This window comes from Mandrillus leucophaeus, unplaced genomic scaffold (genome assembly GCF_000951045.1).
Source record: "Mandrillus leucophaeus isolate KB7577 unplaced genomic scaffold, Mleu.le_1.0 Scaffold179, whole genome shotgun sequence".
NCBI classification, from domain to species: Eukaryota; Metazoa; Chordata; class Mammalia; order Primates; family Cercopithecidae; genus Mandrillus; species Mandrillus leucophaeus.
Window position 1 is genome coordinate 630,876 of NW_012101798.1, and position 72,089 is coordinate 702,964.

Here is a 72,089-nt window from a genome sequence, read left to right on the forward strand (position 1 = left end):
CTTCTTGACATTAGCATCGCTCTTCACCATGCAGTGCCTAACAGGTGAATGCGGCAACATTATTTTATTTCCTTTATCAGTTAATTTTGCTTTCTCATAAGCTAAATTTTGTAGAACTCAAAACTTTCCATGGCCTTACTGTTTTCCAAAGATTCAACTTATTAAAGCAGATGCCAAAATAAACATTAGAATAAACAGATATTTATACCAGACTTCATTTGTTTTCATCACTAGTGACCGTTTCCTTAGAAATACATCTCAATTAAAACACTTTTACAATGGTCCTAGTGCAAATCATGTTTTTAACAATTTTTTTTGGAAGCAAGTTAATATTAGAGGACTAGCACATATTCCAACTTTCAATAAAAGAGTAAGCTACGGATGACTGTGGTTCATATACTTATAAGACAAATGATCATTCTCAGATATTATTATACTACATAAGCCAGCAATACTTGATGCACGCAGTTATTCCTCACTGGAAACACTTTTCTCACTGGGATGCTAAAACATGTGATCTTTGTTTTCCTTCTTTATCACTGGACTCCTCTCATTCTCTTTTCAAATATATCCTTTTCAGCTTTTAAATCTTCTCTGTCTATATAAATTACCTAGGTGTCCTCATCCACACTTACGGTTTCAAGCATTTAAATATTCCTAAGTTCCAAAGTTATATTTAAAATCTAGTACCTTTCCCCTATCCTTTATCATTGATGAATTTACTTAGATATGTAATAGATATATGAAACTTAACTCTGAAATGAACCATTTTTTATGCTTTCACTATCTGGGTTTAAACTCTCAAAATGTTTCACCTGCATTTTTGCACCTTCCTCCTAACTGGCTTCTTTATTTCACTATGTCTGACTTCATCTTTTACTACTCTTGTTCACTCTACCCAAGCCATACTTTTCCCCTTATTTTTCTTTAAAAACATCTAAATCATGTTTCTGGCAAATTTTGTACTAGTTATTCTACCCGGAACACACTTCTATAACTATCTTCATGGAACTCTCCCTGTGCTCTTGCAAGCCTTTTCTAAAATGTCAAATTTTTCATTAAACTTATCCTGACTACTGTATTTAAATTGCAAACCTCCCAAACCCAGCCTGACACCCCCAATTTCCATTTTATGCTCTAATTTTTTTTTTCCAGAGCTTTGTCACTTACTATGTATTATACTATTTATCCACTGTGCTTATTCTTTCCATCTACTAGCATGTAAGCCCAATATAGATTTGCATCTGTTTTGTTACCAGAATCTATCCCAATGCTAGACACATGTTAGTAGTTCAAAAAATAATTGCTGAATTAATGAACAACAACAAAAAAGATTTTCTGCTGAACTGGAAGCCTATGTTAGCCACAAAATGTTGACATGAAGTTACTCATTTATAAAGACCCCAATTTTCTTTTTAGCTACCATTGTTAGGGTAGGGATACTACTCAGTGGTGGTGTTCATAAGCATGATGATATACATATAAATAAATAATTAAATAAATAAGACATCTTCTCGTCTTAATTCTAAACAGAATGTGGTCCTCTTTGTCAGAATGAGTTTAAATTATATTTTATTTAAAATGTGAACTTGAGCATATATTTCACATTACTCTTTCACAAAAATACTATTTTAAAATCACTGTGTGAGCATGTGTATACATGTATATACATATATTTTCATTTTAACAACAACTTCAGAACATCATAGTATTTTGGATGCAACAAGTTATGTCTTTCCCACACGCAATCCAAAATACATTAATTTAGTAAGAACATCATGTTTCTCGTTGCTCTGAGATATACCAAAGTTATAGTCTTTTTTTTTCTTTTGAGATGGTGTCTTGCTCTGTCACCCAGGCTGGAGTGCAGTGGAGTGATCTTGACTCACTGCAAACTCTGCCTCCTGGGTTCAAGCAATTCTCCTATCTTAGCCTCCCAATAATTTTTTAAGTGGCATTCATACAGTAAATAAAAAGTAAAACTATTCTAGCTACACATTATATAATCTTGTATGTAGAAAAAGTCAAGGATTCCATGCAAAATATATTAGAGCTATTAAACAAATTCAACAGGTTTAAGAATACAAAATCAATATATAAAACATATAATTTTATACACCAGCAATAAACAAAACAAAAATGAATTTAAGAAAACAATTAAATGTACAATAGCATCAAAAATAATAAAGTTTAGGAATAAATACAACAAAATGAGTATAAGAGCTGTATGCTGATGTCTACAAAATACCATTGACAAAAAACTTTAAAAAGTTTTTCCCCTTCAGTATGATACTAGCTGTGGTAGAACATACAGCTTTTATTATATTGAGGTATGTTCCATCTCTACTCAGTTTTTAAGAGTTTTTATTATGAAAAGATGTTGAATTTTATCAAATGTTTTTCAGCATCAATTGAAATAATCATATTGCTTTTGTCCTTCACTCTGTTGATATTATATATCACACTGACTGATTTGAAAATGTGGAACCATCTTTTCATCCTGGGGATAAATCCTACTTGGTCATGATGAATGACCTTTTTAATGTGTTGCTAAATTTGACTTGCTAGTATTTTGTTGAGGATTTTTAATCAATATTCAGATATATTGACCTGTATTTTTCTTTCTTTGATGTGTCTTTGGTTTTGCTATAAAGGTCATACCGACTTCATAGAAAGAGTTTAAGAATATTTCCCCTGCCTCTGTTTTTGGAATAGTTTGAGTAAGATTTGTATTAATTTTAAAAATATTGAAATAATATTAAGCATCTTTTATGATCACAATGGAAGAAACCTAGAAATCAATAACAAGAGGAATTTTGGAAACTATACAAACACATAGAAATTAAACAATTTGCTACTGAACAAACAGTGGTCAATGAAGAAATTAAGAAGAAATTGAAAAATTGCTTGAAATAAATGGTAATAGAAACACAACATGTAAAAATGTATGGGATACAAATAAGACAGAACTAAGAAGAAATTTATAGTTATAAGCACTTACATCAAAAAAGAAGAAAAACTTCAAATAAATACCATAATGATACATCTCGAAGAACTAGAAGAGCAAAAGTAAACCAAATCCTGAATCAAGCTATAATAAACTAAGAGCAGAAATAAATGAAATTGAAATGATAAAAACAATAAAAAAATTAACAAAACAAAAAGTTGGGTTTTTAAAAAGATAAAGAAAATGGGTAAAATTTTATCCAGACTAAGAAAAAAAGAGAAGTTACAAATAAATAAAATTAGAGTTAAAAAGGAGACAGTACAACTGATATGTAGAAATTCAAACAATCATTAGTGACTACTGTGAGCAACTATACACCAATAAATTTGAAAATCTAGAAGAAATGAGTAAATTCGTAGACATACACAATCTATCAAAATTAAACCATGGTTTGTCTAAAGAATGTCATCCAGGAGCTCGTGTCTATTTTTATAGCAACACCATGTTGTTTTGGTTACTACAGCTTTGTAGTATCATTTGAAGTCAGGTAATGTTTGTTCTTTTTGCTTAGGATTGCCTTGGATATTCAAGGTATTTTTTGTTGCATATGAAGTTTAGAATTATTTTCTCTAATATTGTAAAAAATAATGTTGGGTCTAGCCTGGCCAACATGGTGAAACCCCATCTCTACTAAAAATACAGAAATTAGCCGACGTGCTGGCAGATGCCTGTAATCCCAGCTACTTGTGGGGCTAAGGCAGGAGAATCACTTGAACCTGGGATGTGGAGGTTGCAGTGAGCTGACATCACGCCATCGCACTCCAGCCTGGGGGACAAGAGCAAGACTTCGTGTAAAAATAATAATAATAGTAATAATAATAATGATAATAATAATGTTGGTATTTTGATAGAGATTGCATTGAATCTGTAGATTGCTTTGAGTAGTATAGTTATTCCAATAATATAAATTATTCCAAACAGTGAGCATGGAAATATTTATGTGCCATACGATTTGCTATTTCAAAGTGTACAACTCATACATGCCTTAATTTAAAACACTTCATTGCTAAACAGCGCTAACAGTCATCTGAGCCTACAATGAGTCCAAATATTTTTGTTAGTGGAGAGTCTGGTCTCCGTGTTGATGACTGCTCAGTGCAGTGGTTGACAAAGATTTGGCTGGCTACGGCAATTTCTTAAAATAAGAAAACAATAAAGTTTGCCCCATCCATTAATCCTTCCTTTCACAAAATATTTCTATGTAGCATGCTGTAAAGTTTGATGGCTTCTTGCCCAAAATAGAACTACTTTCAGAACTGAAGTCAACACTCTCAAATCCTGCTGTTGCTTTATCAGCTAAGTATATGTGATATGTAATCCTTTCTTGTCATTTCAACAATATTCACAGAACTTTCACCTGGAGTAAATTCCATATCAAGAAAACACTGTATTTGCTCATTCTTAAGAAGCAACTCCTCATCTGTTCAAGGTTTATCATGAGATTCCTGCAATTCAGTCACATCTTCAGGCTCTGCTTCTAATTCTAGTTCACTTGCAATTTTCAACACGTGTTCAGTAACTTCTTCCACTAAAGTTTTGAACACCTTTAGGTTATACGTGAGAGTTTATTAAGCAGAATTCTTAAGGACTCTGGGATTTTTGGATTAATAAATGAACACTGGCTTCAACTTAAAGTTACCAACTGTATTAACCCCTAACAAGAGAGACAGCCTGTCTTTTGAAGACATGAAGCCAGACATTAACATCTCCTTTCTAGCTATGGAAGCTCTAGGTAACATCTTCTTCCAACAGACGAATGTTTTGTCTACTTTGAAAAATCTATTGTTTACTATAACCACTTTTATCTATCATCTTAGCTAAATCTTCTGGATAACTTGCTGCAGCTTTTAAGTAGAACTTGCTTCTTCATCTTGCACATTTATGTTAAATGGCTGTTTTCCTTAGACCTCATGAAAAACCTACACTAGCTTCAATCTTTTCTTTGCAGCTTCCTCGCCTCTCTCAGCCTTCATGGAATTAAGGAGAACATTCAAAATTTCCCCCCAGAATATAAATATCTGAGGTGGTGAATATTCCGCTTACTCAGATTTGACCATTAGATGTTGTATGCTTGTATCAAAATATCACATGTAACTCATAAGTATGTGCATCAATTACCAAAATGTGACACAGAAATACAAAGTGAGCATATGCTGTTGGAAAAATGAAACATAAAGACTTTTTGGACTCAAGGTTGCCACAATAATTTTATATATATATATGATACACAGTATCAACAAAATACAATAAAGTGAAGTGCAGTATAAGGAGTTATGACTACATTTTATCTATATTAGAACATTATGTGTTGCCAATGTTATATAGTAAATATGGAGTAAGAATTAACTTTCCATAGATATAGAGAGTAAGCTCACATTCTAGTTCGAGTTAGGTTTTGTGTCAGTGCATAAAAATCAAGAGAGTATTTTAAATAAGAGTATTATTCCTGCCTATTTATATACTGATTTATTAGTATTAAGATTGAGAATGTTTAGTTGTTTCTCTTCTTGTCTTAAGCAGCAAGTATGTAATTAACACAATTGCCATGATTCTGTGTATAATATTTCTCTCTATATATATACTATTTAAAAATATATATTATATATTTTTTTATTTAAAAAAACATATATATTTTATATATATATATTTTTTTTTTTTTTTGAGACAGAGTCTCACTCTGTTGCCCAGACTGGAGTGCACTGGCATGATCTAGGCTCACTGCAACCTCTGTTTCCCAGGTTTAAGTGATTCTCCTGCCACAGTCTCCCACGTAGCTTGGGATTACAGGCACCCACTATAACACTGGGTAATTTTTAATAGAGATGGGGCTTCTATATATTTTTTTTTACTTTTTCTCAACCCTTGCTCTTGGCAAACTCTAAAAAAGATATGAGTCCTTGATGAACTTAATTCAATCTATAATTATATGATTTCTCAACAGGAATGTCAGTGCATAATAAAGTCCTCAGCAATGAAAGATACACATCTCCATACTTTCAAATTTTGTGACAACATGAAAAGTTTCACAGTTTCATCTTTTTTTTTTTTTAATTCAGTGAAGTGTGTTCACAGAATCTCAATGTGTCTTTTTTTCTGTGAACAATTTGGTTTGGTTCATTTCCTTTGGCAATTACATTAACATTTAATAAAACACAGATTATGAATAGGCACTCAAATGATAATTTTCAAAAAGATTGTGTCTATGAGGTGGAACAAACACTAAAGGTAAGAAAATTGACTCTAATGAGTACTTCAAGATATGTGGTAATGTGTAAGTTATTTAACGGGTATCTTTCCATGTAAATTAAATTCTATTCTTAATGAATATCTTCTTTGGAATATTTTGCTAACATTTACTGATTATTTTGAGAGGCCTGTCAATGTGTCGTAAAATGGAATAAAAGATTTTATTGGGAAATATGATATCAAATAACGCTTCAAGGATTATATTTGCAGAACATCCATTCATGGAAAAATTCAGATCCATCAATTTCCTGTAAGAAGTAAATGATTCATTTGAATTGTAAGTAAATAAAGCTTTTTTTTTTTTTTTTTTGCAAAGTAAAACTCATTCATGGCATGTTATTTTAACTCTATTATTTTGCTTCCTAAATTCAAATAAAATTGTACAAAACTTACTTAGCTTTATTATCTCCTTTATTGTCTGAAATAATATTACAGTCTATGAACCTTCCTCTGGGAGTCTGTGAGCCCTTGATGAATGAGTACTGAATAATTCTGAATTATTGTATATCTTGTATATCTTATTTAATAATTAAAAACTACTAGAAAGTAAAAAATGATAATGCTTTCACCATTTGAGCAGTCTATTTCTGTCCTCTCATATTCTGTAAATTAAGCAGGATTCACAAAATTTCCCATAAATGTTATTTTATACTTTCATATACTTATGCTACTCTAAAAACACCTTAAAAATTAAGTGAGTTAAAGTAATCTGATAGTCACATTTTAACCTCTATATAGCAAACTGAACAAACTTCACATATTTCAGATATACATGATTCGTACTTTCCATAACAAGTTTCTGAACTCAACTAAATATTGTGATCTGTGTCACACCAATTTAAAGAGATTAGATATCATTTTCAAAAAGTGCAGAAATGGACCAAATTTACCCACGTCTCAGACTGTCCTAGTTATTTTCTTGGCCACAATTGTCAGTATTCATTTGACCAGGAAGAATATGAGAAGCAGAGATGGCTATGAAGCTAGAAATCTCTACTCCCAGAATATACAAGCAGTCCAATGAGAATAGAGTTAAAGTATTTTGGGTCTTTTCATTTACCATGTGTACTTCTCTTGTCTGTGTCATATTTGTTTCTGTCTGTAAAATGTATTTTCCTTTTCCAGACCATATGACTGTAACATGATCTCAATTTTACATGTATCGACGTGTTATTCCTAATTCAAATTTCTGGATATGGGATAGAGTACTTAATTAGCATGAGTGTTTTTAAGTCTTACATAAGATAGTATTCTGTGCTTACCTCAAGAAGATATGGAAGTCTGGTACTGATTCTTGATCAAGGTAAGAATGGATTAAGCTAGCTATTGATTTATAAAATGTTGTTTAAAGTTCAAAACTCTCCTTGTGTCACTCAGAGCGAGCTTGTTTGTATTCATTAGAGATGAGTAGATTAAAGATTTACACTTTAATCTACGCATCCAAGTATTGGTTTAACTAGTTACACAGGATTTCTTGACGAGGTGGCCAGTAGGGCATAAAATACCTTTCCGAAAACATTTTTTAAAAAATTTCTTCTGAAATAAGGATTTCCTGTATGTATGTCAGTGGTTCAAAATCCAGAGATAAAGACCATCTTATGAAAGTAAGAAAGGGACCTGGTGAACTGCATTTAGAAGTTGCTTTGGTCTCCACAGCTTTCTTGTTCTTTTTTCCTCTGTTGTTATACCATACAATTTATTAGAGACTTGTATGACTTCTTTCTATTATCTGACCTATGTAATCATAAGGTCCAAATATTAGTCATGATAGTAAGTTTATAAAATTATGTAAAGATAAAGGACATTATTAGAGTCACATAATAGAGTCTAACATAATTAGCTTTAACATAATACTGCCACAGCAGAAAACAAGTACTTTTTCCCAAAAAGAAAAAAAAATTGTATATGTAACATATATATGTGTGTGTGTATATATATATAAAAAACATAAATATATGTGCACACACATAAATGATAGGAATCGGCACACATGGTGTGATTATGGAGGCTGACAATTTCCAAATCTATAGTCATCAAGCCTGAGACCTAGGAGATCTAATAGTGTACTTCTAGTATGAAGGCTGGCTGACCCAAAACCTAGGAAGAGTCAATGTTTCAATTTCAGTCTGAAGGCACCACGAAAATAGTACCAGGTCAAAGGCAGTCAGGCAAGAGGAATTCTCTTTTCTTTGGCAGATGATCAGCTTCCTGTGGTATTCAGTTCTTCAAATGATTGGGTGAGGCTCACCCATATTTGGGAGAGCAACCTTCTTCACTCCATTGATGGATTCCCATATTAATCTCATCCAAAAACACCCTCACACACACTAATCATAATATCTAGCCAAATATATGTTTAACCAAATGATGTTTAACCTAATATCTGAGCTTTAGTGGCTAGACAACCTGACATATAATATTAACAATAGCATAATCACAAAGTAAACATCTATAGCATACACACAAAAGAAAATTAGAAGGGAATCAAAGTGTCACTGTAAAAAATCAACTACAAACCAAAAAAAAAAAAAAAAGGTGGTAATGAAAGAAATGAGGGAAAAAGAATTTATTAGACATAACAAAACAAATAAAATGTTTATAGCATGTTACTCACAAAAGTAAGTGTTTTTCTAACAGTAATTAATTTAAATTTAAATGAATTAAACTCCCCAATTGAAAGACATAGATTGGCAATCTGCAAGAGATGCATTTTAGATCTAAAGCCATGGATAGGTTGAAAGTGAGAGAATGGAAAGAGGTTTTCTGTGAAAATGGTAACCCAAGAAAGCAGTCATGGCTATGCTAATAACAGACAAATAAATATACATTAAGTTAAAACTGTTAGAAGACACAGAGAATGACATTATATACATGCTGTGAATAGACCTTTATCCATTGAAGATGAGAAGTATATTAAATATAGGTGCACAGACCATTTGAGACTTCTGATTGAGAGTACACACTTGTTGTATGCCACTAAGATAATGTGATAATGATATCAACAAGTATAAGTAATATACCTACCTAGATACATTAGATTAGAATGGTAAAATGCCCAAGACAAAGATAAAATATATAAACGAGTCAACCTAATGAAAAGAGAAGACTGCCTTCACAAAACAGCAGTTAGACCAATAGCTTCATAATGTTAAATGTGAAAACTGCCAATCTGAAACTTTATATCCAATTAAAATGTTCTTTAAAGACAAAGACAAAATATACATATTTAAGACAAAAAAAATGGGAAAACTTGTTACTGAAAATCCACATTAAAAAAATGCAGAGGATATTTTTCAGAAAGGAAAAATAGTGATACCATTCAGCAGCTTCAAGATGCAGAAAGTACTGTAAAGTAATTAAGTAATAAACATTATTAAGTATAAATACATATTGACTATTTGAATAATAATAAGGCAATGAGGATTTTATGTCTATAAAAATTAATAAACTTGACTATAATGTGAGGCCAGGAAGGAGAAGATATATTTAACTAAATTTTAAAATGCATTTATATTATTCAATAATAATAGTGTCATAAAAGGTTGACATTTTAAGTTCAGCCTCCATGTTACAATCACTAGGATAGCATCTAAAAAAGTAGTGAAAGAATGTATAACTCTCATATTAATCATGGATAAAAACTGCAATAATAAAAAATAATTTTAAAAAATGCAGAAGGAGGGTAAAAAAGTAACCCATGTAGGAAAAGAAGAAAGTAGCTAGTAATCTTGTAGATTTGATACTCAAAATAGTAGTAATTAAAAATAAATGCAATAAGGTCTTCAAATGAATGACATAAATATTCAAATGGGAAAGAAAACAAAACCCAGCTGTGTGCTCTTCAGCAGATACAAGTAAAAGGATAGGTGAAATATATGCCATACAAAAGTTAACCAAAGAAAGTTGTAGAGATAGTGAGATCAAAAACATTTTTAAGGCAAAAATTATTACTACAAATACAAATAAATAAAAAATGTTTAATGTATTAATGGAGTAAAACAAAACTAAATTTTGTGTAACTAGTAATATAATCTGAGTGTACATAAATCAAAAATTGATGATACGTTAAAAAGAAAAACCTATAAATTTGCTATCAGAGTTGAATATTTTAGCATAGATTATGCAGTAAGGTGTAAGAAGCATATAAAAATCAAAAATTAAGATAGAGCAGCACTAAATGACTTGAATATCAAACTTGACCTCATTTGCATATTTATGATTATATGCAATAGTTGGAGAATACTCTTTTCAGTCATACATTATACTTTCAAATAAAATGACTGATATTTTACTTCATATTTAATAGAAAAATCAGCTGAAAAGTTGTTTCTAAGCTGGTCATGGTGGCTCACCTGTAGTCTCAACTATTCGGGAGGCTGAGGTGGAAGGATCCCTTGTGCCTGGGAGTTCAAGCAGAGACTAGGCAACAAAGTGAGACCCTGCCTGTAAAAAAGAAAATATAAATTGTTTCTTCAAAAATATGTAAGATTGTCTGAGCAAGGAAAATTGATAAAAGATAAAGGAGAGAAAACACATAATGAAACAAAAGAGTAATTCTTAGAAATTGAATTGATTATAAATGGGTATTATGAAAAAATATATATCAGTAAATTTGAACATTGAAATGAAAGGGACATATTTCTATATAAACCCTGTTATTTAATAAACAATAGAAACACTAAATGGCCCAAAGAAAATAGGAAAATTACATAAAATGAATGAATTATTAAAAACTTTCCCACAAGTGATAGATGGAGAAGGCTGATAAGGGAACCTACACAGTGTCTTGGCTGGTCATGCCTGCAATGGACTGGGAGCTTGCATGTGCCCTGGGAGAATGGGGTGGAGCCACCAGGAATTACTGCTATGCGCAAGTGTAGGAGCCGGGCATCTTCAGTTCTTGTGTGGTGGCCTGGTATTCAATCTGTAAGATGGGAGCTTATAGGCAGGACCCCCTCTTTCTTTGCTGAGAGCTTTCCTTTTGCCTAATGAATCTGCTCTCCTCATCCTTCAGTGTACCCATGTGCCTAATTTTTCTTGGTAATAAGACAAGAACCCAGATTGTAGCTGAACTAAAGAACAAAAATTCTGCATCTTTTTGGTGGCTCATATGGGGCCAAGAAGAGGAGTGAGTAAAATGTGGAACAAAAAATTTCTTTCCCTTTTGTTTCTGAGCCTTCTTGTCTTCAGACTTCTGAGGGTAGAGAAAACAGTGGCCCACCTCCCCATTTGCTATTCGGAGTCGGGAGTATTGGCCTCAGTCCACTCCAGCCTTTTCTATGGCATTGTCCTTCTTTTTTCAGGACTGTAATGGCACCTATCTTTTGTTTTACCGTATTAGAGGTGTTCTATCCCTCAGTGTTCTGGCCCTCAGTGGCCACTCCAATGGCCGCAGGCATGTGCATGGGATGGATGGGTGAACAGCAGCTTTCTGCCCGCTTCCCTCTGGGTTGGGGAGCAGGACTCTGTTCACTGCATGTGCTACTGGTGTCCAGTGGCCATGCAGGGTGGGACTGAGCCACAGCCACTGTGCAGGCCCAAAGCAGCCTCAAGTGCCCAGGCCCCACACTGCCAGCTGGCCAGCTAATATGATTTGGCTCTATGTACTCATGCAAAACTCACCTTGGATTGTAATAATCACCACAAGGTATGGGAGAGACCCACTTGGAGGTAATTGAATCATGGGAGAAGGTTTTGACTGTGATAGTGCATAAATTTCACAAGATCTGATGGTTTTATAAAGGGGAGTTTCCCTGCACATGTCTTCTTGCGTGCTGCCATGTAAGACATGCCTTTACTCTTCCTTCACCTTCAGCCTCCCCAGCCATGTGGAACTCTGGGTTCATTAAACCTCTTTCCTTTATAAATTACCCCGTCTCAGGTAGGTCTTTATTAGCAGCACGAGAACAGACTAATACACCAATGTTTCCCACTGTGTACCCACAGAGTCTTCCCTTCCTCCATCTGAGGGGTCCAGCTTGGTCTCGGTCTGAGCCTAGGGAAGAAACAGCAATTTAAAGTTTCTCTCCTTGTTGGAGAAATGCATTTGCATAAGAATAAGAAGTTTCTTCCCCAGGCATATTTTTCTTTTCTCCACTCTGTCAGCAGTTAACACAGCTCTGTATTTAAGCTGTTTCTTTTTTTTTAATTCCTTTTCTCCACCCTGTCAGCAGTTAACATAACCCCGAATGTAAGTTGTTTTTTGTTTTGTTTTTTTTCTTTTCACCAGGTCAGGAGTTAACTCTTATGTGAGAGGCCTCTTTTCCCCCCTCTTTTAAGACTTTTTACTAGGCTAGGACCCCAATTCATAAGACACACTTTTCCCTCCTTTGTTGGAGGACTCAATTCCACAACTTTACTTTAACATTCATCTTATGGTAAGGAGTCCATAAGACTCCAAATTAGACACCTTTTTAATCCCAAACTAAGTTCCAAGTCTCAGAATTCAAAGGTTACTGATAGCAGAGGAGATAGGGAATCTGTGGGTAAGAATGGAAAATCCCACCTCCTAGACTCCCTGTAAACATGGTTGAAAACCACTTTGACAGAGTGGTGGCACTCTGTCATGGTCACCAGGACTCAAGGATATAAGGACAGGAGAAAGAAAGAGGGATGTCTCACTTTCTATCCTTCATATACCCCAGATATTTGCTAGGAAGAGAAGGAAACCAGGGACACTTTGCTTCCCTCTTTCTAGATGAGTAGCCATTCGTCTTCCACCTGCATGTCTTTCCAATGTATCCTGAGTCCTTTGAATAAATGTCTTCTTTTTCTATTTTCCTCCTCTGTCCTCTCTTCACAGATGCATGGCTATGTCCCCATGCTGCAGGACACTTCCCTCAGATGTATCCTCCAAACTGGGAAAAGTTAATTTCCAAGCCTTAAACTGGTTGGCTTGGGATTGAGCACAGGGGGAGGGAATGAAGTCTGACACTCTGTCAAAAAGGTAAGAGTTTTTTCTTACCAGGCAGGCTTTTGGCCTCCCTTTCCCTGTTCACACCAGTCTAGGGAATGATAAGGATCACCATTTATGTTCTCTGTAAACTTATATTAATGAAAAAGAATTTGTGAGGTTAGTCTTCAGCTGTAGCCCATCTGGTGTGCTTTGTATGTCTCTCTGTATGGTCTGGTCAAAAGTGGGGTACCTTAGGATGGGATGGGGGCTTGGAATGCATAGGCCTGCTGCCCAAGCCAGCTTGGCAAACTGCTCAGTGGTAAACTTTGCTGCAGGTCTCCATCTTGTTTTATGTCCTTGGAAGTCTAACCTGCAACTACATGGCAGTGCTTTATTCTAGCCTTCACCATTTTACAATGGCACCCCAGGTTCATTCCTTGCTTAGAGAATGAGTCCTTTCTGGTCTGAGATCTGTATGACCTTTACCATTTGTTGATTATCTTCCCCTTCACTAACCACCTTGAATTTTCCTTTCTCTGAGCACCTGGGTGATTACCTTTGGTAAAGTTCAAAAGTCAGGCCATATTGGCCACTTAACATGGCTAAAGTAAGGTAATAAGGGATTTAAAAAGATTTTCTTAAAGAGCACTCAGCTTAATTAAAATGGATATTCAAGTTATAAATCTATTTAAAACACCTGTATGTTTTTCTCTCCTTGGATCTTGTTTTGCTGGAAAAAGTTTTATTTACTTATTTTTTCTCAGTAGTCTAAATAATTTTTCTCCATTTGGCCTTGCCACTCTTAATGCATGCATGAGAGGTCCTAAGATAATTTCTGATGGCCTAGGACTCCTTTGGAAGAAAGAACAGGAACCATGAATTCCATTTTGGGAGAAACTTCTGTTTTCCTCACAGAACCCCAGGAATTAAGAGCAGATAGTTACCTCTCAAAATCTGTTTTTGTCTTTCAGCTATACCTGTTTATTAGGCCCTAGAAACTGCATGCTTTGCTTCTGTTTGTCTGTGTGGTTATATATGTGCTGTGTGTGGTGTCTATAATAAAAGAGAGCTCTAATAATTGACCTGAAGGAAAATAAGCACATAGATCAAATATTTTTTGAAGGAAAAATAAAAGCTGTAATCCCTCTTGGCCTGTGTGACTCTAATCTTTGAGAAATAAAAACAGTTTTAAAGATTACTGGTAAAATGCAAATGTCAATGAAATGTAAATAGGAGGTCTAAATTATGCAGGTCAGATACTAGGTTTGCTCAATGTCTTAAGGTTGTGGACTGTTTGTTTTTTTTTTTTGTCTTTGAGAACTGTTCAACTTGCCTACTTTACAACTTGTTCAGGCCTGGGAACGTAGGCCTTAATCTTAGTAAATAATTATTAATTATATAATCTTAGTAGAAGATTATAAGAAGGCACAGAAATGTAAATTTTTGCCTAGGGTTAGAGGATTGTTCTAAATAGACAAAATAAAGCTAAAGGTCCAAGCAAATTGTGGAAGAATTGCAAAAATTAATCTTACAAAAGAAATTCCAAAGGAAAATATATGCTGTTTCTATAAATTGAGCATTGAAATAAAAGCATGACAAGTTTCCCTTGAGGCAGTAATCTTCTCTTTAGCAAAATTTGTAAAGGGTTATAAAAGGTTATAAGAATCTTACTTCATAGTCAAACTAGATAAGATTAGATAGGATTGCCTATAAGTTTTCATTAGAAAATTAGGGTTGACATTAATAGTAAACTAATGTGAGGGTGAAATTTGGCTTTCTCTCCCTTGTACAAGATTTTCATCTAATAGTGAAGAATAATGAAAGATTTTAATTTGTGTCACAGATAGGCTGCCAAGGGAAAAAAAAAAAAGAGAGAAGGCAGTAGATAAATTGCTTGGAAAGCTAAGTCTTCCCTCTAATGAGTAAGGTTTTTCTCTTGTTTTAAAATTTCTGAGTCATCATTTTGGCAAAATAAATAATTTATGGTAACCTGGAATTCTATTTCATAACATCAAGTGTTTTAAACCTCTAACATTTTACAAGCTTCCCCAAATCGAATTTCAGCCTCAAGATTGTCTTCCCTAACCCCTAGCTTTTGGACTCTATGGAGGGCCCCTAGAACATCCAGAAGAGAGCTAAACAGGATTATTTGACATGTTTAGGTACATAGGATTGCCAAAATCATATATAATCCTCTTTGGGTTGTATTTTAGGGAATAATATTAATATATGTTCTAAAACTGTATGGGATTTCTAAAATTGTAATGTCTGAGTGTATGCTATCAATCACAGTTAAGGTTTTTATGTTAAGTATTGTAAACCACAGAGATAACCAAATTTCTTTGTCAATTATGTTTTCGACAGTAACTACACTGAACATTTTGTTATTCACAGACAATTGTCATCTTGTTTTGATTCTCTTCAAAGGGTGGTTTTTAATAAGCTATAGAACTTTGACAGGTGCTCTTAAAAGCAGGTTTCTGATAACTTTGGAGATTGCGATGTTGGAATAAAGGAAAAATGTATAGGACTCATGAAGAGCTGAAATGTTCACAAATATTGAGCAAAGCAAGAGTTAACTGAATGGATGGAACTAATAGAAAATGTAGGTTATCTTGTTTGACTTATGTTGATTCTTGTTTTGCTTTTCAGAGTCAAGGAGACTTATTTTGATCTATTTAGAGTCTTTAATAATTGAGTAAGTTATATTCCTGTGAACAAAATTTGAAGCATATTTATTTCTCCTTCGGCCTGGCTTCTCCATAATTTGGAAACTATTTGTGAGTATTCTTGACTTGTGGCAATATAGTTGTTTGCATCACTGCAAAAAAAAAAAAAAAAATCATTTTCTTTCAACAGGCCACAGTAGGAGAAACTGGTCATTTTGCCAAGATTTGATTGGAGGGGTATGTTTTCCTTTAAGGAATCAAGCTCAACTTGCAGAGCCACTAAAAGCCCCTTGGGAAAACTGACTTCATACCTTGTCCACACAGTCCCCCTACAGGGCTCCCAACTTTCTACCAGGCCCAGGAACCCAATATTCTTAGGACCTCATGAAAAGAGGGGTTTACCCAACTCTCAGGTACAAAACCTGAGGATGCAAAACCCTGGCTAGCCTCAGCTTTAGAAAGTCCTATCTGAGATTCATTGTGGAAAAGAAATCCATTAAAGCCAATAAAATAAGCCTATGTAAGAATAATTATTTTGTCTGTACTTTATGCAAATAATTAGGCCAAGTATAAGACTAAAATCTATGTTGTAAACAACTCAGTCTTATCATGATTGGTTTTTAACAAAAATGAGGGCTGGAGAGAGACAAATTATGTTTCAAAAATTATACATTTGTCACTAAATTTTAGACTCATGAGTTGCTTTTAAGTTTCTTCCCTGTACCTTAAACTAACCCTGCTTATTCCTATGAACCAACCAGCAATCTTTAGTTGCAGCTCAAAAGGAAAAAAAAGGGATGGATAATGAAAAATCTGGATTAATATTTTAGTTCTGAGTAATTATTACATAAATCCTGCCAGGTGATGGGAGTGAATAGGGTCCCCATAACCCAGAAGTTTTGTTTTTAGGAAAATAAGACCGAGGGAGGTAACCAAACAAAGCTCCATGTGCTGAAATCTTAGCAAGCTCAACTGTAGCCACTGATTATCTGGGCATGTTGTGAGCCTCAGGATTTTAAAGCTGTCATTACCCACCCCTTTTCCTTTCATTTTGATGCGTACTTTCTAATAACCCACTTTATCTCTTCTTCTCTTCAGGCCATCAGACTCAAAATGGTCATGCAACCAGAGCCTTGAACAATGGGCCTCCTTTTCCCAGGGGTACTTAGCTAGGCCTCTGAGGGAGATCTGACTGCTGCCTTCTAAAAACAGTGCATCCTGTCAGCAGAAAGCAGTTAAGATAGGTCTTCTTCCCTATTCTAATGGCAGTTAGACATACCCTTTTAGTGAAGGGAATGATAGATGTAGGAGGCAGATGAGGGAACCTGCACAGAGTCTTGCTTTGGCATGCCTGCAGTGGACTATGGGATCACATGCATACTGGGAGAATGAGGTGAAGCCATCAGGAATTTTTGTCCTTTTCAGGGGCAAGAACCAGGCCTCTTCAACTTTTGTGTGGTGGCCTGCTATTCAATCTGTGAGGTGGGAGCCTGATGGCAGGCCCCCTCTTTCTCTACTGAGAGATTTCTTTTCACTAAATAAATCCATCCTCCTCACCCTTCAATGTGTTCACATGCCTAATTTTTCCTGGTTATGAGACAAGAACCTGGATATTAGCTGAATTAAGGAGCAAAAACCCTGCATCACAAGAAAACTATGGGGCCAGTTAATGTCAGTCATGACCCATTTCAAATACTTAAGGAATAAATAAGGCCAAAGACAGAAACTCTTCCAGAGAATATAAGATAAGAAGTAACTGCCCAATTTGGTTCTGTTTTGTCAATAACCCTGGCAAAAATACCAGAAAGGGACATGATATAAGGGATAAAGATCCAATATTAAAGGTCAAGCTCAGTAAAAATTCTAAACAAAATATTGTCAAACCAAACCTGGCAATGTAAAAAAGGAATAACAACACACACACATACATACATACATGAATAAACACATCATAAAAAAATTAGATTTTTGCATTAAAATTTGCTTCAAATTTAGAAAAATAAAAGCAAAGTAACAAAAATAAGATGAAGATTAAATATTCCAAATAACTGTGTTAACAGATGCAGGAAAAACATCTCATTTCACATATAACTCTGATTAAAACCATTAAGATCACAAGAATCAGAAAGAAAGTCATTCCTCTGATTAAGTATGTCTGTAAAATGTCAGTAGCAAATTTTTATTTAAGGTGAAATATTCAAAGCCTATTATCCTCATTATTAACACTACTGCTCATCACACTGCAGATTTAAATTAGTATAATGAGGAAAGAAAAACAAATTAAGGAAATTAAAGTTTGAAAAAAAGTCACAATTAACCAGTGACATACATGACTTTTACCTTAAAAAAGTTAAAAAAATACCGAAGACATAATATGTAATTTTTAACATGTTTTCTGAATTCATGTTAAATAATAAAATTTATTTGTGTGTGCAGATAATTTTAATAGATAAAAATAAGGTAGCATTTGCAATATTATCAAAAACACAGAATTTCCACTAGCAAATCATACAAAATTTAAAATACTTCTACACAGAAAGTAGTTTTACAAAACTAGGAGATAACATCAAAAAACCTCTTCTGGACATAGGTTTAGGCAAAGAATTTATTACTAAGACCCCCCCCCCAAAAATGCAACAAAAAATAAATAAATGCAACTTAATTAAACTAAAACACCTCTGCACAACAAAAGAAATAATCAGCAGAGTAAACAGATAACCCACAGAATGGGATAAAATATTTGCCAACTATGCATGTGACAATGAACTAGTACTCAGAATCTACATGGTTTCCACAAACAGTTTATGACATGCTTAAAATTTCTGACTTTTCAAGGACATTCTTATTTTCAAACAACCAACTATTCTTTTTAGAACAATATTTGCCATCCTTGAAATCTTTTTACAACTTCCACGAACCATCTACGACATGCTTAAACCTTCTGACTTGTTCTAAACATCTCTTTTAAATAACCAACTATTTTCTACAGTAAAGTATTTACCACACGAGATCCTTTCTTATATAAAATGTCTTTCCTTTACAACCTTCTTTGCATTGCCAGGGTGTGACATATTACTAAACACAATAAAAAGCCCTAGTTGGCTCCGTGATAGTAAAATTTTCATGCTTCCTTTTTGTTGGTAACTATTATCCCTGCTAAAAGGATAATAACTAAGCAAAATAATAGAGCAATGGAAACTCTCTGTCAGATATTCAAGTTAGAAGGTGCTACTGTATATATTCTCACTGCAAAAAGCGTGAGGATAGCAATTCCCACATTGTGGTGTAGCAGATAATTTCACCTAAAATTTTACTCACCAAGACATAGCACTTCCCTTTTGGGGGTCTATGAAGTTACAAATGCAATCCCATGAATAATTAAAATCTCCCTGCAAGTATATGTCAAGAAGTTCCAATATTTGGCAGTGCATCTTGAGATAAAAAGTGGAAGTAACTGAAGTTAAAGGTAGGACTGAGTAGAATGACTAGCCCTTGCTCATTTATTTATCCTTTATGATTTCCAGCTTAAGATACCCTATTTCTTCACATTGCTATCCAGGACGTCTCTCTGGGTTGTCAGGGGTTGCTATCTCCACTTTCTGGGCTTTGACTCAAGTATGATGTATTCAGAAGTTGATATCTATAATTTTATCACTGAGGGAGTTGGAAGAAGAGCAGCATAGGGCCCTTCCTAGCTTGGGCTGAGGGGAGCAGAGAGAGAAGGGAGAGCTTTTACCAATACCAAGTCTCATGGGTTAAATAAATGTGGTCCTAGTTCTTGGCATTCTTCTGCTAGTTGAGTTAATTCCTGTTGAAAGTAAGCCAGAGAGGTTACATGCTTTTTTTTGTTTGTTTGTTTCCTCAGAGGCCTTTGTGTGTGGCATAAAAAATGCTTCTATCCAGTTGGTGAAAGTATCTACCCCATATCTGGAGTTATTGGATGTCTGTTATCTTGGCATGTGGGTGAAGTCTATCTGCCAGTCCTCCCCTGGATAGTTTCCCATCCTTGGTTTGAGGAGGAAGAAGCCACCTGTTCAGGTCGTTATTTTTAAGACCAACCTCACAAGCATTAGCAACCTGTTTTACTGTTCTTAGTAACTCCTCTCCTGAAAAGTTTTCCCAAGTGAAAAGCTTAGTGAAGAAATTAAAGGAATTTCCACAGGCTATAGACTCACAAGTGGAGCTTGCCATCCTCTCACTGCAGCCATCATGAGGCCTGGAAAGTATACCCTCAAGAAATGGCCCATTCTATTTACACAGGGGAAATACTGAGGATCGATTTCTCTTGTGGGGACTTCCCAGATTGCAGGGACTTCAAGTGTGTTGATGTTGTAAGGCTTCCTTGCTGCTGACTTGGCTGCCTGATCAGCTAACTTGTTTCCTTTGGCTATTTCATCTATTTCCTTTTGATGTCCATTACAACTTATCATTGCTACCTCTTGTGGAAGGAAAACTGAGGATAATAACTTGTTGATTTTCTGATGGTATTTTATAGGAGATCCATTGGCAGTAAGAAAGTGCCTTTCCTTCCAAATGGTAGCATGAGCATGGAGAATTAGGAAAGCATATGTGGAATCAGTGTAAATGTTAGCTACCTTTACTTTGCTTAACTCAAGTGTTCTTGTAAGGGCTATCAGTTTGGCTAGTTGAGCACTTGTGCCTGGAGAGAAAGATGCTCTTTCAATAACATTTTTCAGAGTGACCATTGCATATCCTGTCTTACGAACTCCTTGCTCTACAAAGGAGCCTCCATCTGTGAAGAGGGTGCAATCTAGATTTTCTAGGGGAGTTTCCCTGAGATCCTTCCTGGCTGCATAGGTCTGTACCACAACGTTTTCACAATTATGTTCAAGTTCCTCAGTTTCCTTGGGGAGGAAAGTGACTGGATTTAAGTGGGAGCAAGTTTTCAACTGGATGATGGGAACCCTCTCACAGTAGAGCTTGATATTTAAGGAGGCTGCTGTCTGTTAACCATAGGCTTTCCTTAGAGGACAGTAATCCTGCCACATTATGTGGGGTATAAATAGTTAAGTCATTTCCCAGGGTTAATTTGGAGGCTTCTGGGACCAGTAGGGCCAACATGGCAATTGCTCAGAGGCATGCTGGCCAATCTTTAGTCACCAAATTAAGTTCCTTATTCAGGTAACCTATTGGCTGTTAAGCTGGTCCTTGGGCCTGAATTAAGACTCTAGAGCCATTCCCATTCTTTCTGATACATACAGATTGAAGGACCTTCCTACACGGAGGCTAAGAGCCAGTGCCTTAAGTAGGGTCTGCTTTAGCTAGTTAAAGGCCCTTTGAGCTTCAAGTTCTGAGGTTAGAAGATGAGTTTTAGCGACTTGAGTTTCTCTTATGAGGTTACATGAAGGACAAGCTATCTCACCATGCCCAGGTATCCATAGCCTGAAAAATCCTGTAATGCCCTGAAATCCTCTTTGTTGCTTGACACTTTTGGGGAGGCAAAAGGAGAAAATAGGCTTATTCCTTTTTTGTTATTCCATTTTCACACTGTTAATAAAGGCATACCCAAGACTGGAAAGAAAAAGAAGTTTAATTGGACTTTCAGTTCCATATGGCTGGAGAGGTCACAGAATCATGGCAAGAGGTGAAAGGCCATGGTGGTGACAAGAGAAAATGAGGAAGAAGCAAAAGCAGGAACCCATGATAAACCCAACAGATCTCATCAAACTAATTAACTATCATGAAAATATCATCGGAAAGACCAACTTCCATTATTCAGTTACCACCCCCGAGTCTCTCCCATAACATGAGATAACATTCAAATTGAGTATTCTGGGAGATAATATTCAAATTGAGATTTTGAGGGGAACACAGTCAAACCATATCATTTCACCCCTGGCCCCTCCAAATATCATGTCCTCAGATTTAAAAACCAATCATGCCTTCCCAAAAATCCCCCGAAATCTTAACTCATTTCAGCATTACCCCAAAAGTTAACAGTCTAAAGTCTTATCTGAGACAAGGCAAGTTTCTTCCACCTATGAGCCTGTAAAGTCAAAATCAAGCTAGTTACATCCTAGATACAATAGAGCTACCAGTCTTGGGTAAATACAGCCATTCTAAATGGGAGATACTGGCCAAAACAAAGGGATTACAGGGCCCATGCAAGTCTGAAATCTAGCGAGGCAGTCAAATTTTAAAGCTAAAAAATGATCTCCTTTGACTTCATGTCTCATATCCAGGTCACGCTGATGCAAGAGGTGGGTTCCTATGATCTTGGGGAGCTCTGCTGCCCTGTGGCTTTGCAGGGTACAGCCTCCCTTCCAGTGGCTTTAAAGGGCTGGCATTGAGTGTCTGTGGTTTTTCCAGTTGCAAAGTGCAAACTGTTGCTAAGTTTACTTTTCTGGGGTCTATAGGATGGTGGCCCTCTTCTCACAGCTCCACTAGGCAGTGTCTCAAAAGGGACTCTGTGTAAGGGCTCTGACTCCACATTTCCCTTCTGCACTGCCCTAGTAGAGGTTCTCCCTGAGGGCCCTACTCCTGTAGCAAACTTTTTCCGGAGCATCCAGGCATTTCCATACATCTTCTGAAATCTAGATGAAGGTTCCCAAACTTCAATTCTTGACTTCTGTGCACCTGCAGGCTCAACATCATGTTGAAGCTCCCAAGGTTTGGCATTTCCACCCCTTGAAGACACAGCCCAAGCTGTACATTGTCCCCTTTTATCCAAGGCTGGAGCAGCTTATACAAAGGCCATCAAGTCCATAGGCTGCACACAGCACAGAGACCCTGGGCCCGGCCCATGAAACCACTTTTTCCTCTGGGCCTCTGGGCTTCTGACAGGAGGGGCTGCCGTGAAAGTCTATGAGACAGCCTGGAGACATTGTCCCCATGATTTTAGAGATTAAATTGGCCGCTTATGCAAATTTCTATAGCTGGCTTTAATTTCTCCCCAGAAAATGGGTTTTTTCTTTTCTATCACATAGTCAGGCTGCAAATTTTCTATACTTTTATGCTCTGCTTCCCTTATAATACTGAATGCCTTTAGCAGCAGTCAAGTCACATCTTGAATTCTTTGGTGCTTAGGGATTTCTTCCACCAGATACCCTGAATTATCTCTCTGAAGGTCAAAGTTCCACAAATCTCTAGGGCAGAGGCAAAATGCTGCCGGTCTCTTTCCTAAAACATGAGCAGAGTCATCTTTGCTCTAGTTCCCAACAAGTTCTTAATCTCCATCTCAGATCACCTCAGTCTGGATTTTATTGTCCATATCACTATCAGCATTTTGGGCAAAGCAATTCAACAAGTCTCTAGGAAGTTCTAAACTTACCCACATTTTCCTATCTTCTTCTGAGTCCTCTAAACTGTTCCAACCTCTGCCTGTTATGTAGTTCCAAAGTCACTTCCATATTTTCACATATATCTCAGCAACACCCCACTCCTGGTACCAATTTACTGTAGTTTGTTTTCACACTGTTGATGAAGACATACTCAAGTCTGGGAAGAAAAAGAGGTTTAATTGGACTTATAGTTCCACATGGTTGGGGTCACCTCAGAATCATGGCAGAAGGTGAAAAGCACTTCTTACATGTTGGGGGCAAGAGAAAATGAGGAAAAAGCAAAAGTGGAAACCCCTGGTAAACCTGTCAGTCCTCGTGAGACTTATTTACGATCATGAGAATATCATGGGAAAGACTGGCCCCAATGACTCAATTACCTCCTCCTGGGTCCCTCTCACAACATGGAGGAATTCTGAGAGATACAATTCAAGTTGAGATTTTGGTGGGGACACAGCAAAACCATATCACCTTTCTTCCCCTAATGCTCTGGTTCATTCAGACAGCAGCAAATTGAGGTATTTCCCTGAGGTTTTGCAAAGCTGGGCTTTAGATTTTGGAAACCTTATGTCCTCTGTCAGCTAAGAAATTAAGAAGAACTTCAGTGCCTTCATAAAAAGCCTCCTCAGTTGGAGCACAGGGCAGTATATCATCCATATATTGCAAAATCTTGACCTGAAGATGGGAAAGTTCAGCTAGGTCTTTAAACAATGCCTGTCCAAACAAATGAGGGCTATTTGGAAATCCCCGAGGCAGCATCATCCATGTTAACTGGGTGGTTTGACCAAAGACTCTTTGAAGGCAAACAGGTATTGAGAGTCAGGATGTAACAGTATACAGAAGTCATCCTTTAAATCTAAGACTGTTCCTTAGGTATTTGGGTCAGCAAGATAAAGGGATTAGGTACTACTGTATGAATTGAGACTGTGGTCTCATTAATGATGTGGAGGTCCTGAACTAGTCTCCCTTCCCCATTGTGTTTTTGCACTCTTAATAGTGGGGTGTTGCAGGGGCTGTTACAGGGCTTGAGGAAGCCCTGCATCTTCAGGTTACTAATTAAAGCGTCTAACACTTTCCCAGGTTCTGTCTTTAGGGGATATTGTTTCTTACTAGAAAAAGAAGTGGGGTTCTTAAGTTGGATCTGGACTGGCTTAGTGATTACAGCTTGACCTATTTTTTTCCTTGCCTTGTCCACACTTCTGGATTGATATTAACTTCCACCAGGAGGAGACAATGCATTTGTCCTGGGGCTATAAAGATGCTGGCCTGCATGCGAGCTAAAATATCTTTACCTAATAAAGGAGTGGGACTTTCTGGCATGATGAAAAAGGCATTTGTAAATAATAGGTATACCAATCTGCAGCTAAGGGGTTGAGAAAAATATTGGATTAGAGTTTTTCCTGAGATGACCCACATGGTCATGCTATGGGAAGAGGGAAGCCCTGGATTAGAGAGAAGAAGAGAGAAAGAATGACTCTAATGGCTCTAAGGAGGTTGAACCTCCTTCCTTCCTTCAATTTCCAGAATCATCCAGGACTCCTTTGCTATAATGGCAACTTCAGCCTCTGGAGCCAGGGGTTTGGGCATCATTCCTGTCAGACCATCTGTAGGACCAGTTCTGAACCTGGTGACCTTTGTCTCCAGGGGCAATATGATTTCCAGTGGTTCCCACCACAGGCTGGACAGGGTTGAGGTGGTTTATTCTTGCTGCTTGGGCACTTCTTATTAAAATTCTCTGACTCACTACACTGACAGCATCTCCTGGACTTTGTAAGTCTGAAAAGCAGCTATTAGAGCCACTGTACTTCTTTTTTGCTTCCTTTCTTTCTCCTGGTTCTCCTTCTGGTTCCCATTATAAAAGACCACGGTGGCCACCCTCAGGAGGTTCTCCAAAATACTATCTGTTCCTATAGCCTGTTTCTGTAGTTTCCTTCTAATATAGGGAGCTGCCTGTGTAATCAACTTGTCCTTTAGGGTGAGTTGTCCCTTAACTGATTCAGGGGATAAGGAGATGTGTTTTAGTATTACCTTTCTCAATATTTCCATAAAGACTTCGGGATTCTCATCTGGCTTTTGATCTATCATGGACAGTTTAGAGTAATTAATATATTTTTCCCTAGTTCTTCATAGGCCCTCCAATATGTACATTAAAAAGTATTTCCTTTTCCATTCATCTATCACATCGTTAGGATTCCAATTAGCATTGTTAAGAGGAACTGCTCCCCTTCTTATCAGGAATGGTGTTTCCATTATTTCTTCACCTTCCCTATCTCTTTTCTTCCTTTTTGGTCTACCACAGGAGACATGTTGTTCATCTCCAAAATTTTCTGTTGCCTGCAGAGCTGCCTGCTTTTAAGCTGCTATTGGAGTTTGGCTTAGGAGAGGCATGACATCCCTCCATGTGTGGTGAAACACCTGAATTAACTTTTGTAAAACTTCTATATACCTATCATGGTGGTCAGAAAATAAGCCCAAGTCTCCCTTTATTTGCCTCAAGTCCTGCCATGAAAAGGGAACTTCAGGTGATCCCAAATAAAAGGAATTCTCAGATGGTTCCTCTAGAAGTTTCTTTTCTAGTCTTGAGGAATCATTCCCCTTCGGCCTGCTTGACATGAATGATAAAAGGACTGGGTTGATTTTGTAATGCCTGCTAAGGTATAGTAAGAAGACCATGCCCTTGTGCAGAAGAAACTGAGCTGCTTTTTCTTCAAAGTCTCAGAGTCAAAAGAGACCCTCCAATTCAGGATGCACTCCAGAGGAGAACAGGCCAAAGATGATAAAGAGAGGTGAGAAAAAGGCATCCCTTTAGTCTCCTTCATTTTGATGTGTCCCAGAGTGGAGAGGAAGAGAGTGGGGGTGTCCCCCTGACTGTTGTTTTCCCTCCATGGTTCCTGGGGTCCCAGCACCTTGTTAAATGTGCCTCTCATGGTTGTGAGTGTGACTTCCCCAGCCATGGAACCAGATGAACTAAGTGATGGGTTTTAGTCACCCTCACCTATGTGACTCTAGTTTTCTGCCTGTGATTTCCTTTTGACTTCCTAGACTTATGTGGCCTGTGTGGCTCCCCGAAAAACGGATCTCGGGAGAGACTTTGTAACAATTGCATTTGGGCAACTGTTGTGCTTCCCTCCTTAATGGAGAAAGTGCTGGTTTGAGCTCTATACCCTTATATTATGGCCCATGCTAAAGGGTTTACCATTAGTGGATGATTCCAGTTAACTTCTGTACTTAAAATTCCTTTACTAATTAAGTACCATTCTAATTGCAGTTAGAGTAGGTGCCTTAAAAGAATGTAGGGACCAAATGGTTGTTTTCCTGCTGATAGGACAGTATTGAGACTAAAATTTGGTTCCAGAGAATATTTTACTCCGAATTGTTGAAGGTAGAGTTTTCCAATTCATAGAAACAGCATAAAGTCTGGTATCTGGTAGACAGGCACAATAAGGGGAGGAATTGGGAAGCTAGGGTGTTTTGTTAAAGAACCGACAGTGGAGAGGATCCCTATTCCACTAGGTTATGCTCTTGACCTTGAGATGCCATGTGCTTTCCAGACCAAGGACAGAATAACCTTGACATGCTATGAGCTCTGCAGACCAAGGGCAGACTAACCTTGACATGCTATGAGCTCTGCAGACCAAAGGCAGAGAGTGACCTGGAAGGTCATGTGCTCTCCAGACCAAGGGCAGAGAGAGACCTGGAAATGTTATGTGCTTTCCAGACGAAGGGCAGAGTGACACCTAAAAGTGCCAGTTCTCTCTGGACCAAGGGCAGAGAGAGAGACTTTCACTTGAGGGGGGAACCCTCTGTTCCTAGAAAATCACAAAGATGGCTTCCCTTGAGCTATATCCCTGGTTACTACGGTATTCCCTGATCTTTGCCAAACAAGATTACTTCCCTGAACTGTAAAACTTCCCATACATTGCATACACAGAGTGGATAAGAGACATGATGGTCACAGACAGCAAAAGAGGAAATTATGATAGAAAAGTTGGAGATCCTGTTGCCGACACCCAATTGGGGTAGTCAGAGACTGGGATCAATCCAGAAGCCTTTGGATAACACTGAGGGATAGCTCTGGCCAGAAATCCTCGGTTGTCCCAGGACTTCTTCCAGTCCCACATGACAGCTAAGTCCACCATGAGGGGAAGCTGGTTCAAACATGGCCAAAATGCCCAGCAACCCATGGTTACTGGGGCATTCTCCATGTTCTCCCCAGCAAGCCCGTCTACCAACTCTTGTAAGGCTGGCAACCATGTGAAAAGTTTTTAAATGTCCGAAGGGGGCCTAGTATTTGGTTTGATTTGGTTCTAAAATGGAGGCCAAGAGCCTTAGAATGAAGGGACAGAGTTGAAGTCTACTCTTCTACTCATCGTTTTGATAAACGTCGTACCTCGGTGTGCTGGATGATATCCCTAATATGAAGCAACCATATTGTCTGGGGTATATACCCTGGGGTTTGTTGTCACATGCCAGGAAAATTTAGGACATGGACAGGCACAAGGAGTCTGGGAGCAGAGGTTTAATAGGCAGAAGAGAAGAGAGAGACAAACAGCTTTCTCTATAGAGAAAGGGGCCTATAAGCAGAAAGGACTGGCTGATGGCAATTGTGCTGGATTTTATAGTCCAGTTTGAGGAGGTGATGTCTGATTTACATAGGGCTCACAGATTGGTTCAATCAGGTATGATGTTTACATAGTGTGTGGGGAAGGCTGGTTGCCCCACCCTAATCTTGTTACACAAATGGGCTTTCTAGGCAATCAGTGCCATCTTGTCTGCTCCTTACAGTACACATGGCTGACAAAGAGAAGGGAAGATGGAACTGCCATCTTGAACATGTCTAGTCCCTAGTTTCTACCAACATTCACCCCTGCAAGCTTCCAGTTTGCTCGTCTATGTCTGCAGCTCAACTTTACAGGCTACTTATTGTTAGAAAATGATTTGGGGCTGCTTTTCATTAAAAAGAAAAGCCCTACTGAAGACTCCCATACCCTTACTATCTGCCTAAGTGATTTCTTCTTAACTCTTATATCATTATAGAAAGCAAAAATAATAGTCTTGGAAATCAGCATAGTGATGAATTAGAACGTGGCTAGACATGGTGATTGATTAGGGCAGGAGGCAGCTTCTGGGGCAATCAGTGTTCTGTTTTTTTGTCCTTTTATTCGTGCAAATTTATGGGAAAATGTGTTACATGTATATAATGCACAGTTATAAAATCAGTGTACTTAGGGGGTCTACCACCCAAGTACAATATATTTATATGAAGCATAGTCATCCTACTCTGCCATGAAGCACTGCATTTATTCCTTTCTTCTTACTGTATGTTTGAACACTTTATTTTTTCTCTTTATAAAAAATTTTGAACAAATGGAGGGAGAGAGTGTTCTATTTCTTGATTAGGTAATGGTATATGGGTATTCGCTTATCATGATTCATGAGTTGTAAATTTTTGTTTACCCCTTTCTGTATCTGTATTTTCATCATACATTAAATAAGAACTCCTTAGACAATATATTTCTCTCTATATATTTTATGAGTATAGGTATGGATATATGCACATGAAACTGATATTCATTACTTTAATAAAGCAGACTTAGAGAAGTGTGGTAAAGTTAATTTTTTTCTTCTTTTATTCCTCTCTGCCATTTAACTTCCTATAGAAAATATAATTACTATTAAGCATAAAAAAGGAAAATGTTATAAAGTAAAAGTAATATGATAATTAGTTCATTAAGACTAAACTGAAAGAGGCAAATTGCTTTTAAAGGTCACACTTAGAAGACAGGAAATCTTTGCACATCTACTTCCATTCAGTCAGCCATTTGTTCCATAGGTGTGGAACTCACCAATATTATATTAAAGATGCATGCATTCTGTTGCTAAAAGAAAACTGTAATGAGACAATATGAAATAGATGAAGAACTCCTTAAATATTGGGCTTGCATTAACAGAAATTTGAAATTCAAATATTTTTCAAAATTTTATACTTAAAGGTTAATACAAAATAATTTAAAATGCATACCACAGTATAAGAAAAAGTAAAGAGCTTGAACATTTTCAGTAATTATAACTTAAAGTTCACATTTTCAGATAATTATTAACTTAGTAAAAATGCACTGTTCTTTTGAAATCTCTCCTGTAAATTTAAAGTATTTAATAAAAATCTAAACTTAAGTTTTGTAATGACAGGGCTGCTTCAAGGCTGTTGCATTTTTCAGTTATAATGGAATACATTCAAATGCTACTTAGTATATTAAATGCCAGATCGCTTTGCTGTATATTTAGTATTATCCAAGCTTGAGAAGACATATTGTAAATATTTAAAAATTAGAAACAAGGGACTGTTGTGCTACTTCCTTTTCTTCTCTACTTCATGCCTTAATAATTCATGTTCTTGATTCTTTAAATTGGTTTGTGGGCCGGGCACGGTGGCTCAAGCCTGTAATCCCAGCACTTTGGGAGGCCGAGACAGGCAGAGCACGAGGTCAAGAGATCGAGACTACCCTGGCTAAAACGGTGAAACCCCATCTCTACTAAAAAATACAAAAAAAAACTAGCCGGGCGAGGTGGCAGGCACCTGTAGTCCCAGCTACTCGGGAGGCTGAGGCAGGAGAATGGCATAAACCTGGGAGGCAGTGGTTGCAGTGAGCCAAGATTGAACCACTGCACTCCAGCCTGGGCAACAGAGCAAGACTCCGTCTCAAACAAACAAACAAACAAAAAAATTGGTTTGTCCTCCTAAGTTTATTATGAGGAGGAAAGAAGGAGATAGTTTTGCTGATAAAAATGATAGCACTCCCTTTCAAATTAGTTAAGCTGCATTAGCCAGAGAGGTTAAGGCCAGAAGTCCTAAACTGAATGAAGAACAAGTGACCTCAGAGGAAAGGCAGCCCACTAAGATATTCCCTGTGTGTAGAATTCTAACCAGAGGCATGTTCAGCCTAAATCTATCATTTTTGTCTGAGATTCTTGCCTACCTTCTCTTATTCTTTGGCAATTTTTTCCCACTCAACAATGACGTTGTTAGCATAGAGAAAAATCCTATAATGCTTAATAAATCACTTAGCAAATACTTTTTCAAACATACTTATACATTTTTGGGGGGTGGAGTAAATAATTCAGATAGTAGCTATAATTTTATTAGCTAAATGTACAATAAATGTCTTTAATAAAAACAACATTTGCCTCTTTTGTAATGCAGAATGCATTTAAGTGATAATATAAACGATAACTATACTTAGATGTCAAAATACCCCTCATGAGCTTTAAAAAATATTTAAACATTTTAATTTAATAAATGTGTATTTTTGGTAAGCATTATGCTGGGTGATGAACCATGAATATGAATAACACATAAATGCTGGTACCACAAATAAAAAACATAATTGACTCACTATATAATGTAATGAGTACTTTAGCTGGGATATGTACAAAATGCTGTGCAAGTACAGTGAAGGTAATTAATTCCATGTATGAAAAAAAAGGACGGCTTTGCAAAGATAATATATGACCTGAGAAGTGTGGAGTTATATTTTTAGAGATAAATATATTTTGAGATAAAATATTCATTGAATAGAAGTAAAATATAATCAACTATAAGGAGATGTAAGAGCAAGACATATAAAGTATTCTGAACTTTCTGAAGGTTAAACTGAAAAGGGCTGATGGAGCAATATCAGTTGGAGAGTTAGCTTTGGGCATGAATATGAAAGACAATTTATGCTATACTAAAGACTTGAAATATGTGTTCTGAATATTAGAGACCCATTAACCTTTGGTTTTATTTTTTATTATTATGAGAAAAATATAACCAGATATATAATTTTAAAATAGAATATTAGGAGTCTTTAATAGATTAATTGTAGAGTGGAAGGAACTGAAAGTAGAGTGAATTATTTGGTGGCTTTTAAACACTTAAAGCAAGCATAAGGAAGGCCTGCTGTGCATTCCAGAAGTGTGCACAAAAAAGATGGCATAAAATGGAGAAGCTCACAGAATGACAAACAATAAGACATAAACTGTAACGTTTGAGTGATTAAGAAATGATAATTCCTTATAACAATTCTCAGATTTCTAGCATTATGTTACTCTTAAATGAATCATTAAACATGGCATATCTGAGGTGTAATTGTTGAATTTTGAAGTCAGTAAGAGGCACAGTGGAGGAAAAGATAGAAATATATTTGTTACATTGATGTACGCATGAGGATTTATACTATAAGACATGATTAGATTGCCCTGAATTACAACATATATGCATAATAGGAAAAGGAGGAAGTCAAAATGAAGTGATTTAAACAATAGCAGAAGGCCAATGATGGGATCTTAGGGATAGAAATAGTATCCCTAGGAAACAAGCTGTTTTTCAATGGCTTCTCAGTGTTGATTCTCTCAGAAATAGCCGAGAGCTTTTATAACAATGTAGATGGGTTTCACACAAAACATAATTCTTATTTCTTTGTACAATAAAAATTGTACAAAAATGTTTTTGCAGAACTTTATTTGAAGCCGTTTATTAATAGGCTTGTACCTTAAAAATATTATGTCCAAAATATTTCTTATAATTTATCAAAAATATACTATTGTAAAATATTACACATCTATTTCAGTCATTTTTCATTCTGAATTTAAGAATAGCCAAAGGTTAGTTTAAAATAGTACAGTGCAATATAATTTTTGCATACACTTTTATTTAGAGAAAAATAATAACAACATATGAGAAGGGTGATGTGAGAACAATTTAAAATTTGTTGAAGAACAGTCATTCAAATCATAGCTATATATTACAGTCATAAAGATTGAAATAAAAAAGTTGTCTCTGTGCAGAGGAGAACATAAAGAGTAGGCTTAGTGGTGTTTTAATATAATCTTATTCAATGATTATTTTTAATATAACAAAATGTACTTACTTTGATGCTTTTGGGGTAATTAACCTTAGTGATAGAGAAATTGTACTTACAGTAATGGCCTTTACCATCCCCAAAATGTATAAAATCTTTTTCCTGGAAGGTAAGTGAAATCTGGTTTCAAGTGCTATCGACAATCATATAGTCTGAAGTATCAAGTCCTAGCTCTTAGGTGAATATATGCTCCATAAAGCCTTTTTGCAAAGATAAATTTAAGTAAATCATCTATTTCCCCATTGAAGTTTTGAAAGTGAATGAGAAACACTTGGCATTTATTTCTTTAGATCTGTTCTAATGTGAAGCATTTTTTCTAAGAATATAAAGAGAAAGATTGCTTTTCTAATAGAGATAAATTTTCAGGCAAAATATCTTATAGGGATGATGTTTTAAAATATTGACTTCTTAATTGTATTGCTCTTAGTAAAAGTTAAGTGTGGTAGAATATAATTCAAAAATATATAATCATTTGGTTTCAGTGACTTAACTATACAAGAGAAGGAAAAAAACCCTCCAAAGACAAATTCCTTATTTAATTTTCAAATTAATACTTGACAAGGTCATTTTCTTGCATTGCTCTTACATACCAAAATGGTATAATTTATTAGCAAATCAAGAAAAGCTAAAATTATCAGAAAATTTATATTTTTTCTGAAATAATTTCAAATATTTTAAAAGCATAGAATTTAATAGTTAAAACTTTGAAATTCATGTTGATTTGGTCACACCTGTTTAGCATTTCTCAAAGAGAAGACAAAAAAGAAAGTGTTTTAATAATAAATAATAAGTGATGGGGAATTGAGTAACCAAGCTTGCCACACATAATTTTTAAAATATTAATTGCAAGAAAATAAGAAAAGCACCAACTCTCATGGTTCAATGGTTCTCTATACCTTCAAATACTAGAGAAGGACAATTATAACATACATTGATGTATTTTATTCATTTTACAGAAACACATGGTCATAGAATGTTACTGACTCAGATAAACACGTAGTATGGATAATAGTCTCTGCAGTGGGTCTGTCATAAGCATTAAACTTTGTATGAACTTGACTTTGTACACTTTCTATAGAACTCTCACTCTGATAATACCTTTTCAGGATGAGTACTGTTGCAAATAACATCTGTTCCCAAGATTTCAATGGCCTCCATTCAGATGACACAGTTTCCCACATATTGTCTTCAATAAAATCCCAACTCATAAACACGTACAAAAAATCCAAAGAAAGATAAAAATTCTTAGTGTTTTTTTATTTGAAAATTCATCAAATATCAAACATAAATAACTTTAAACCTAGAGAGGCAAAAGAATAATCCAGTATTTAATAACCAAATCTGATTTTTAAAAAATATTGAATTAGCTAAATAAATTGTGGAAACGTAAAGCTTCTGTAATTCAAATGTTACAGAAATAAAATAAAGAGTTTCCTAACTATTTTTACTATAATGAACTCCTTTTCCCATTAGCTGATGGCTCTAGGGCATTGAACAATAACCTTTGAAAATGTTGATTTAGATAATCATTCATTATTTTGAGGATCATATATAAATATAAAATAGGTTGCTTATTTTTTGATGTCTTTATGTTCTGTAATCATTTGCAAACTGTAGTGTGGATTCTGATGATGGTTTTACTGATGGAGGAAATCAGGAGCATATGTGGTTATCATAGTCTCTATGGCTCTCACTGAGCTTGCCCTTTCCTCTCTCTCATCACGTTTTCTGCCACCACTGTCATTTCTCATTGCACTAAAGGATTTTTCATCTCTTTGTAGATTCACACTGAATAAACAAAAGGATTTTTCTCAAAACGGGTTTTTTTCCTCTTCTTTTATTCTCTGCTTCAAATTATCTTCTCACATATCTATACCTAAGGAGATCTCATTTGGTATTCAGGGATTTTTTCCATCCATTGATAATAATAAAAATTGCTTTACAAAATAAAATTTAAAATATATTCTCCATATTATTAAAGACCTGACCATGAGATAAAACACCATGAGAAATTCAAAGGCCCATTTTTGCATGAAGTCTGTGATCAGAAGCATTAAATTCATTTATTGTATCACATAGACATTTACCTATGCAGCAAAGATTGTGACCAGAGCCACTAAGGGTGGGAAGTCTTGTTACGGATCTCATTTCAAATGAAGTGAGTCAGAGGAGACAAAGTCTCTCAGACGGAGACCATTATATTTGGTGCTGACATCTGCTTGTTTTCTGGGGAGAACTCAGGGAACTTTTACTCATGGTGGAAGGCAAAGCAGGAGCCGGCACTTCACGTGGCAAGAGAGCAAGCAGCCGGGGAAGGAGTCACAGCCTTTTAAACAACTAGATCTCACCAGAACTTACTACTACAAGGATAGCACCAAGACATGAGGGATCTGCACCGATTTCCCAAACACCTCCTACCAGGCCCCATCTCCAACACTGAGGATTACATTTGATCATGAGATTTGGTGGGAACACAGATCCAAACCTTATTACCAATCTATTTGTTTTTATGTAAATATTATTTTTTAAGTATTGTTAACAAATCCTGCTGTCATATACAATGAAGGGTGATGTAACATGCCAATTTTAAAAATGTGTAAAATAATTATGTGGAAAGATAGAATATTGTGAAACATTGTACATTTTGAATCATATTTTGAACTTTAAAATTTTTTCTAATTAGGTTCATTGAAATAAAACTGATTTGTGAAAATATTTTCCCTGTCAAGACTTCTGCAAATTTTGCTTATGTAATTGAGAATATATAAATCATATTTTACCATCTAATTGAGTAAATAATACTGTGCAGTAGCAACAGATTTCCTATATCTATTTTAACTTTAAATGGGTGCTTACTTCAAATAATGCTACACTAAAATTAATTTAAATATTGTATCATTTTTGTATGCTATGAAAGCTTTAAACCTTTCAAAATAATGAAAAGCGAGGCTTAGGAGAATGAGATTTTCTGTCCTGAAAGGCAGAAAAAAATCCTATATATGCTATTCAGTTATTACCATGTGTTGATTTCAGATCTAACTCTGACCTTAATTTCATGCTGCCTGCTTCAGTTCTGCTTTGTACACAAAAGTGATAAAATATCTTCAGTATGTGAGTATACCTTGTTTACACAACAGTTAAGTTATTTGAAAGAATTTCATTTTTTTTTTAAAGCAACAATATAAAACTGTCATTCATTCTGAAGTTCTCTTGGAAACTTATCTTCTATTGTGATAAATTGTGTCTCTGATACAAATCAGAAGTTTTATCCCATCTAGGATTCCCACTCTTTAGTTTACTAATGAGGATTTGTATCCAGAGCCATTCAGATAGTGAAAAACTATTTTCTTTATCACTTGAATTTTATTTTGTTAATGTTTTTCTGAAAAGTCAGTTTACTGAACATTGAAAGGATTCATATTGTTTATCAACGTTAAGGTCACTAGCTTTGGAGATGAAATCATAGCAAGTTTGAAGTTTATCTGAGCTACTTCTAAATTATTGAAACATACTTTATTAGGATTCTATTGTTGCAAAAGTTGAGTTTTTAGTAAATTAAATTTCACCAATACTCTATTAAAAATAACTCAAAATATAACCCCAACAATATCCTATCATGTACTTTTTGAAGGAAGAATATATAAGTATTTGAAAAGGAAAGCTCAAATTAAAAGTTGTTTAGTTAAACTATATTTCTACCCTGGTGTGGCAAAAGGTTTAGAAATAAAATGGCATATCAGGAATAAAATCAGCTATTTTGATGCTATTACCTAGTAAAATTTTATGGGGTTGCTGTTTTTAACAGCTGGGGATATTTAAATATTCTATGAATTTTACAGATGGTTGGAAACAAATACTGTTATGGGATTCTTACAACTATTAACGACATGACGGTACAAATTCTGGTTAGACTTTGGAGAAGAAATTAATATGATACGTAGTGATATAAATGAAAATTAGTAGGTGTGACAAAATAAATGAAATTTTAAAATTCTGTAATGGAGGCAATGACAGTATAAGTTTTGTCAGGACAGAAAGAAATTATTAGGACAATGCATCCACTGTGTCATACAGGCCATTTAACAAGGAAACAGGCAAGTATGTCTCAGTAATTTAGAAATGGTTCCACCTTTGTTATAGAAAAGATTTCTCACATCCCCCTCCATAATTTAGATTCTTTTTTTAAAAAAAAGTTACTAAAAAAGAATAAAAGTATCACATTAAAATATCTATATTTATATTCAACAATGGAAGTAATCATTAATACATTAATGTGTAAACTTCTGGCTCCTTTCAGCGTGCACAGTACTGTTTGAAACCTGTTTTAACACTTAAAAAATTGCATGCCAAATTATATAAAATTTTCTGATTTGGGGATTTTCTTAGACTAAACTTGAATAACACTTGAAGCATTATACTTGTGAACAGTAAAATTTTGTTTGCTCTATGAAGTAAAACTATTCATTAAATTGATGTCTATTTATTTTATTATAAAAATAATTTTTAGATCATTTCTTATAGATGTATTTTAGAATTTAACCTATCACTAGAAGAAAGGTAAGATTAAGATACAATCTTTTATTTTAAGACTCTTTAGAAAACCTATTTCTATAGTCATTGCTGATATATACGACTTTAACTGGGTATCTAAATTGCACTTGATTGACTACAAATTCTTTTGAATTCTTTTATATTTATTTCAAGCATATAATTTTGCAATGTTAACAAATTATGTTAAAAAAATAGCATAACATTAGCAAAAAAGGAAAAAGAAATAAAAGGGCAAATGCTCAGATTGGACCAGGGTGATATTTCAATAAATGCATATTTCTTGTACTTCCCTCAGTTCTTAGGTGACACTGGGGCACCACCTCGGAATCCATTAGATCCTTTTCATTTATTAGACAGAATTCCTTATAAACCTGCGTATTTCATGTGCTTTCCAGTGCTTTCTCTTACTGGCCAGCAGCCCAAATGATTTTGCAGAGGATAGGCTATAAAAGACATCCACACTCTTTAGAGTTTTCCAGGTCAGACACTGAAGCCTGTGCCATGTATCTCCCCTGTGTTTACCTGCAGGCCAGACCTGCTCCCATAAACTTGCTTGATTCTTCCTTGGTTTTCATGTTGAATCCAGTTTCATCTAGTTCAGAGACTCTGGAGTTCTGTTGTGGGAAGTCAGGGACCCTGAATGGAGGGACCAACTGGAGCCATGGCAGAGGATCATAAATTGTGAAGATTTCATGGACATTTATCTGTTCCCAAATGATACATTTATAATTTCTTATGCCTGTTTTTACTTTAATCTCTTAATCCTGTTATCTTCGTAAGCTGAGGATATACATCACCTCAAGACCACTGTGATAAGTGTGTTAACTGTACAAATTGATTGTAAAACATGTGTGTTTGAACAATATGAAATCAGTGCACCTTGAAAAATAACAGAATAACAGTGATTTGTAGAGAACAAGGGAAGACAACCATAAGGTCTGATTGCCTGCGGAGTCGAGCAAAAAGAGCCATATTTTTCTTCTTGCAGAGAGCCTATAAACAGATGTGCAAGTAGGGAAGATAGTGCTAAATTATTTTCCTAGCAAGGAATATTAATATTAATACCCTGGGAAAGGAATGCATTCCTGTGGGAAGGTCTATAAATGGCCACTCTGGGAATGTCTGTCTTGTCTGTCTTGTGCGGTTGAAATAAGGACTGATATATGCCCTGGTCTCCTGCAGTACCCTCAGGCTTACCAGGGTGGGGAAAAACTCCACCCTGGTAAATTTGTGTTCAGACCGGTTCTCTGCTCTCAGACCCTGTCTTCTGTTATTTAAGATGTTTATCAAGACAATAGGTGCACAGCTGAACGTAGACCCTTATTAGTAGTTCTGCTTTGGCCTTTGCCTTGTGATCTTTATTGGAAACTTATTAGTAGTTCTGCTTTTGCCCTTTGCCCTGTGATCTTTGTTGGACCCTTATCAGTGGTTCTGCTTTTGCTCTTTGTCCTGTTCCCACAGAAGCATGTGATCTTTGTTAGACCCTTACTAGTAATTCTGCTTTCTGCCTTTTGAAACATATGATCTTTGTACCTACTCCCTGTTCTTACATCCCTTCCCCTTTTGAGACTCTTAATAAAAACTTGCTGGTCTGAGACTCAGGTGGGCATCACAATCCTACCGATATGCGATGTCACCCCCAGTGGCCCAGCTGTAAAATTCCTCTCTTTATACTGTCTGTCTTTATTTCTCAGCTGGCCGACACTTATGAATAATAGAAAGAACCTATGTTGAAATACTGGGGGTGGGTTCCCCCAATAGAGTTCATTTTATCATTATCTAAATTAATTAGCTACCAGTCAGACTCATGTATTCCTTCTCCTAACTCTGCCTCCCAAATTTCCAAAGTGCTTAGAGGCAAATTCTGCCCTCACTCTTCCTATCTGTACTTTGATCTTCTGTTAAAGCAAGATATTTTAAACATTTTCCCCTAGAAACAAAAGAGCAATATTTTTGAAATATTTGTGCTGAGTAAGGTATGGAAGAATTACATTTCTAAGTAAGTATAAATATAAACATAGAGCAACAAAAGTAATTAGAGACATTGTTCTTTTTTCAAAATTCGAACACCTTTTCTATAGGTGTTTGACTATGGTGCTTGACTCTCAAATAAAATGACTTTTTAAATGAAGTTTGGAATTGAGAGATAAAAATGTGAGTTATTCTTTTCTTTTTTAACCTGCTTTATCTATTTTGTTTTGTTTTGATGCACAAGCCAATTTTGAGGACATAAGTTATATATGACGTAACTGGACTGGCTAAGACTCCACTAAATAAAACAAACTTACCCACCCAGTCTCAGTCAGCACTGAGCAACTTCAGGCTTCTGTAGTGCTCAGCATGCAAGGAGAGAATAGCAGAGAAGGCACTTTCTCTGAGATGGAGATTGGAGAGAAGAGACAGTAGGCTCAGTACCTCCTCCTAAACCTATCAGAGATAATTTTTTATCCCTAACCTTGAGTTCACAGTTCATTGAGTGAGTGGTAAAGGCAGAGGTAGAGAGTTGTCTAAAGTCCCTTTCCATTGATATGTCAAGGGTGAATACAAAGGTTTCAATGAGACAGAGTTCTCCTGCCCTATTATTTTATATATATATATATATAGAGAGAGAGAGAGAGAGAGAGAGAGATGAAGTCTCTCTCTGTCACCCAGGCTGGAGTGCAGTGGAGTGATCTGGGCTCACTGCAACCTCCGCCTCCCAAGTTCCAGCGATTCTCCTGCTTCAGCCTCCTGAGTAGCTGGGATTACAGGCACGCATCATCATGCCTGGCTAATTTTTGTATTTTTAGTAGAGATGGTGTTTAGCCATTTTGGACAGGCTGGTGTCTGGCTTCTGACCTCAGGTAATCCACCCACCTTGGTCTCCCAAAGTGCTGGGATTACAGGCATGAGCCACCATGTCCGGTCTATTATTTTAGACTTTTTAAAATAACATTTACTTTTCCCTTTATCTCATCTTTTTACGGAGGAGGCACTAAAGATTAATGTGAACTCTAATGACTTAACATATTACAAAATGCACTTCGCAGAATTCCCTCAAAATTCGTTTCGGTAAGGATTCATTTAAATCAAAACTAAAACAAAAATTAAATATCCCCTCAACACAAAATATTCTATCACTGTGACTTTCTGTTTTATACCTTAAATGAAGCATTTTAATGTTATAAAAAATATAAAAATTAAACTATAATTTATTCAAGTTCTTCAACATAAAATCCTTATTCAGCTAGATCTGTCTTGCATGGTGTGTTCTTTTCAGCCTATAACTATATAATAGGAGAAAGTGATTTGGATTCCTTGAGGCTCTTTTCATGAACTAAAATATATATTTCTGCATTTGGAGTTTCTTTCTAGCAGTTATTCTACAACCCTAATATATGCTTCACACAGCAGCCACATCTGTTCCACCACAGGTGATACAGGAAAAGCTTCCACGGAATTGCTCAAGCACTCAATAAAGCAGTTAGGCAGATGTCTTTGACTTTCTTTGGTGTACAATTTTGTTAGGTTTCATGCTGATTATGCAACAAACTGCTAAAAGAACTCAATTGTGAAATATTATTGACTATATTTTGAAAAGCTGGATTTAAATTTCAAATCCTAATTGTACAGCTGCTTATACAATGTGTCTAGAAGAGAAGAACAGTTAAAAGATTGACTCTTTTTTGGGTGAACTGCCTGAAAGAAAAGCTGGTAACCACATAAGGCTGTTATATAGCACCTACATATTATTAGGTGTGTCAGCCCTTTTAAAATGTGGCTTCATACTCAACCAATGTTATCATTAAAGAACAGTGGGACTCGATAGCTAATGCTTATCTTTTTTTACCTGCTAAGATAAAAGTAAGATAAAGGAGCTCATTAAAGTACCTGTCTCTACTTCCTGAGCTATCCTGATAATGGTTAATGGGACCCGTGGTTCCCCTTAAAAGTCTGCAAAGGAGTGCATAATAGCTTGGCTTAGAGTTAGATGAGGAAGGTTACATGCTCTTAGCCTGAGTTATTTCATATATAGCTGAATAGATGGATGACTTGGCATTGATGCCAATATAGTCTTAATAATATTAGATATATTAATATGTCCTTACTTTTAGGGGTTTAAAATAGTCTGCATAGTATATTTAAGGGTAAGGGAAAATGGCCTTAAGGCCATTCTTAAGAATTTAGGTTTTAAACATGATTGATAATTATACCTGCCCTCTGAGAAGTGTTCTGCTCTAAATTTAGAGAAGTGATAACAGTTTTTCTATTCTATTTTTCGTATTGTAGGCAGATCTTGTGGATTGAGAACATATGAAATATGTATTAAGTGTCCCATTTTCCTAGTTACTACTCTAGAACTTAAAACACAATAGAAAAATAAAGGATCTCCTTTACTATGGAACTTATTATGGAGGATGACAGACAATATGTATATCTGTATATGTATACATGGATAAACAAATTATACATATATTTTGTATTTATATGTTATATTTAACTGTGTATATGTTATATTTGTATATTATCAGTATACAAATAGCATGGTAGATATCAGTGAGTGCAATGTAGAAAAATACTGGGTGCAGTTTTCAACAGTGAGGTTTGGTAAAGCCTCGATGAGCGGATTTCCAACAGCCATGCACATATCTAGGTGTGTGTTCTTGACAGAGAAGAGTTGCATTTATTAAATTCACTTCCTGTGTTGCTGAAGTTGACTTAAAATAAGAGCAAAGCTTATGAATTTTTAATTTTCTTGACTGGATGCCATGATGTGATAAATAATGGGAGGAAAATGCCAGTGACAACTTCAGTGGGAAAATGACTTGTTGGAAAGTTATTTGGGTTGAATACTAGAGCCACTGAACCTGATTTGTGACCAAGAGCTCACTTAAATTACAACTGAGATTCAAAGAAGATTAGGCAGAAAATTCGACTGAAGATTCTTACTCTCATTAATTAAAATGAATGCTCATGATGTTAACTACCTCAGCAAAAACAGAGGCTTAACTTCAGATGTTTAAGAAGTAAAGGGGAAGTGCTCTTAAATAAACCTTTGCTATAGTCTAAGAAAATAAAAAGCAACTGCTGTTTAATATTTTGGCTGCCAGATGATTATTAACAAATATAATATTGAATGAATATATTGACTGGTTTATTGGTAACTAGGTAAATGAGGTTGTATGAATGTACACATTAAAATAACACCTGCGAATCTGGCATGAGTTAAGCTCATGCTAGTTATTGTGAAAGAAAATACACAAAAATTTAGAGAGAAAGAAAAAAAGCCTATATAAACCCCACCAACCTTAAAATATTCCTGCGATCTAGTTCTTCATTAGAATCATTTACCACCTCAAGACTGAAGAGAAGATTTATTCCAATAGAGTTGGATCCTTGGGGAAGAAGATAGGATAGTGATCACGGAGTTTTCAGTTCATGTAATAATTCATTGAACTATGTGGATAGGATATTAATTTGCCCAAACTTCATTAGCCTTGTAACTTCTTAGAGAGCTTCCAAACCTTAGAGAGATATAATCTGTATCCATGACAGTCTACCCATCTTTCTTCTCATCACTCAATGGGTAGCCATGGACATATATCAAATCAATGTTAAATATCAATATTAAATGGCAATCTCAATAAAAATAAGAAACATATTTTAATGCATATATTATTTGGTTAAGATTAAAACAAACATTGACTCATTTTGAATTAAATATTATTCATATTTCATAATTACTATCCTTCTGAAATCTCAAGTATCTTATTCTTCCTAATATTCTCTTTCCACAGAGAACTGAAAAGAGTTCATTAAACAGATATGACTGGATATCTTGCATTCTCTTGTTTTTCTTTAACCTTATATTTAATTGGAATCTTCTATAATTGTCTGCTTAATTTTCTTGTTGAAATAACTGTTGTCTCCTGTCAGTTTTTTTTTTTTTTTTAATTTACTCCAGGAAGTGTTCAATTTCCAGTGGGCAATTCTGAGTCTTTACATTCTGCTTTCTTTTTTGTGTCCCTGACCTCTTCCTCAGCTCTAGTGTCTGTTTCCTCCCATTGTTTATTGTTTTATGTTCTCCTCAGTGCTGCACACAAATATTATATATTTTATTCTTCTTCCCCCACTCTTTCTTGTTCCCAGAACTTCTAGGTGGAAATGGTTTTGTGTTTTTCCTACAAGAAACAAAACCATTTTGAAAAGAAAGACCTAACTGCTCATAAATTGCCTGGCATAATGATCTCTCAAATTACAAACCCTACATCTTTAAATCCAGAACAGGAATTCCCTGAAAGAAGTAACCAGGTTTAATTTTTGTACTTTATGGTTAATTTATATACTAGGTGTTCACTCAGTAATTTGAATCTAGACCTGTTTCGTTTAACACGCTACCTTCAGGGAGAAAAAGAAAAAATGGAGAAATGATGTAAAAAATTAAGAGAACTTAGGGATTGACAAAATATTAAAGAGTAGAGAAGCAGCTAAGAGAATCAGTGATTTTAAGGCCTAATTACTGGGAGCCATGTATCTTCATGAATAGGGATAAAATATTTAGGGATGGAGAATTATTAATATGTGTTAGAGCTATTGAAACTGATTTTACATGTGAAACGTCTCGGAGGATTTTGCAGGATAAAGTCCGGTCTTGGGAAGTAGGAAGTAGGGATTGATATGTGTGAAAGTACGTTGTATAAATGTTTTAGGTATTGATTTCATTAACTTTTAAAATTCAGTGTGTTATGTATAGTTATAAACACAGTTTTCTCAAAGAACTCTGGCAAGGACAAGCCACTCGGTTTGTATACATGAATAATTTGTGAAACCATCAAAAGAATCACTAAACGACTACTGAAAGTATTTAGTCATCCTCTATTAGAAATTATAATGTTTTAAAATAATAATCACAATTATTTGTACTTGAATCCTTTCTTGGAGATCATAAAAGAGTAATTACAGTTAAACAGTGGAAGAAAGCACACGGAACTGACAACTTTCATGTTTAAAGTATATTAATCACATTCAACTTTTCATTATTTTATAATTTGCACAACAATGTACATTGCTATGCTATGCTGCTACTTTTTTCTCTCTAGTTCAAATCATCACATCATTCATCAAAAATCTAATATTTTCATAATCCATTTCCCTGTTTTTTATAGTAACTCATTCTCCTGAATATTGGAGAAATAAATACACATATCTGTGGAAAAAGGGACAATTGTCATGATGATGATAGTAATATTTTGTAAAGCCACTTTCAGATTTATTGTAAAATTTTGTTTAAAGTGTTCATGGGATAAGTTGGGACCATAATTCTACCTGACAAAATTGTATCTATACTTTTAAAAATTTAAGAAAATCAAATTTTAACATGGATTTGTTTGCATGTCAGGTATTTGGCTACCTTTTTAGAAATTGTTTTTTCTGTATTTATTTGTAATGTTTTGAGAACACTGACTATCACTAATAATTCACCCAAATTTATATAAAACAGGCAGTGAGGCGGGGCACACTAAATGAATATGTTCTAGATTTAGAAACTCTATTGGGACTGGGGGCAGTGGCTTACACCTGTAATCCCAGCACTTTGGGAAGTTGAGACAGGCAGATCACAAGGTCCTTAGATCAAGACCATCCTGGCTAATGTGGTGAAACCTTGTCTCTACTAAAAATACATAAAATTAGCAGGGTATGGGGGTGCACGCCTGTAATCCCAGCTATTCGGGAGGCTGAGGCAAGAGAATTGCTTGAACCTGAGAGGTGAAGGTTGCAGTGAGCCCAGATTGCACCACTGCACTCCAGCATGGGCGACAGAGTAAGACTCCGTCTCAAAAAAAAAAAAGAAAAAAGAAAAAAGAAAAAAAGAAAAAAAGAAAGAAACTTTATTGGAAATAATTTTTTACCTTATTTTTTTGTAATCTCTTTTCCAATCTCATCATCCATTTTTGACAATGCTAACTCCTAAATATCTCCTCTATATTTGTAATTATTTTGTATATCAATCTATTGTCTTCTCCCGTCTGGTTAATCTAACGGTCTACTAATTCATTTAATCACTCTGGGCCCCATTTCCTTTTACCATCTGTTATTTTAATTCAATTTTTATTTTTCAAAAAATAGATTATAATTTTATTTTCAAATTAAATTTTTAAAGGCAGTTTTAGGTGGTTCACAGAAAAATTGAGAAGGTACAGAGACTGCCCATACACTTCTGCCCCTATACACTCTAATCTCCCCCATTATTAACACCCTCCAACAGAATGGTACATTAACTACAACTGATGAAACTATCTTGATGCACATTCTCACCCAAAGTCCATAGTTTACATGTGGGTTAATATCAGTATTGTACGTTCTATAATTTGGACAAATTTATAAAGACACACATTCACCATTGTAGTATCATACACAGTAGTTTCATTGCCCTAATATTCCTCTCTGCTGCTGTGACTATTCCTCCTTCTCTTCCTGCCTCCTTGTACCTGGCAAGCACTGATCTTTTTACTGTCTTCATAGTTTTGCCTTTTTAGGAATTTCATGTAGTTGCTATCTTACATTATGTAGTCTTTTAAGATTCCCTTATTTTACTTAGTAAGATTCATTTACATTTCCTCCATGTCACTTCATGACTTGGTAGAACTCGTTTATTTTTAATGCTGACTAATATTCCATTCTCTGGATGTACCAAGTTTATTTACCCATTCATCCACTGAAGGACATCTTGGTTGCTTTTGAGTTTTGTTAATTATGAATAAAGGTGCTATAAATATCTGTGTGCAGATTTATGTGTGGACATAAATTTTCAACTCCTTTGGATAAATATTGAGCATGATTGCTGGATCATATGATAAGAATATGTTTAGTTTTGTAAGTGACTGCCAAACTGTCTTGCAAAGTGAATGTACCATTTTGACTTCCCCAGCAGCAATGAATGAGAATTCCTATTATTCCATATCCTCGTCAGCATTTGGTGTTGTCCAGTGTTCTGAATTTTGGCCATCTAATAAGTCAGCAGTGATATGTCATTGCTTTAATTTGCATTTCCCCAATGACATATAATGTAAAGTATCTTCATATGCTCATTTACCATATGTATATTTTCTTTGGAGAGGTGTTTGTTAAAGTCTTTGGCCTATTTTTATTTTCTTTAACATGCAGATTATATTAAGTCACAGTCAAGCCCTTCTCCCTTCTTCATTCCTACACTCTGAACTTTATTCACCTTCTGTGGGCACTTACTGCTTTTAGAATAAAGCCTCAAACTCTTACCACGAAGTTTATAAGGCCTTGGGTAATCTGGTTTTCATTTTACCTCACCAGCCTTGTCTAGACTCTCTGCACTGATCCTCTGCTAATCTTTCAGTCCTTCAACTGTGCCGTTGCCTTTGCCAGTAATATCTCTATGAACACAGTCTTTCAGCAATAGACAATAGGTAAACAGATGGGTGCAGCTGTGCTCCAACAAAATTTCATTTATGAAAATAGGTGGTGGACTACATTTGACTTGGGGGCTGCAGTTTGTTCATCCCTGCTGTAAACTATATGAGAACAAAGGTTTTCATCTTGTAGTTTCTACATAGAATCTCTGGCACCATACCTAGTGCACAACAAAATGATGGGGATTTTTTTATTGAGTATGTTTTGTGATCACGACATTGTAAGTGCTTACTAGCACTGTATGTGCTTAACAATATCACTGTAATAAAATTGAGTGTTTAATAAAGAGTTTGGGGAAACTGTTTATATTAATATAGCTAGTTTGAGGCAGAGTTCAAGGAATACAGAATGAATGGCAAATATATTCACTGTATGCAAATAAAACTCTGACTTCATTTTATTTTTTATAATTGATCTAATAATCATCTTCATGAGCTTATATTCCAAAACAGTTAACTTCTTTCTAATGGCATCTCAGTCCCATTTCCACTTAAAACAGATTGTTTTAAGTAAAACTGAAGTCTCAGAGATTGCCTTTCTCTTCCCCTCACTGGCCTTGAGTCTTCAGGCTCACAGGATTGAAGTTCTCTGTCTCTTCTTGAGCCTCTGTGCAGGTCACCTGTCTTTTTGGTTCCAGCATGCCTTGCTGGCATCAGCTAAAGATGTCTACAGGTGGTGCATTTGAGTGCTGCCTTCTTAAGTCTTGTGCAGACTCTAGCAGGCTTTCCAACTGGCCTAGCTTCGTCTGATTTATGATGGTGTTAATTCCTTTCTGGCTGACATTTTGAAACACCTGAGCCCTTTACACACACCATAGTGAGCTTTAAAATCCACTAGCTGGAATTATTAGCTTTGTTTTGTCTCCCTCTACAAAGCACTTAATGAATTCTGTAGACCTTTCATGCTGCTTAGGGGCCAAGGATGATCTTGAAGGGTTGTACACCTTTGGCCAGATCACACCATGACACCGGTCTCCTGATGTGACTTCTCAAGAGGCACGTAGCTCCTTAGTGAGTCAGAGACTGAAGCTGGAAATAGTTGGTGATTGCTAATTTGATGCCTAACCTTACCTGAGTTAAGGATGGCTAGATTGCTGATAAAACGTTGTTTCTGCATGTGTCTGTGAGGGTGCTTTTTGAAGAGATTAGCACTGAATCAGTAATTCTACTGTCACCAGTGTGGGCAGACACTATCCAATCCACCTAGGGTATGAATAGGACAAAAAGGCAAATTCTCTCTCTCTCTCTTTTCTTGAGCTGAGACATTTATTTTCTGCTTCCATGAACATTGGAGCTCCTGGTTTATGGATCTTCAGACTCTGGGACTCACAACATTGGCCCCGTTTGTTCTCAGGCTTTTGGACTTCAATCTACTTACAACACTGGGTTTCCTGGTTCTCTAGCTTACAGAAGGCAAATGGTGAAACTTCTTGGCCTCCATAATCATGTGAGCCAATTCACGTGACAAGGAGAGAGGAATATATATACACAGACACACACACACATATATATACACATGTAGATGAATATACATACACACATACATGTGCATATATATACACATACGAGTATGTGTAGATATTTATATACACATATATATATGCATACATGTATATGTATACATATGAGTATATGTGTGTATATATATATACACACCTATATGTGTGTGTGTGTATATATATTCCCATAATAAATCTCTCTCTGTCCCTCCAGATATCTATTTTTATAAAGTGTTGGTTCTATTTCTCTGGAGAACCCTGATGGATACATGATTCAAAAGCCTCTTAGAACTCAGATTTTTCTCCAGAGTATTTCTCACCACTCCACTGAGATCTGGGCCTGGGGGAGTGAAGCCATGGCGGACCCCCCTCTGGCTCCCACTTCCTTTTTCTCAGCCTTCCATAGGGCTGAAGCAGAGCACTCACTATACATGTGCATACCTCCTGGAGTGCACTTTTTTCCATCATATCTTATTTCTTCCTGGAGGTAAAATGTCTACAGCTTAGTTTTGGAAGTAGTATTCTACTACATGGAAGAAAAAATAATAATCAAGTTATAGCTTTCATGACCTGACTGTCGGTATGTAAGAAAAAAAAAATGTACTGGGACAGTTGTTAAAAACAGCAAGGAAAACTTTCTTCAAGACTGTTGCAATATGGGAGAAAGACTGAACTCAACTTGGCTGAAACAAAACTTAAATGCTGGGATGAACTAATGAAAAATTCCCGAAGCATGTTATGAGGAGGTTGGTCAATATGATTAAGCCATCTAGGCCGTCTGTGTTTGCTGACTGTCACTTGTAAAAGTTATATTCCTGACTTTCCACAGAGGCTGGGAAACAGAGGATCCCTCTTTCTTGATGATTAGATTTCAAAGTGATGACTTCCATGTCTTTGAGAAAGATATTCCTGTGTTGTAGAAGATTTGCATCTCAAAGGTCAGAAAAAAAATGTCCTATTGTTAGTTTTGTAAAGTAAACACTCTAAGAAAAGAGACATCAGGGTCTTATAGTCAGGAAGAAACTTATCTAAAGTTTATTCAAGCTGAGAACAACATTAAAACTGTCTTGGTCAAGTAGGACCTTTGTAATTTAGAAATCTTTTTCTTTATAAAGACTGCCTTTTAAAATTTTCCCTTGGTATACATTTGTTAGAATGGTCTTAAAACTGATCAAATATATCTTTTTTTTCCCTTGGTAGTACCTGACTTCTACTTTTTTAAGGATCATAACCAATAAAAATAATAAAATAATAAACAATACTTTTAAAAGTTATAAATTATATAAATTAATTATATTTAAAATTATATTTTGAAAAGAGATATCACTGTCATAATAAATAAACTCTCAAGAAACTACTTTACTGCAAAGTTTTAGCTTCTGAAGTTGGACATCATATGAATAGTACCTCTACTTTTTTCTCCATTGTTCTATTAGTTTATCTGTAAACTGGAAATTATAGCATTTAGTTGGCAGAATTTCTGAGACAGTAAAAAGAGATAATGCAGGCAATTGCTTAGTAGAATAAGCTTTCCGGTAGGCATTCAGGTATGCTAGTAATTATTATTACCATTATTACTGTTGTAAAAAGTTTGTTTTGCCTTTAGAAATTGGCTAGTGGTATTGTCTTATCTAACATTCCACTTAAGAGTTAAGCGATATTCTCCTAGTAATCTGTTCTGAGTGAATGAGAAAAAAATGTGTTACAAAAGCATAGTAAGATTTTCCTCCCTAAATCTCCTACTCCCCTCAAAAAAGTAAAATATAGGACAATAAGTAATTCTTGATGTCTTCAGGTTTCCATGGGAAAATAGACTACTCTAATTAGTTTTGGTGTCTAGGCAAGGCACATGTGTAGTCTTGTGACAAGGGAATACCAGTCAGTTACTGTCAAGAGCCCTAATTCACAAACTACTTGTGTTTCATTGTGTCAAGTGGTCACCTATCTTTTAAAATGTGTCAATAATCTTTTCAAAATGATAACGTGTCGATGTGGTAATGAAGACAGTTGACGTGGAAATGAAGTAAATTTAAGTATTAAACCATATGAAACATATTTCTATTTTCTTGTATTTGTAGTCTAATCCATATATCAACCCCGGTCTCTGCATTCAAACATGATAACAGGTATGTATAATTACACAAAATATTTGAATAATCTATACAAGGGGAGAAAACTTTTCCCTGTTCACCTTACCTTTATGTCATATCCTGTGATGCTGTGTTAGCCCCCAAAATATGTATATATTCCCCAGAAAGCAGCAAAATTACACTCGATTTTGGGGAAGATGGCGTATTTGGAAATACGTAATTGTATGAAAGTGCAACCTAAATTAAGTGTTTTCTTATCTTTGAAACAGCTGATATTAAAGAGACTCAAATTAGTTCAACAGTCTCCTTTATCTGTGGTTTCAAATACTTTTCCACAATTTCAGTTACCCGAGGTACACTGCTCTCTGAAAATATTAAGTAAAAAATTCCAGAAATAAACACTTCATGTTTCAAATTGCACCATTCTGAGTTAGTGTGATGAAATCTTATGCCACTCTGCTCCATTCTGCCTGGGACGTGAATCATGCCTTTGCTTCACATATCCACATGCTGTATACACTATTTACCTATTGGTAACTAAATAGCCTTCTTGGTTATCAGATTGACTGACCTGGTATTGTAGAGCTTGTATTCAAATAACCCTTATTTTACTTAATAATGGCCCCAAAGCATAAGAGTAGTGATGTTGGCATATTTTTATAAATGGTCTATTTAATTAGTTATTGTTAATCTTTATTGTGCCTAATTTATAAATTAAACTTTATCACCAGTATGTCTGTATACAGAGAAAACAGAGTATATATCATTCTTTTTGTAATACTCAAAGTTTCAAGTATCCACTGGGAGTCTTGGAATTTATCTCCAATAGGTAAGGAGGGACTACTGCATTCTCACTGCATTAAATAACCTTGTTATATTAGTCTATACAAAAGAGATTAAGAAGGTGAGTATGCCATAGGATGTCACATAATGATTTCAAAGTAAAACATGAATGACATTTAGAGATTAAACTTTCTTGGTTTATTTATATCTTAGATTCCTATATTTAACAATAGTAACCGAGAGCCAACAATATGAAAATAAATGGTAATTGTACAAACAAAAATGTTTTTGAAATCTCTGCCAGAATATTTAATAATGTAGGATGAAATTTCTTCACTTCTCTTTGGGTTCATTTCAGAAGCAGTTATTTTTTCTGATTGTTATTTTTGACTTGTAATTTTCAAAATAAACAATAACTTAGGGAGAAGTACTAGACAGATACAAACGCGGAAGTAAATCATAATTCTATCTTGAATATGAATCTTAACTCTGATATAAAATTAGAAAATAATACAAGTAAATTGAAATATATATTTGTATTATAAAGTTAATGGTATCATCAATAATGATAAGCAGAGAAAAGAGCCTTTCAATAAGATATGAGCTATGGAATCTAGGATGTTATTTGAATTAAATTAAGCGTGTTAGTATGCAAACACATCTAGAAAATGCCAAAGTAACTAATAATAGCAAGAAAAATAATTCAACACTAACAAGTGGTCCTGCTATGGTGGTTGAGTTGATTTGACACTGACAAGACAAAATGTTCCCCTCAAGTACTTTATCTTGATTAGTATTTTTATTCTTAAAAAGTCTTCTTCATTTCTGGGGCGGATAGGACTCCTTATGAGAATGGAGATGAGGGGTTAAAGAGTTGATAGTTGAAATACTTTAAATTATTATTGAATCTAAAACATTATTTCTAAGATATGAAAAACATAAGACGATAATGCTGGTGACTACCTATTGTAGTGGACTGATCCTCCTAAAGTGAGAAGTTATTTGCTGTGATTTTTTTCAAATGGGAAAAAATTATTTGAACTAGGTTTAAATGCAAACCATTTATAAATGAGTAGTTCTAGCAAGATAATGTTTTGCCAATATTTAAACTGTCACCTCATTTTATAACATATTTAAGTGAAGATCCATTTCTCAGGATGATAAAGTAGAGTGAAGGGGAAAGATAGATTATTTTTGTTTTGTGTATGTCAAGATTTTTAAATTTGTTTAAATTTTCTTCCTGAAAAATAACATATAAAGTTTAAGTAGGTAAAAATAATTATATTGAATCCAATACAGAAAATAATATATTTTTAATCCATAGATTTATTTTTTTAAAGCTAACTTTAAATTTTTGCTTACCTTTAGGAAATATGAGAGGCTATAAAGTGGTGAGAGTAAAACAATTAATTTTTCAGTATCACAAACTCAACCTTACTGAATTACCTTAAAAATCCACTTATTCTTATATATTGTATAAGGAAAATAAAAATCAAATGACTAAACAAAATTATGTCACAATTATTTTCAGAAAATTGTTTCTATAATGTTATTAGCTGTTACCTTCAGAACAGCTAATAACATTAATATAATAATATAATTAATGTAATTATATTATAGCATTATGACATTATTATATATTCTATTATAATTATATTATAACATTAATATAATTATAACATAATAGAGGAAGCTTATGAGATGAAAGTTGGAGAATCTGCTGCCAGTGTGCAGTAAATCGTAAAGCAGGAATCACAGGAAACTGCTGATGGTTTTGACTGCCTACAACAAAATGGCGGGTGCTTTCCAGAAGACCACTGGAACTGACTATGAGCTTCTGACACTGTTATCATAGGCGACAACAGCTCCATCTGTGTTATTGCCACTGAAAACCATCCAGTGGGACAAGATGTGCAAAAGGAACACTGTGATTTGGATGGTCCTGACTCTATGTCAATCTTCTGTGTATTTGTCTCTCAGTTTTTCACACAAAAATTTTAGGTAAAAAAATTAATTTAAAATAGATAAAAGCATATATAATTTGCATATAGGTAAAAATGTTTTTGTATAGCTGTGTAATATGTTTTAAGCTGTGTTATTATAAACATATATATATTCAGAAATTTAAAAACATATAAAGTAAAACAGTTGCAGTAAATCCTGGTAATAATAGCAATATTATTAGGGAAAGAATCTGTAAACAACTCCAATGTATGGTCTTCTGCATTCATAGTACAAGTACAAGTCTCACTGAATCTGCTTCAAACTAGGAAAAGGCACTAGTTCCTCATTTCAGTGAACTATTACTAACTCACTATTAAAAGAAATGTATGGTTAAAAATCACTTTAATATAACATAGAATATAGTATGCCTTTTAATTTTATTTAAGTTCTTTCATTAATATGATTTAGAATTCTAAACAATAATTATTAGGCCTCTCTAAAAAGACATAGGATCTCTAATTCTTTACTGTGGGCATTTCCTGTGAATGAATGAAACTAATTGTTTATGAAATTGATTGGACATTCAATTGCTATAAATAGAGAAGAGAAGGGAGAGTATTAATTGTCACCCATATAGAGGTGCTTGCACAAATACCATTGTCAAATTTTGTTAACATAGTCGATAAGTTTACAGAACACTTCTTCATATAATATTTCTCAAATACGTAGAGAGGACTTATAATATTACAGGCATTGTTTCAGGGGCTTGGAGTATTTCAGTGTACAAAATAAAGAAGTCTCCTGCCCTCGTGGAGCTTACACTCTAGCAAGGAGACAGTGAAATGTCTAGTATGGAAAATCGAAGAAACATTATAACAGGCTTGAAGAATAGAGCGTTCAGGGGCTGAAGGCGGGCAGGAGTGAAGGAACAAGGGAAGAGTAACAGGATTGAAAGTAGAGATTTGAAAAAAGGATTGAAGGATGTGAAGAAGTAAAAATACGTTTTACACTAATTGCATTTACTGGACCGTGAGTTACTGAAATATTTAGACTTATTGCTAGTAAATGCAAAAATATGCTTACTGATGGAATATAAAAATAAGTAATTGGTAAACCAATTACACATGGATATCTGGGAAAAAGAGTGTTCCAGGTTGAGAAAAGTACTGAAGTCAACACGGTCTTACGTTGGCAACATGTTGGCCTGTCTTTGAGACTGAGGAGACCAGGTGGGCTAGAGCAAGAGTGAGCAAAGCTGGGGTAATGAGAGATGTGATCACTTGTTCTGTATGGAATTTTTCATTTGTTCTGATTAAAAGGGCTGCCTATTGCAGAGTTTTGTCCAGAGTGGTATCACGGGATGTATTTTAGCATATCATTTAGCACATGATGCTGAGTTGAGAGTCATTGGGGAGGGCAAAGGTAGAAACATTCAGATAGATGGAGATTATTGTAGTGAACCAACGGATAAATGAAAAGGCCGAGGTCATGCTGGTGGAAATGGCAGTGGTAAAAACCTAAAAAACATTCTGTATATATTTTGAAGGTGAAGTCATGAGGATTTCATAATACATTGGATGTAGACTTGTGAATAAAAGGGAGGAGCCAAAGATGAGTCTAAGCTTTGTGGCATGAACAACTAAAAGGATAACGATGTTATTACTGAGATATGGAAGGGTGTGAATGCAGCAGTCTTGGGCCAAATAATCAGCAATTTTACATTGAATTGATTATTTTACATATTTTTATATGTTATTCAGCATGATCCTGTGAAATCTTTGTTTCTATTTCACAGAAAAGAAAATTGGAGTTCTCTAATATTGCTCAAGCTTTATAAGTATGATGGCAAAATTACTAACATTTTAGTTCAACACTGGGATTAATAGAGTCAAGAGAGCCATGCTCACCACATTATCTCGTGTAACCACTTCCTAACATAATGAAAATCTACCCTCTTTCTCCTTGTTCTTAATGTACTGCCATGCTATCCCATTGCTGTAAAATGCCATCTACTGTGTGAGTCATTATCAGAGAACAGACCTGTAATCTAGGGTTCCCCATTTTCAGTTGTTAAAACATCAGACACTTGCTTTAACAAACCCTCTTTCTTCATTCACTATCATGGTGCTATTATTATTATTATCCATTTCTGTTACCCTTGCAATATTCTTTGATTGATTCACTAATAGCTTAATTTCTAATTTGCTCATCTGTAGCAAAAATACATTTTAAACTAATTGCATTTACTGGACCGTGAGTTACTGAAATATTTAGACTTATTGCTAGTAAATGCAAAAATATGCTTACTGATGGAATATAAAAATAAGTAATTGGTAAACCAATGAGAATGTACATTATCTGGCATCATTGATCTTACAAAAGTTTAATGGAGGCTAGAAGAAATATATCATTACCTTTCCAAGGAACAAAATAAAATGATAGGCAGGTTTACATAGCAAACTAATATTTGAATATACTGAAAGTAATTTTGTTATTCACTGATAACTTTTAAATTTATTATAGCAAAGATTAATAATTTTTCTTGGTTGATTGATTTTACAACCAAAATTCATCATATTTGACAACATGCAGAGCTAGCTTTCTCTTCATTTACTCTTCCTGTCCTTTTATGCATCCACTTTGAGCATATTTGCTGGCATTATTATAAATAATCTCTCAAAATAGAGATTCTACTCATTTACTCATTTACTTTTGTTGCTAATAAACTTTAAATTCATAAAAATATACTGTTGATTTCATTATTTTGCTTATTTATTTTTAAGATAAAACTTGTGAAATTATTGAGTTCTCAGAGTTATTTAACCTTACTCTTTTTAATGTTACACCTGTCTTTACCTCCTCCTTTTCTGAGATTTTCATTGGGCATATCATCGTGCCACTAGGCAAATGAAGGTAATACATGTTGCAAGAAAAAGTGTTTTCATAAGTTTCTTAAATTGTGTTAAGATAAAAACAATTTGGTGCTAAGTAATAGTAGAAAATAAGCTTTGATAATAAGTAATGATTACAACCACTTACTCATGATATGCAGCATATTTTTTATACATTAACAAAAAATTGAAACAATACTATGGTTTAAATATAATTGTCCTCATTTTACAGTTCAGTTAACAGAGGATCGAAGCATGCCAATGTCACATAGTAGGAACAGGCAGAAAGGGGATTTTACTGAAGTCTCTCTGATTCTGAGCTTGGCAGTCTTTTACAGTACACCTCCCTGATCCTTCTGGATGAAACAATTAGTGTTACTAAGACTTCTAAGTAGGTGCAAGTCAGGTCAAGATATGCAGAATTCACCCTTTAGGCAACAATGAACCCTTGAAACACATGAATAAGGAAGTCATAAGATAATTATGGTATCACAGGCAGATTAATTTGGCTGAAGTTCACAGTTAGAATTGGTGGTAGGGCAGAAAGGGATAAAATAGCTGATTATTACTCCACTCTAGTTACAAGTTGATAATTATGTTACATGCAGGGTTGGTAATAGAAGTAAAGAGGAAAAATAGATTAAATTTTTTTTTTTTTTCCAGAATAACAGGGTTTGATGATGGGCTGAATGTGAGCAGAGAGAATACAGAGAATGACTCTAAGGTTTTATATATTACAAATGTTCTGGATTCTGTTTTTGACTGCTACCATTCATATGAATGAACTTGTGCAAAACCACTTACTCTACTCTGTCTACTTCAGAGGGCTTCTTGCAGTAATTGCAGTACATAAGGTATACCAAAGTGCTTTATAAACAGTTAAAGCCCCAACAAATATAACGTGGTTTTGTATTGACTTTAAAAAATTACTCAAAGGCAGTATTCAAAGGGATATTACCACCTCAACAGCAATTCTGAGGGATCAATATTATTCAGGTAGATGACACTTTGACAAATCTTCAAATTAAAATAAAACTAAAGAAAATAGAATAAAAACATATTGACAATGTTTTCACTCTTACATAAAGCAGATGTGAAAGGTAACAAATTGTCTATAGAAAGTCTAAAATATAATAAATACAAGAGAAGAGCACCAAAGAATTAAGAAAAGCAGAATCAAGTTTCTATATAAAATCTACATATTTTGTCAAAGACAAATAATCACTACTTAATACAGTGTTTTAGTTAGGTCAGAAATGATAGTATCTTTTCAACATAAACCAGTCTTACGGCCAAAAAGGTTTCAGAAAAATTTTTCACTGTGAAGAACAGTTTTGGGCCTTTGAAATAGTCACATTTATGATTTTCATGGGTGAAACAATTCCTAATTTAATTCAACCCAAAGTTATTTTCAAGGTGTGTGCAGACTGGTTAGATGGATAAGGAATCTGAGCTGTAGGCCAGGCTTGAAGGTAGGACACTAGAACTTCTGAAAGAAACTTACTGTAAATGAAGAGTTTAGGCCACACTCAGCAGCAAGCCTCAAAGGATGGAAGCAGCATGATTTCACAAGTAATTTAAGAGTTGTTCCTTGTCATTTCCTAGTGAGCCCATCCTTGAAGAGTCTATGTAACACACAGAAGAGTGGGGTATGAAATAAGGAACAGAATGGAATGGGAGCAACAGTACCACTGTCAAAAAGCCCGCTGAAAGAACTACAAACAGAAATGATCAAAAAGACTCAGTCATCCAAAAAGGACTTCGCCAAGGGCGGTGATGTGGAGAGAAAATAATAAGGTACAGAACAAGGGAAGGGCTTGTCCTCATCCATTCAGATTACTATCACCAAGTACCATAGGCTGGGTCACTTGTAAATGACAGAAATTCATTTTCTTACAGTTCTGAAGGCTGGGAAATGCTAGATCAAGGCACCAGCAGATTTGGTACTGGAGGCTCATTCTCTGGCTCTCTGATTCATAGATTGTGTCTTCTAGCTTCATCCTCACATGGAAGCATAAGCCAGGCAGCTTTCTGGGGACTCTTATAAAACGGCACAAATCACACTCACAAGACCTACATCTTCATGACCTTACCATTCCCCCAAAGCTCTGCCTCCTAATACCATCACCTTGGTAATTATGTTTCAGCATAATAATTTTGGGAAGATATAAACGTTTGGACTATAGCAGAGCAGTGGAACACAAAAATAAACGATATGAACAAGATGAGAGAAAAGGTAAGGGATTGAATAGATCATGTGCCCCTCTTACCCTGGTCTTCTGGAAATACCTCAGAAGAGTAATGAGTAAAAGAGTGAGGTTAAGACTAGATTATCTTCAAAAATAGTGAATGATTGCTAAATCCATTTACTTGGTAGTATTTCTCTAAGTAGGACACACCTGTGCTCTGTGGCTGGTGTGGCACAAATGATAGTTTAAAAAATTGATATTTGGTCTGACGGGCTTGCCTTTGTGGGTAACCTGACCTTTCTCTCTGGCTGCCCTTAACATTTCTTCCTTCATTTCAACCTTGGCAAATCTGACGATTATATCACTTATATTACAATCCCATTTTCTAACATATGACATTTTATGTAAAAAAAAAAAAAAAAAAAACTTAGTAAAATTAAATATGTAGCTGTTACTATTTCTATTGCAGTTTTTGTTCTCTTTAGGTAATGCTTATATATCCCATAAAATTTCAGAGAAGGAAAGTTAATCGATTTAATTGTCTTGTTATTTTTAAATTTTTGCTGTATGTCTGCTTATGTTCCACTTTCTTTCCAAGTATAACTTTTAGGGAATCTTCTCTCAATTGTCCTTGGTCAAGCTTTCTAGAGCTATGCCACATTTATTAATCTTTTCAAACAATCACGTTTTGGATGACCCTTTTCACTGTGTATTATCCTGTTATATTACTTTTACTTTGTGTTATTTACTTTAATTTGCTTTTCTATTTGCTTTCTATCTTGTTAGGTTTTCATACATTTTAACATATTCATAATTATTTAGTGTCATATATTTTTACTAAGTACAGACATTAATGAATTCTACAAACTTTGACATGTCATATTTTCACTGGCACTTAAATCTGTGTATTACACCACCTTTATCATATTATGTTCCTTGACATATAAAATATTTAGGGTTATTATCTACAAAAGTTATTATTGTCTCCCATTATTCTTACTTCTGCTGTTACTAATATTACCTCAATTTCTTTGTTATTCTGTGCTTTTATTGTAATGAATCTAAGTGAATATATTTTTTTCATTTGTATAAGTTTTCTATGTTTCTTGAATCTAAAAAAAAGTCTTTTATTCATTTTAGAAAATATCCACAACTATCTCCTCAAATATTGCCTTTTACCCAAATATTTTTTCATTTACTTCTTGAAATTATAATTAGACATTTTTGGACTTTTCTCTCATACATCCCTTTCCTTTCTTTCTGTGGCATTTGGTGTCATTTTTTTGTTTTATCTTTTAGCAATTAAACTTCTCTTCATTTAGGTCTAATTTCAGATTAATATTTTCTATTCAGAAGTTACATTTTAATCATATCTCATCATTTTGATAGTATTTTTTTACTTATGCTTTTTGAAAAAATGCTCCTCTTTTTAAAAAATCATTTACATACTACTCATTGTATGTCTTCTGATAACACCAATATCTAAAGCATATTAAGATTGAACTGTAGCTTGCTTTTTGGTTTGTTTATTTTGTTTTTATTTCTGTATCATTTATAGATTCAGCTTTTCCATTCACTCAACGGCCGGTCCATGGCCGCTAATCCTGGGAGAGCATGCCATTTTAATTCAAGTCAGAACCAAGGCTCATCTAGGCAAATTTTCTATATTTGTCTGAAGTTTAAAATTTTTACATTTAATTTTTTTGTATCTATCCTATAGGGATTCAAAGATGTGTCTCATTCTCTTTACATGGGCATTAAAACAAGAACTTTAACCTACTATGTATTGATAGATGACTCAAGCTATCCTGTGAAGACAGTCATCACTTCCCTGGATTTACTTAATCACTGGCTCTGTTCATTTCCTTACTGTTGTAATGAATTATCTTGCAGTTCGGCAGGTCAGAAGTCTGACCTGAACCTCATTAGGCTACAATCGAGCACTTCCTTTCTGAATTCTCTGGAGCAATATCCATTTTCTTGCCTTTTCCATTCTCTTGATGCCACTGGCGTTCCTTGGCTTTTGATCTTCTTTCACCTTTAAAGCCAGCAGCATTGCTTTCTCTGACCCTTCTTTTGTTATCACATCTCTCTCTACCCACAGCTGAGAAAGGATCTTTGCGTTTAAAGATTTGTGCAATCAATTTGGCTCACCTGGATAATCCAACATAATGTCCACATCTCCAGTTCAATAATCTTAGTCACATCTACAAAGTCCCCTTTGCTATGTAAAGGAGTGTAAAGTAATATATATACAGGTTCCAGGGATTATGGCGTGAACATCTTTGGGGACCATTATTCTGCTTACCACACTATCATGAGGATTTCTTTTATTTTGTGCAAGCTTATTCATACACTTAAAATAAGTAGAATTTTATATTTTTACTAAATGAAAGATTATATATCTTTTGGCAAAATGGCAAAAAGAAAACCTATTAGGTCCTGTTCAAGGCTCCATGTCCTCATTCACCACCTACAACACACCTACTGATAGGTAAACTGTATCAAGCAAATATTAGAGGAAGACTTTTAGTGTTACATATTCTAATCTCACCAACAACTCTAAACTGTGAGAGATTTCCCTACAGTTTTCTAATGAAAACCTGAACCATAATAATGTATAGGATTTCACTAATTCTATATCCCTCTAAGTCTCAGCAATCCAGAGAAACTACACAATATTTAGTGATAGTATAAAACATCCTCTAGGAGTTTCTTCAATGCTGCAGAAATGTTTTCTGCATTCTGTTTTGTCTAAATATTTTCACTATATTCTGACTGGCATGGGACACAAGGGGGATACAACTGATGTTGAGATGTATTTTTTAATCATTTATACAGGCATGTACCATGTTTATCATGCGAAAACTGAAAATATGCTCCTAGAGACTAATCAAAATAATGTGGTTCAAGGGAGAAACTCCAGTAGTTTCTGAACAATCCAGGAATCCAGATACTTAGGAAAGTGGTGATAGATTGAAAATCACCATGAGACTGAACACAATTCTTAATAATAAATTCTCAAGAAAAATAGGAAGAGGAAAATACAGAAGTTAAGTATTTAATGTCACAAAAGACAACTTAAACTTTGGACATGTTGGAAATTTGGTCCCTCGGGTGTTCTGAATTATAATTATGTAAACAAATGTCATTATATTTTAGGAGATCAAAGATATTTAGAGAAATGCATTATTAGTGACTTAGAAATAATAGCTGCAGTTATTTAGGATTAAAAAAATTAAAAAATGAAAACTCTTAAGTTTTGAAAGTGTTGAGAATAATGGAAATTCATTCTAGAGTTTATAACAAGAGAAAAATAAAAGGTGGTATGACCTTGAAACAAGAAAATTATTGGTGAGACAGAAAAAATAATGAAATAGAGGAGCAGCCAGCCGGTCTCAGGCTCAATATGAAATCTAGATGTAAATTGCTTCAGTCTGATGTATATAACTTGCACAAGAGATTCATGTAATAAGTATGTAAGAAATCTTAAATGTAAACTGTCAAATAATCTGCTAGGAGTCAATTAAAATAGGTTAAATAATTAATTTGATGCACACGTATGTTTATTGCGGCACTATTCACAATAGCAAAGACTTGGAATCAACCCAAATGTCCATCAGTGACAGACTGAATTAAGAAAATGTGGCACATATACACCATGGAATACTATGCAGCCATAAAAAAGGATGAGTTTGTGTCCTTTGTAGGGACATGAATGCAGCTGGAAACCATCATTCTTAGCAAACTATCACAAGAACAGAAAACCAAACACCGCATGTTCTCACTCATAGGTGGGAACTGAACAATGAGATCACTTGGACTCGGGAAGGGGAACATCACACACCAGGGCCTATCATGGGGAGGGGGAGGGGGGAGGGATTGCATTGGGAGTTATACCTGATGTAAATGACGAGTTGATGGGTGCTGACGAGTTGATGGGTGCAGCACAGCAACATGGCACAGGTATACATATGTAACAAACCTGCACGTTATGCACATGTACCCTGGAACTTAAAGTATAATAATAATAAAAAATAAATTAAAAAAAGAAATAAATTTTAAATTAAAAAAAGAAAATATTATTTTTCCATATAAATAATTTTTATTATGGAAGTTTATATCCAACGTGAGTAATTATGTGCTTAACTGAATTTCCTTTTTAAAAAAGAATATAGAAGTAATATTATTTCTGCTTTGTGTTTTAGTAGAGTTTCTCTTCTTTTCTTTTTTATGTTCTTTTTATCAAAAAGACTGAAGTACTAGCTATTGATTGTGTGACTATAATTGATCTGGCAGTGGAAAGTGGAATTTTCCAGTTGATGCAGTGATTAGAATTGACTTAGCAGTAGAACTCATAAAAGGGTCAATAAAATACAAAGAATAAAACAGTAACTGCTCTTAGAAAAGACTGCAATTCAACTACAGCAGTCAGTTCTACCTACTTTAATTAATCTAGTCAGCATTCTGCAAGGAGACTGAAGTTTCTATTTTAGTTTGGCTGCTCAGAAACTGATACAGAGTTCTAAGAAAAAAAGAGTCATTTTCCGCAGGAGTTTTGAATCTAGTCACGTATTTACTATGTTTTTCATTTTACTTCATTTTCTTGTTAAATCAACATTTTTTAAAATAGTAAGTTGTGTGTTTACTACAAGATGTTAGCAGTTATAAAATTGTGAAAAGCTGTACGTTGTTCAAGATGCACTATGCACGAAGTTCTTAGTAGATATTAGCAAAGTATTATTATATTTATACAATGTATTTATTTTATTTTATTTTATTTTATTTTATTTTATTTTGAGACGGAGTCTCACTCTGTCGCCAGGCTGGAGTGCAGTGGCTTGATCTCAGCTCACTGGAACCTCCGCCTCCCCGGTTCAAGCGATTCTCCTCCGTCAGCCTCCGGAGTAGCTGGGACTACAGGTGCGTGCTACTACATTCAGCTAATTTTTGTACTTTTAGTAACTAATTTTATTTTAGTGGAGACAGGGTTTCACCATATTAGCCAGAATGGTCTCGATCTCTTGACCTCGTGATCCTCCCGCCTCGGCCTCCCAAAGTGCTGGGGTTACAGGCATAAGCCACTGTGCCCACCCTATTATATTTATACAATGTATTTAACTCTTATCCCCAATATCTTTCTGTCATATTCACAATTGTAAGACATGTTTCCTTTTTTTTTCCTTTTTTTTTTTTGAGACAGAGTCTCGCTCTGTCGCCCAGGCTGGAGTGCAGTGGCCGGATCTCGGCTCACTGCAAGCTCCGCCTCCCGGGTTCACGCCATTCTCCTGCCTCAGCCTCCCGAGTAGCTGGGACTACAGGCGCCCGCCACCTCGCCCGGCTAGTTTTTTGTATTTTTTAGTAGAGACCGGGTTTCACCGTGTTAGCCAGGATGGTCTCGATCTCCTGACCTCGTGATCCGCCCATCTCGGCCTCCCAAAGTGCTGGGATTACAGGCTTGAGCCACCGTGCCCGGCCGACATGTTTTCCATATTGTATTTCTGTGTTTACTTCATGTTAGTGACAATTTATATCTCTCCTCAATTTTAATGCAATTTTTATTCTTCCTCTTCTCTCCATTGTTTCTTTTCTTTCTTTAATACTTATCTGTTCTAATTTTCTGATTTATCTAATATTTTATTGTATAATATTTAATTATCTTCTCAAAATTCTTACACAGGTTCAATTATTTTCGTTTACTTCCTAAAATGTTTCTCTTTGTTAATTAGTTTTCAATATATGTGAAATTATTTGATCAAAAGAAGCTCTTATTTAAACCTACATTTCTTATAAAAACCCTTACATAACATTAATTTAAATTTTATCAAAGTAATAAATGTATATAGTTGAAAATATACTAGTGTTAAATAACTTACAATGAAAGATAGCAATCACCTGTCCCATCTAACCATTACCTATTGTTCCTGTCATACAAAGGCAAACTATATTAACATCTTCAGCTTTTTAAAAATTTACCTAAACATATCATAATACTTTTCTTATACTGCTGTTTTTGATTAATACATTTTAGATATGTTTTAATTTCCTTTTATATAGTTGGAAAGTATAGCTCTCTTAAATCATTAGCTGTTCTCACTCAATTTTCCCTCAGTTCTCACAACTCTTTTGCCATAATTGTTTAAATTCATGGCCAATAAGCTATTCTAATGTGTTGGTACTCAAACTGCTGAGTTTATGACAGAATAAACTTGGTGAGACTTAGAATAGTTATTCTTTCCTGACTCCAGATAAAACTGAAAATTAGCTTGATTTTAAATTCACAAAGAATGGGTACCCCAAAATAATAGGTAGGGCAGAGTCAAGAAATGAGAAGCTAATACTAGATTTTTGCATATTTATTTATAATTTGGTACTTTTTTTTTCTCAATCATAGAACTTATATAATGACAGGTGTCTTAACACATCTCTGTGTGACTCCCCAAGAGCCTACTATACTAAAAGTACACTGGTAGGTGTTTGGAATGATGTTGGAAGAGGAAGATGATTCAGACACATACTCTACTCCTACAGTACTTACAACCAAATGTAAGGGATATATTGAAAGAGATCCCTGAGAATTTTAGTCTGTATATACATATACATACATATATAACAAAAAGAGCATAAAAATTATATATGTGTATATATATACTTTAGTCTGAAAGTGTACATATATAGTGTGTATATATTTTATATATATAGTGTGTGTGCATATAGACACACAATAGATATGAATATCTATATATATGATATATATATAAAACATTTAAAATGTATATATACATTTCAAGTATAATTAAGTGAAACCTGAATATTTGAGTTTGACCGCAAGCAAAATATTGATACTTATTTAATAAATGTCTTTACTAAATTTGAGACTGTAATGGCGCTGACCTGATTTGGTAATTCATGTATTATGATGTTTATTGGCATAAGAAATTTATTCAGAGCATGTTTGAGTCTTAATACATACCTAGTTGAGCTGTGTGTAATGCTTTACATACGTAAAAAAATTCCATATTTACACAAATATGTGAAAATATTTGCTGTGAAACCATTTTCAAATTAAGGTTGTGAGGTTTATTATTATGAAATAATGAAAAAATATATTCTGTAACATAGTATATATGCAGTCACATGTCACATAATGACATTTCAGTCAACAACAGGATGCATACACAACAGTGATCCTATAATATTATATGGGAGCTGAAAATTCCCTATCACCTAGTAATGTCATAGCCATCGCAACATGGTAGTGCAATGCATTCCTCAGGTGTTTGTGGTGATCCCTGTGTAAATAAATATACTGCACTGCCAGTCATATAAAAGCATAGCACATACAATTATATAGTATACAGTAGTTGATAATAACAAATGATTATATTACTGGTTTATGTATTTATTACACATTTTGCCATTTTAGATGGCACTCTTTCTATTTATAAGAAAAATCAACTGTAAAACAGTGTCAGGCAGGTCCTTCAGGAGGTATTCCAGGAGAAGGAATTGTTACCATAGAGGATGACAGCTCCATGAGTGTTAATGCACCTAAAGACTTACCAGTGGGACAAGCTATAGAGATGGAAGTTTGTGATATTGATGGTCCTGACCCTGTGTAAGCCTAGGTTAATGAGAGTCAATGTGCTAACAAAAATGTTTGAAAAGAAAAAAAATCAATTAAAAACAGAAAACACCTTATAGATAACAGTATAAATAAGGAAGATATTTTTGTACAGCTGAACAATGTGTTCATGTTTTAACCTAAGTGTTATTACAAAAGAGCCACATTAAAAAATTAAAAATTTATTAAGTAAAAAAATTACTATAAGCTTAGCTTAGCATATTATTGAAGAAAGAAAATATTATTAACAAATTTAGTGAAGCCTAAGTGTAAGTTGTTATAAAGTCTACAGTAGAGTACGCTAATGTTATAGACCTTCATATTCACTCATCACTTGCTCATTGTCTCACCCAGAGATACTTTCAGTCCTTCAAACTTCATTTATGGTAAGCATATTATGCAGGTGTACACTTTTAAAAATTCTTTTTGTTTTAACCGTATTTTTGCTGTACCTTTTCTCTTTAGGTATATGAATACTTACCATTGTGTTACATTTGCCAACAGTATTCAGTACAATAACATGCTGTAGAGATTTGTAGCCTTGGAGCAATAGTCTTATAGTATAACTGTGTAGTAGACTGTGCTACCTAGGATTGTGTCAATACACTCATGGTTGCACGTTGCCTAAGGATGCATTTCTCAGAATGTATTCCTGTTGTAAGTGATTCATAACTGTATTATCTCCCTTTAAATAATTTTAGAAGTGTGTAGTTGAAAGTCATACAGTGTTTAAGTTCATTAAATTTATCTACATTTCTGAATTGCCTGGGTCTCCTTTGCTTAATAGATTAGAAGAGAATGAAATATGATTTTCTATTTACACTTATTTATGCCCCACAGAAACACTGGAAGTATTTAAAGGAGAATATGAACAAAAAGAGCATAAAAATTAGTAACTCAAGATAAAAAATAAGGTATTTATATCAAAGATCTTATATGCCTTTGAACAATTTTATTTGCTCAATTTCAATTCAACCTTTTTGATTCATGTGGTTACATGTTTTTTTATTTGATAGAGGTCAAGTTGGAGCTCATTATTATAATTGTGTAGCCTGTATCTTCATGCATTTTTAGCCTTTGAAACTTTTATTTCACAGTAAATGCTAAGACTACTGAAAATACAACCTATTCTCTCTTAAATAAAAATATAAATATATAGTCTTCTCATTAATGAAGCAACATAACACTCTCCTGTGGCAGTAGCAACATCAATAGCTTGTTGGGAAGACGAGATGACTTCTGTACTAAATCTTTAAATGTAAGATCTCATTTAAACTTAATTCCACCGCCTCTGCCCTAATGGAAGCCTCCATCCCCTCTTATCATGACTAAATTCTTAATCTGTAAATCTGCACATCCTTTAGTGCTTTAAGTTTTTCTTCATATTTTTGGTAAAAAATATTTTTCATAAAATATATTTAATCATAACAGAATAATTATGTAATTCCCAGTCCAAACACTTTTATGTGGCATGCCAATCTGTTCATTCTCTTTTCCTAATCCAGTTTATTCTGATTCTCTCTCTGTTTATCTTTTATCCCATCTTCTGGAACTTTGCAAGCACTGAAGTCCTCTCAGTACTAGTTAAACAAGCTTTAAGTTTTCCTTTCAGATCACAACCTCTGCTTATGTTGTTTCTCAGTAAACATCTTCTTTCCTTTTCTGTATATTTCTTTAAGCCCTCTTAATTCCATTATAATATGCAAAACAGAATAAAAAATCAGCAAAAGGAGCCATGTTAAACTGTCATTCAAAATCTAAAATGGAGGTGTTTGTCATCTTGACGACCACTGAGCCGTTAAGTTGAGGAAAAATCTGCCTCTCAGTGTTGTGTTTTTATGAGTATGAAATATATTTCAAGATTACCTTTTGTTTTGTTTTGATATATGCAGTAAAAACTAATTTTAATGGGTACAGATGCACTGAGAAGGGAGTAATAGGTAGGCTAAAGGTTTTATTGGATTGGGCAAGAGTTTGAAAGAGATGATGTTTTAATTTACTCGAAGAACAAAGAAGGTTTTTTAAACAAAAAAGAGAAAAAGCAGGCAGGTAAGGGTCACAGTTTCTGATTGTTATTAAAAACATGCACTGAATGAAAAGTTTGAGAGATGTCTAAGGCTCTCTGGAGATTAAAAAGACTTAGAATAAAAGAAAACATAAACATAAGTGACTTTTGTCCTACCACATATAATAAAATACGCTACATAGCAACAAAACAGGAGGAGAATAACTACTTCCCTGGACATTTCTTTTCTCAAGGTTGCCTAAGATCTTTGGTAGGTTATTGAAGAAATAATGAATTTATGAAAAACACAGTTGACTTCAATTTTAAATATTTCAAGGATTTTATTTGGCATTTTGTTGAATTATTTTTATTGGAATTTTTTGCATTCCAATAAGGTTTTGAATATCTTTTTTGAGTCTGAACATCTTATGGTTTTTGAGTCTGAACTTCTGGCATAAATGAGAGAGATGAAGAAAGCTTACGACTTTATTTCTCAGGAATCAGAACAAGACCATGTGTGTGGAAAAGGAAGCCAAAAACATAAAAATAAACACAAGTATAGAGTAACAGTTGAGGAATAGCATGGAAGCATTCAGCTCATTTTCTTGGATGGTTTCTTTCTTTTTTTTTTTTTTTTTGGAAATATGAGCAAGGTAGATGATAAATGTAGTGTCTCAAAGGCATTTCAAAATAATTGTTTAAAATACGGCAAAATTCTGGCATGTTAACCTGCATAGTTTGGGAAAGGGGAAGACGCTGGGTAGCTAGAATTTCAGTAGGAATAAATAAACCAAAATATATACTGGTACCAGATTGTAGAAGAGCTTGAATGTCTTTCTAAGATGTTTATACAGAGGTTAGCAAGTCTTCAATAAAATACAAGAAGAGGCTGAGGCAGAAGCATACTGATTCTATGTTTTAGAGAGGTAATTCTAATAGGTGAAATTTAAACAAAAAATGCAAGCTCTAATTATTTTGTTAAATAATAACTCTAGTAGAGTCATAAGCTTTCATTTTTCCACCATAAGCATAGATAACAGGAAAATGCCACCATCGTCTCATGCATTAATAGATGATTTTACAAGTATTTACACAGATTAGGGATACAGAAATATCAACTACAATATTATTACTGTAGTAGTGTGTTATTAGGTTAGGCACAACCCAGTATTACAGGTTTACTTAACACATTTTTTGATCAAGATAATAAAAGAATTTCAAAATCCTAGTAGTTTCATGAAACTTCCTTGTTTAAATTATGCTTTCAAATAGTTTTATATTAATATGAAACGGAAATATTCAACTTCCCCTTATTGCAACAAAAAACTGATATTCTTCTGAAAGTTCTCAATTTCACACTTTATCAAATCAGATTACCTGACTTAGTTAATAATACACTGGGATACTGCTCTGTCTCTCGTGCGCGCGCTCTCTCTCTCTCTCTCTCTCTCTCTATATATATATATATATATATTCAAATAAGAGGGAATATTGAGCTCATCTAGCTCCTTTTACACCCTATTGGCAATTATAAAGAGCTACAGATTTAAGGTCTTTGCTAGACTTTTAGTAGTTAATTTTTAGAAACAAAATTCAGGTCTGTAGAAGTCAACTTTGTTAGCAGATATGGAAAAAGAGATGCACAGGATTTAACCAATTAAAACAGAAGTAAGAAGTATATATATTTCATTTTTTCCATGTAGTAAGATAAGGAGTGGCTTTAGAAAAGACTACCATACTCAAGGTTGCCATTGAATAATTAAATAGTATGATAATTTTAAATTATTTTTCTACTTAATTCTCACAACAGTTTTTTTACCATTTATCTAGAAAGAAGTAAGGTTTTCTTGAAGAAATAGCTAATCCCATCCGGAATAGAAAATGTGCAAGATAATTCTGGAGAATCTTGTGTGTCAAAAGCAAAGATTTCATAGGTTAAAGATAACATGTAAAATATATGTAGCAACCAAGTGGAGCAAGATGGTTGAATAGAAGGCTCCACCGAATGTCCCCCCTACAGGAACATCAAATTTAACAACTACCTACACAAAAAAATCACAATTATAAGAACCAAAAATCAGGTGAGCATGCATAGTACCTGCTTTTAACTTCGTATCACTGAAAGAAGAGCTGAAGTGGGTAGAAAAGACAGTCTTGAATTACTAATGCCACCCCTACCCCTCTCCCCAGCAGCAGCTGCATGGCATAAAGAGAGAATCTGTGTACTTGAAACGGGGAGAGTGGAATGATTGCGAGACTGCATTGAATTCAGTGCTGCCCTGTCATAGCAGAAAGCAAAACCAAACTAAACTCAATTGATGCCTTCACACAGAGGGACAATTTAGACCAGCCCTAGTCAGAAGGGAATAGCCCATCACAGTGGTCAGGATTTGAGTTCTACTAAGCCGTTCCACAGAAGGATAAAATGCTCTGGGACTCCAAATAAACTTGAAAGGCAGCCTAGGCCACAAAGACTGCAACTCCTAGGTGAGTATTAGTGTTGAGCTTGACTAAGAGCCAGTGGATTGGGGGAGCACATAAAATACCAGCTGGGGCAGCTAAGGGGATGCTTATGCCACTATCCTCCAAAACCAGGCAGCATAGCTCGTGGCTCGAAGGGAGGCCCCTTTCTTCTCCTTGAGGAGAGAAAGGGGAAGAGTAAAGAGGACTTTGTTTTGCATCTTGGATACAGCTCAGCCCACAGTAGGATAGGGAACCACTCAGAGTTGTAAGGCCCCCTTTCCTTGCTCTAGCTCCCACATGACATTTCTAGACACACCCTGGGCCAGATTGAAATCTGCTGCCTTAAAGAAAAAAAAAAAAGTCATGGAAAGACCCAGCGTGCTGACTGAAGAGCCCTTGCTCCTTGAATAAGCAGCAGCAATACCCAGGTAGTATGCTATGGGCCTTGAGTGAGACTCTGAGACATAGTGGCTTCAGGTGCCACCCAGCACATTCTTAGCTGTGATGGTTGTAATGAGAGACTCCTTATTCTTCAAAAATGCAGGGGGAAAAGATAAGGAGACTTTGTGTAGATCACCAAGTGGCTGTGGGGTCCCCAGTTCCAGGCCTTGCCTCCTGAACAGTTATTATAGACTTGCCCTGGGCCAGAGGGTGAAGTCACAGGCCTGGCAGCATTCACCACAAACTGATGAAGAGCTCCTGGGCCTTAACAGAACATCAGAGATAGTCTGTCAGTACTCCCCATGGGCCTGTTGTGGTGGTATCCAGAGTGAGGCTCCTCTGACTGCGTAAAGGGGAGAAAAAAGTCATTTGAATTTCAGATCAGCCAATATACAATAGAACACCAGGTAGATTTCTAATGTTTTTGAGTCCTTGGCTCCTCAATGACATCTCTGGACCAACCTGGCACTTAGGGAATTTGCCGGCCTGAAGGAAAGGACATAAGTCTGTCTGGCTTTAACGCCTACCTGTTGCAGAGTCCTTGGGCCTTGAGCAAACATAGGCAATAGTCAGGTAATGGCTACAGTGGGCCTTGGGTGAGATCCTGTGCTGGGCTGGCTTTAGATCTGACCTGGTTTAGTTCCAGTGATGTGAGCTACAAGTGTATTTGTGTCAGCGCACCCCCAGCTGTAGGCCGCTCAGCACAGAAAACAAGACTGCATTTGTTTGGGAGAAAGTTAGGGAAGAGAACAAGAGTCTCTGTTTCATAATACAGGTAATTCTTCCAGCTCTTATCCAAAATCACCAAGTAGGTACTTCTATGAGTCTGCAAGAACCACAGAATTGCTAGGTACAGGGTGGCCCCTGATGCAGATTTGGCTTAGATCATTACACAGAGTTGTTTTAAATACCTGGAAAGCCTTCCCAAGAAGGATGAGTGCAAAAAAGCCCATATAGGAAAAAAAAACAAAAAAAACAAGAAAACACTACAATAAGTAACTTTATTTGTCCATTCTCACACTGCTATGAAAAAATACCTGAGAGTGAGTAATTTGTAAAGAAAAGATGTTTAATTGACTTACCGTTCTACATGGCTGGGGAGGCTTTAGGAAATTTACAATCATGGTGAAAGGCATATATATGCACACACACACACACACACACACATATATATCAGACATAATAAATTTCCAGGCAAAAACTATAAGAAGAAACAAAGTAGGTCATTATATAATGAGAGATTCATCAATTTAGCAAGAGGATATAACAATTTTAAATATATATCCATCCAACATGTGAGCACCCAGATAAATGTCAAATACACCTAGAGTTAAAGAAAGATAGGCCCCAAAAAAATAATAGCCAGAAACTTTAACATCCCAGTTTCCTCACTGGACAGGTCATCCCAACAGAAAACCAACGAAAAACATTCGGCTAAATCTACACTATAAAACAAATATAGACCTATTAGCTATTTACAGAACTTTTCATCCAATGGCTACAGAATATAAATTCTTCTTCTCAGCACATGGATCATTCTCAATGATAGACCATACGTTAGGCCACAAAACAAGTCTAAAAGTATTCAGTACAATTAAATTAATATCAAGCATCTTCTCTGTTCACAATGGAATGAAACTAGAAGTCAATAACAGGAGTAATTTTGGAAAATATACAAACACATCGAAATTAAATAATATGCTCCTGAATGAGCAGTGGGTCAATAAAGAAATTAAGAAGAAAATTTAAAAAATTTATAAAGGAAATGATAATGGAAACACAACATACTGTATCTATAGGATACAGCAAAAAAAACTAAAAGAACATTTTATAGACATAAGTGCCTACATGATTTAAAAAACTTTAAATGAACAACCTAATGATGCATCTTAAAGAACAACAACAACAACAAAGCAAGAGCAAAGCAAACCCAAAATTAGCAGGAGAAAAGAAATAATGAAGATCAGAAGTGAAGTAAATGAAATTGAAATGAAAAAAAATAATAATACGAAAGATCAACAATATAAATGTTGATTCTGAAAAGACAGAGAATGTTGACAAAATATTAGCCAGGACTAAGAAGAAAAGACAGAAGACCCAGAAAAATAAAATCAGAGTTGAATAAGGAGACATTACAACTGATAACTGAGATTCAAATAATCATTAGTGGCT